The 61,124-nt window shown below is 44.5% G+C and overlaps 1 protein-coding gene and 1 long non-coding RNA gene across 4 annotated transcripts; one reads left to right on the forward strand and one right to left on the reverse strand.

Moving 5' to 3' along the window:
• Positions 1–19,294: 19,294 nt before the first annotated feature.
• LPXN (leupaxin) lies at positions 19,295–59,459 on the reverse strand. 3 transcript variants are annotated; one of them, XM_061381581.1, is made up of 9 exons: positions 59,311–59,420; positions 52,061–52,218; positions 43,963–44,009; positions 38,824–38,923; positions 33,979–34,146; positions 32,610–32,783; positions 32,445–32,526; positions 21,034–21,182; positions 19,295–20,217 (listed from the first exon to the last, which is right to left on the reverse strand). In XM_061381581.1, the coding sequence occupies exons 1-9, from the start codon at positions 59,321–59,323 to the stop codon at positions 19,948–19,950; spliced, it is 1,161 nt and encodes a 386-aa protein (XP_061237565.1). In that variant the 5' UTR covers positions 59,324–59,420; the 3' UTR covers positions 19,295–19,947. The 3 variants fall into 3 exon arrangements, with proteins under 3 accessions (XP_061237565.1, XP_061237563.1, XP_061237566.1); XM_061381579.1 differs by lacking the exon at positions 43,963–44,009 and having other exon boundaries at positions 59,311–59,459; XM_061381582.1 differs by lacking the exons at positions 43,963–44,009; positions 59,311–59,420 and adding an exon at positions 58,956–59,275.
• LOC133227132 (uncharacterized) lies at positions 31,807–40,069 on the forward strand. The gene is made up of 2 exons (XR_009729730.1): positions 31,807–32,152; positions 39,933–40,069. It is a non-coding gene; the product is annotated as an uncharacterized LOC133227132 (long non-coding RNA).
• Positions 59,460–61,124: the final 1,665 nt, after the last annotated feature.

The raw sequence follows: 61,124 nt of genomic DNA on the forward strand, positions 1-61,124 counted from the left end.
TTGTGCTAACACTTTAACGGGAGGGACTTCCCTGGTCGTCCAGGAGTTAAGACTCTGAGCTTCAGGCAGAGCGTCAGTCCTTGTGTGGACCTAAGATCCCACAGGCTGCGTGCTGCAGTCAGTAAATAAATACCATGTGGGGGACACTTTAGCTGAAGGAGATGGAGAATACAAAGGTGTTCAACCTGTGAGTGAGGTTGGGAATGCGAGCAGGCGAGAAGGGTGCTGGGGGGAAGGACTTCATACTTGGACCAGCGCCCTATCCTTTCAACTACAACCTTCTCTGAGACGCTATTAAACATATTGAAACCTCCTTTGTCAGCATTAGAAGTTTTAACTTTCAAATCTGTGGATCAAAGAAATGAAAAGCATAATTCCATGATAAATATTATTCAATGAAGATGTAGTCCTTCTACCCAGTTTTAGCAACAAATGGAAATTTCCTCCAATTAAAATAAGGAGAGGGCAATTCAGCGCACTCGGTCTATGCTTTGATCTTCTGCTTTAAAACATGTCAGGAAATGAACGCAAGAAAGATTTAAACATCCCAGGGTGTTGTTCACTAAATATAAGGTTATTTCTTCTGAGTGAGACATTTCAAAGGGCTGCTTTTTACCACTTCACCTAAGCGCAGAAGTAAGCACTCTTCTTGGAGAAGAAAGAACTAAAATCTGCCAAGCTTCAAAGATGAGATGGCATCTAAATCTGAGGGAAACTTCATCCATTAGTACCTGCCTACTGCCTTGTCGTTGCTGTTTTTCAGTCGCTCAGTCGTGTCCGACTCTTTGCGACCCCATGGACTGCAGCACGCCAGGCCTCCCTGTCCATCACCAACTCCCAGAGTTTGCTCAAACTCATGACCATTGAGTTGGTGATGCCATCCAGCCATCTCATCCTCTGTCGTCCCCTTCTCCTCCCGCCTTCAATCTTTTCCAGCATCAGGGTCTTTTCTGATGAGTCAGCTCTTCGCATCAGGCGGCCTGTGTATTGGCCTACCTCCTACTCACACTGAAAGACTGGGGATTAGGTTTGTTGAGTATTTTCCAGAGAGCACTTTTCACTTCTTTGTTCCTGAGACTGTAGATCAAGGGGTTCAGCATGGGAATCACCCACCCCATAAAACACAGATGCTGCCTTGTCCATGTCCACCAATGGGTGGAGTTGGGCTGTAAGTACATGACAATGATTGTCCCGGAGAAGATGGACACAGCCCGGAGGTGGGACGCACAGATGGAGATGGCCTTCTTCCTTCCTTCTGCAGAACGTGTGTGTGCCACAGTGATGCATGTGAAGAGGGAGATGAAGATGACTGGGAAGTTGAAAAAGCCATTAAAGCTCAAGAGGAAGAAGACCGCCAGCTGGCTGAGTGGAGGGGTACCGCAGAAAAAGTGATTGATTTCATTTGAACCACAGAAGGAGAGTCTGAAGGTGTCTGCGTAAGAGCCCACTGTCAGGAGGGCACACGCGCCTGCAGTCACGGTGTTGGTGTGGTGAAGGGGCCTACACGTGGCGGTCATAGGCCATGGAGGCCAGGAGGAAGCACTCAACGGTGGCAGATCCCCTGAAGAAGGAGGACCAAGCAGCACATCCGTTTAGGAGATGACTTTGTTCCCTGAGGGCAGTGCCATCACCATCTTAGGAGCTATGGCTGATCAGTAACCCAGATCTGAAAAGGAGAGGTTGCTAAGCAAGAGGTGCATGCAGTGTAGAGGTGGGGGTCCGAGTAGACGACCACCATAATCCCCCCATCCCCACCCAAAGTGATGAGGTAGATGGACAGAAATACCAGAAAGAGGGGAACCTGGAGGTTGGGGTCCTCTGTTAATCCCAAGAGGCGGAACTCTGTTGCTTCTGTGCTGTTCTCCATTGAGGTTTACTTCAACTCAGCCTAAGAAAAGGAGCTGTAAACTCAGATGAAAGTATAGAGGAATGATATAAAAATAGAAAAAGAACATCTGTCGAGAAAGTCCTGTGTGTGAGGCGCATGCTAGACCCTTCTATTACATTGCAACAGTTAATCCTGTAAGGCAGGTGCTATAGAGGATAAGATGGCTGGATGGCATCACTGACTCAATGGACACAAATTTGAGTAAACTCTGGGAGTTGGTGATGGACAGGGAGGCTTGGTGTGCTGCAGTCCATGGGGTCACAAAGAGTCGGACAGACTGAGTGACTGAACTGAACTGAACTGATTATGCCCACTTTACAGATGAGGAAGTTAAGGCCTGGGTGCTTCAGAGTGACCAGAACAACCTAATTAGTAGAGGTCAGAACTAAATTCCCATCTTTATACTTCTGAACCCAAAGTCTGTACACTCAAAATTTGAATTATTACCTGTTTACATCCTTGGGAAAACCACGATATGTCTGATAGACTAGTTTTTGAGATTTTATTTATTCGGTTTTAAGATGTGGAGGAAGGAGAGAAAGGGAGAAAGAAGGAATTCAAGGGAGAAAACGCTTCAGCTCTGTGTGACCTTGGTTTATCTACAACTGCAGCAATCAGACTGATAAGAGGCCTTTATTATTACACGAAAGGAGACAGTCCAGCCTCTTGAGTTCAGATGATAATTACACACACGAGTGTGGCAGCTGGCATCAGAAGATGGGCTCAGCTAGCCTGAGAAATGCTATCACTCAGGAACCATGATAATACTCCAGTCCTAGCGTCCACTTTCCACCATCGTAAACAGTGCTCCAAGGAATACCCTCGTAGATGTTTCTCACACCTCTTTCTTTTCCATTAAGATAAATTCCTAGAATTTTCTATTTTTATCTTTCCCTTGCTTATTAACAGATTTCCATTCAGTAATGTACCAATTAACTTCCCAACCTGGACCACTTTCTATCACGTTTCAGTTCAGTCCAATTCAGTTGCTCAGTTGTGTCCGACTCTTTGCCACCCCGTGAACCGCAGCATACCAGAACTCCCTGCCTATCACCAACTCCCAGAGTTTACCCAAACTCATGTCCATTGAGTCGGTGATGCCATCCAAGCATCTCATCCTCTGTTGTCCCCTTCTCCTCCCACCCTCAATCTTTCCCAACATCAGGGTCTTTTCAAATGAGTCAGCTCTTCGCATCAGGTGGCCAAAGAATTAGAGTTTCAGCTTCAGCATCAGTCCTTCCAATGAATATTCAGGACTGATTTCCTTTAGGCTGGACTGGTTTGATCTCCTTGCAGTCCAAGAGACTCTCAAGAGTCTTCTCCAACGCCACAGTTCAAAAGCATCAATTCTTCGGCGCTCAGCTTTCTTCACAGTCCAACTCTCACATCCATACATGACCACAGGAAAAACCATAGCCTTGACTAGATGGACCTTTGTTGGCAAAGTAATGTCTCTGCTTTTGAATATGCTATCTAGGTTGGTCATAACTTTCCTTCCAAGGACCAAGCGTCTTTTCATTTCATGGCTGCAGTCACCAGCCACAGGACTGTTACGTTTAGCCAGTCCTTTTTATTTTCTTTTTTCCCTTTTGACATTTGGCTCTCTAAGTGAGCAGACGCAATGTCTCACCATCTACAGGAGGCAGTTCCCTGATAGCACACATGAGAACACTGGGGCCTCTTAATTGCAGTATCTGTACAAAGTCCCAGAGCGGGATTTGTCAACCACCGTGCCGTTAATATTATGAGCTGAACAGTTGTTCGGTTCTAGGTGGCAGTGGCGGCGGGGGAAAGCTTGTCCTGTGCTTTGTAGGAGGTTTACAGTGTCCCTGGCCTCTGCCCACTAGATGCCAGGAACACACCCCCTTCCTCAGTTGCGACAACCAGCAATGTCTCCAGACCCTGCCAGAAGTCCCAAAGGCCCATGGCGTCACCCCTGGTCGAGAACCACTGTTCAAGAGATTATAAAACTCTACCTGTGTTCACAGTTCATGTGACCACAATGTCATGAGTTGTGTGTATTATGTATTTCACGGCGTACATATATATTACAGACCATATTCAGGTATGTGTGGTGTGTGTATTCAGTCACCAGGTTGTGTCCGACTCTTGCAAGCCCATGGCCTGTAGCTCGCCAGGCCCCTCTGTCCATGGGATTCTCCGCGTATGTATGAAGAAACTGAGACGTGGTGAGGTAAACTGACTAGTTCAAGATCCAAAGCTCCAGCGAACATCGCTGCTCACTGGTGAGTGAGCCCAAGAAGGGAAAACTGCCGGCCAAGTACCTCGGTCCCTCAACTAAAGAGATACCCGCCCTCCTATTTCATAAACCAAATGTCTTCCCCAGCAAGAGGTACGATAAACAAGATGGAAAAACTCCAGGAATGAAAGGCAGCTGACTTAGCGTGGTCTCTGAATTCTATTCCAAAACATCTTCTCAAATGCTTAGTCAATTTTCTTGGTTAATGCTGACCACCCAATTATATGTACCTAAGCTGTAGGTCAGACTTTATTTTTAGGGGCTCCAAAATCACTGCAGATGCTGATTGCAGCCATGAAATTAAAAGACGCTTACTCCTTGGAAGGAAAGTTATGACCAACCTAGATATTGAAAAGCAGAGACATTACTTTGCCAACAAAGGTTCGTCTAGTCAAAGCTATGGTTTTTCCAGTGGTCATATATGGATGTGAGAGTTGGATGGTGAAGAAAGCTGAGCACTGAAGAATTGGTGCTTTTGAACTGTGGTGTTGGAGAAGACTCTTGAGACTCCCTTAGACTGCGTGGAGATCCAACCAGTCCATTCTGAAGGAGATCAGCCCTGGGATTTCTTTGGAAGGAATGATGCTAAAGCTGAAACTCCAGTACTTTGGCCACCTCATGCGAAGAGTTGATTCATTGGAAAAGACTCTAATGCTGGGAGGGATTGGGGGCAGGAGGAGAAGGGGACAACAGAGGATGAGATGGTTGGATGGCCTCACCGACTCAATGGACGTGAGTCTGAGTGAACTCCGGGAGTTGGTGATGGATAGAGAGGCCTGGCGTGCTGCGATTCATGGGGTTGCAAAGAGTCAGACACGACTGAGCGACTGAACTGAACTGAAGTGAATTGAAGCTGTAGGTCTGATCTCTAACCTTTATTACCCACTCCCCATATTGAATTGCTCCAGAATGGCATCTTGGTACATTATTAGCCTTCAAAGTGTTTCTGTTCTCCTGATGGACAATCCTTTCCGTTATGCATTGCCATCACTGTTCATAAATGTGTCCAGATCCAGAGCAGCAGAGAGAATCCAGAGTCAGGGCAGAGACAGAAAGGCCCTACTTGTCCCCAGCACCCTCCCTCACGGCCTGAATCCACACCCCATTGCTGAGTGTTGTGCCCTTCCCACCAAAGCCCTCCAGAGGACAAGCTTTTCTGCATAGCCCTGAAATAAATACCAGAAGGAGCCTTGAAAAAGCAAAGAGATTTTAACAAATATTAAAGATACTGCTTTATTTAATAGGTAACAAATAAGAGGGAATTCTCTGGTGGTCCAGTGGTTAAGAGGCTGCAATTTCACTGACAAGGGCCCAGGTTCAATCACTGGTCAGGGAACTAAGATCCTACAAGCCATGCAGTGTGGCCGAATAAATAAAAAACAAATGAGAAAGTGTGTTGAAAACTGAAAAACATTAAAACTTTAAGGATGAAGGGATTATAAAGTTGAAATCAGCAAGACAGATAATCTGCAAATAAAAGTGTTATCAAAATTGCTTCTAAAGGGGTTTGAAGAATCGCCCTCAGCTATCACATTCCATGGGGGAATCTTCCAAAGAAGAATCTCAGTGGAAAACTATTAGACTAAATTCCATGAAAAAGAGATAAAGCGTGTACCTGTTCTGTGCATCAATCTCCCCTGCCTAGGCCAGTGCCAGGAGCAGAGTAGATTCTTAAATATTTGTTAAATGAACGGATGGACTAGAAACTCAACAGCTGAGTGAGAATCATAGCTTTAATGCTTATGAGTGTGGGACGGTAGGCAAGCCAATTTCCTCTAATAACAGAGAATTAAGTAAGATGAAATATGAGAAAATCTAGCCACTATGTGGTCTATGGTGGGTCCTCAATACAACTGAATTTACCTTTTTATTAAACTGTTGGTCAATCAAGAGAAAGCAAACTTATGGTTACCAAATGGGGAAGGAGGTTGGGGAGGGATCCATTAGAAGTCTGGGATTAACAGATACACACTACTGTATATAAAGTAGATAAACAAGGCCCTATCGTACAGCACAGGGAGTGATATTCAGCCTCTTGTGATAACCATAAAGAAGAAGAATACATATGCATATAAGAAAGAACATATATGCGTATACACGTACACATAACTGGATCACTTTGCTGTGTACCAGAAGCTAGAGCAATGCTGTAAGTCAACTACTCTTCAATTAAAAAAATAAAAAAATTTTAAAAACCAACTGGTCAATCATATAACTTCGGCTCCTGGATTTTATTAACACCAGCTGGTAGCCACGATCTACATAGAAACGACTGCGTCATTTTCTGTTTAAGAAAAGGTGACCCAAAAATTGCCCAGGTGATTTTGTCTCATCTCAGGTTTTCACACGACAGAGTAAAGTGGGAAAATGGAAGTGAGTCCTTTTTTACACCTGCTTCTGAGCCCCTTTCTCTTAGACAAACCCATCATTTTTATCAACAGTACAAAGAATGCTGGGGGTGAAAATCAGAGAAATCAAACCCAGTTCCTTGGGAATTTTGAGGTCTTAATTCAGAGCTGCCTTCAACTACAGGGATTTTGAAGGCTGCAAAAGAAAAGAAGTGCTGTTCAGTCTCTGAAGGCCTCAGATTTCAAAAAGTAAAAGATTTCCTGAGGCTATGGAGTGAGCGCAAAGGCAGTTCAGCCCCTGTTACAGTTAGTTTCAGAGCTTAAGTGAGTGGCATCAAACTACAGGAGAGGCTTGGGACCTCTTGTGTAGACGTGGAATCCTCTGGGAGGATGTTGCCTAAGTTCTCAACCCCAACCCAGGGCTCAGAACCGCGCAAACAAGGAATCAAAGCACCGCTTTCCCGAGGGAATGAGACATGACTGTGATATGAAAGAGGCTGAGAGGCCCGGGGGATGGCCAGGCCTTCGAGCAAAGGCTAAAATGATTGATGATCAAGTTCCGTCAAAATGCCTTCAAAGGAACTGCTGGGTCCAACCATCCCCACTCTGCCCGTGGAAGACTTCCTGTGAGTATCAGGATTTGGGTCTAAAACTTGGAGAGAGGTAGTGTGGTTCAGTGGTCTAAGGCCCTGGATTTAGGCTCCAGTCATTTTGATGGTGTGGCTTTGAACCCCGCCGCTGCCACACCTGGAGGGTTTCACTTTGGGGACCTCCCTGGTGGTCCAGTGGCTAAGGTTCCATGCTGCAGGCAGGGGACCTGGGTCGATTCCTGGTCAGGGAACTAGATCCCACATGCCACAGACACGAGTGTGCATGCCACAACTAAGACCCAGCACAGCCAAGTAATGAACATTCCTGGTCTTCCCTGGTGGCTCAGAGGGCAAGGAGGCTGCCTGGAGTGCTGGAGACCCAGGTTCGATCCCTGGGTCGGGAAGACTGCCTGGGGAAGGAAATGGCAACTCACTCCAGTATCCTTGCCTGGAAAACTCCATAGACAGAGGAGTCTGGTGGGCTATAGTCGATGGGGTCGCAAAAAGTCAGACACGACTGAGTGACTTCACTTCCTTCTAAGACTAAATGGGGAGAAATTTTAATTGTTATTTCACTTAATGTTCACTCAACTCTATGAGAACTCTATTATGTCTCCAGTCTTACAGTTGTAAAAACTTCAGTTTATACCTAGCACCCCAATCTTTGTTTCTAATAATAATCTCTAATAAAAGGAACCAGGGCTCCTTGGAGAGATGACTGCTTCCAAGACTAGAGCAAGGACTACACCAGTCAAACCTGGAGCATCTCGTCACTCCGGAAGTAAGGAGATGCTCAAGCCTGGCTCGCTCCGTCTACACTTCAGCACCGTGCTCTACTACTCCTTCTGGGGGTCCACGCACAAGAGCAGGGATGGTCTCAGAATCTAGAGACCGTCCTCTTTTCCACAGGGACTCACAGATGCATTCTCCAATAGAGTCGGCTAAAAAAGTGAAGCTTATTAACCTGTTTCTTATATGAAAATATTTTGCTTTACAAAAAAATTTGTGTTAGAATAAATTTAAGCTTTTATTAAAAAAGAATAATAATAAGTGACTAAAGTAAGTGGCAAGCTAGGTGCTGAAAGGGCAAAGATGTTTTTGCACCAGTCTTGGAATTTTGCGGATCTCAGCTTCTTGCACATCCTACTCTGAAGACTAGACCTTCCTCATCACTCTTCCATTTGATCACTATGCAATCGTGGGGAATGGAGAGAGAAAGAGGGAGGGAGATTTAAAAAGAGAGGCAGACAGGGGAGGAGAATGGGAGGAAGGAGAAGAGAAAGGAGAAGAAGGAGGAGGGAGAAGGAGGTTAGAGAAGGAAAGGGAGGGAGGAGGGGGAGGGGAGGAGGGGGAGGGAGGAGTGGGAGGAGGGAGAGGGAAGGAGGGGGAGGGAGGAGGGGGAGGAGGGGGAGGGAAGGAAAGAGAACAAGAAGGAAAAGGGAAGAGAAGAGGCAAAGGGAGTGGAAAGAAGGGAAAGAGAAAACTTCACCTTGTACGTCTAACATCCTAACTGAGACAATCTAGTCAGGACGTCTGTTTCCATAAAATAATTTAGTTCTCCCCTTTATCCACGTTTAATATTGTAGACCAAATTAAACAGCTTAAAATGGAGACTGTTAACAAGGTAAAATGGAATAGTCTTGGGTGTTGGTGAGAGAGAACCCGCTGCTCATCAGTTCCCTGTGGTCCTGAATTTACCTCCCTCCTTTTCTCTCCCAAAGGCTCTGAGTTCCCGGGAGGGACACTTCCATTTGGACTCCTGTGGCTCCTTCACTGTTGGGAACCTCAGAAGATCAAGCCCAGACTTCACCATCAAACGGGTGTACTCTGGGGTTTTAGAAAAGTGAAGGAGAAGGAAGGGGCCAATCCTGACTTTTCAGTTAGCTCAAGGCCACATATCTTTGATTGAATGCTGCCACCTCGCGGCCACTGCAAGGCTTTCCTGCGATGAGCTTACTGGGGTGCCGGCTGGGGGACCAGAGCCTACGTTCCCCGGCACCCTGACCAGTGAGTTCACTGAGGAAAGACGCTTTGGACTTACAAAGAGTGAAGAAGCTACTAGTCTTCTTAAAATGCTAGTTTTGTGGACTCATGGATGTCAGTGCCTTTTAAGACTCAAGAGATCATGAGGGGTTAAGGTACCCAAAACAGCAGTGGCCCAGTGGAGACAAGGACCGTCCCTAGAGCCAGATGTACAGGTTCAAACCCTAGCTCTCCCCGTCCCCAAGCCCCCTGTGCCTGGAAGTCTCGGTCAAGTCACTTAGCCTCTCCATACCTCTCTTTCTTATTATGGGGTTGTTGTAAGAATCAAGTTAGCAGACATAAAGTACCTAGAACACTGAACACTATAAATATGTGTTATTTTGTAAATATCTAATTTGATTGAGGATTAAACAGATTTATAGAGATGAAGTGGTCCACCCAAAGCCACAAAACTGGTTAGCAATATATTTGAAATTCAATGGACATGGTTGAGTGTAGGAGATAGTGAAGGACAGGGAAGCCTGGCATGCTGTAGTTCATGGGGTCGCAAAGAATCGAACACGACTGAGCGACTGAACGACAAAGGGCTCTGAGACCCCTGACTCATTTCCATCCACCAGTTTACCCCGAATCTCCCAAGCTTCTCTCGAATCCTCAGCCCCACTGAGGTCTCTGCCCTTTCCACGGGCGACGCCATATGCTTTACTAAGATTGGGGCCACCTGATTTTAATGTCACTTCAGTCACCCCATCTACTTTCACACTGCCCCTTCTGCCTTCCTAGCTCGGACCTTGCCTTGCCCTCTTCTCCTCCTCCTCCTCCTCCTTGAAGTATGCTGTTGATCCAGCCTCTGCTCACTCCTGTGAGAGCGTTACTGTAGCTACTGGCCCATCCTTCATACCTTCTCTCACTTCCTCTTACCCTGTGTGTCCTCAAGCATGCGTAAGTTACCACCCTTTCCCCAACTCTCAGAAGGCTTTCTCCCACCCTAACAGACCCTGTGCTCTCCCAGTATCCCTCCTTCTACCATTAAGATTGTCATCTGCATTGTCTCCCGCCGCACCCTCAAGCCACTGCACCACAGCCTCAACTGTTTCCACGTCTGTTCTATTGAAACGGTCTTCTGAAAGGCCACTCCAGAGCCTGCCTCACAGACACGCAGGCATTGCCATCATACAGGACCCGTGCGTAGGAGGGCTCCGTCCTTGGGGTTTAATGCTCTGCAGTTGCTCTTTTCAAGTTATCAGTAATTTTATCTTCAAATGTGTGTTTTGCAGGTAAAATCTCTGAACATGCCCAGGAGGCTTGGGACCTCCACTCATACCCACCTCTGCTTCCCCTTCTCTCTTCAATCCACCGTGTTCAGAACTGCAACGACTCGCTTGTTGCCTACAGGATAACATGCAACTTCTCCAGCCTGACAGTCAAACCCAACTAGCCCGACACACCTTTTTTGCTGTATTTCTCTCTCTTTTTTTAATTTTACCTTTTATTTTATATCGGGATACAGTTGATTTGCAATGTTGTGTTAGTTTCGGGTCTACTGCAAAGTGATTCGGTTATGCATACACATACACGCATTCTTTTTCACATTTTTCATCAGATATAGGTGATTACAGAATGTTGAATAGAGTTCCTGTGCTATACAGTAGGTCCTTGTTGATTATCTGTTTTCTACATACTCAGTGAGTGCTGTGTGCTAATTGTTTCAGTCGTGTCTGACTCTTGGCAGCCCTTGGACCATAGCCCATCAAGCTCCTCTGTCCATGGGATTCTCCAGGCAAGAACACTGGAGTGGGTTCCTATGCCTTCCTCCAGGGGATCTTCCCAGCCCAGGGATCAAACCCACACTTCTTATGTCTCCTGCATTGACAGGTGGGTTCTTTACCTCTAGCACCTCCTGGAAAGCCCATATAGTAGTATGTATATGCTAATTCTCTTTTATTACTACCAAGTACCCTACTTCATCGTACACTCCCGAAAAGGCGCACAGTGGGTCCTCAGTAAAGGAACTCCTCTCCACCTACACACCAAGCACTTTTCCCCTTTGCTTACTTCTTGCCTTTCCCCTTGGGGTTGGAATGCTCCAGTTTTCCTTTCTCATTTTCACTTGAAGATTCAAATTAAAGCCATCTCCACCATGAAGCTTTTTGCTGAGATTATGAAAAACATATGTGTGTCCTTCTATTTATAACACTTTTCCAAATTGCCTTGTAATATTTTGTTGTTGTTGTTCAGTCGCTAAGTCGTGTCCGATTCTTCGCAACCCCGTGGACTACAGCACTCCAGACTCCTCTATCCTCCACTATCTCCCAGAGTTTGTTCAAATTCACGTCCCCTGAGTCAGTGATGTTATCCAACCATCTGTTTAGCTCTGTGCATCGTCTGCCTCCTCTCGTTTTCCTTCCTAGTTCCTCTGTCTCGCACTGCCCTGACCTCTGCTGCCAGGCAAGAAGTCCTTCTGTACAGACAAGCTCATCTCAGGCCTGGATATGTGACTTTCCTAGGCCGTAAGGTCCTCGAGGATAAGACTAAGGCTTACTCACCTTAGATTTTCCTCAGGAGCCTAGAACCGTGCCTGAAAACAGAATGAGCCTACCGAATTTTGCACCTTGTACCTGATTCTCGGTTTAATAAAGTGGACTAGGAACAGAGATGTCATTTGAGGAGCTCAATTTAAAAGAAATGTATTTGTCTCTAACTCACCAAACTAGCGTTCAGATCATCAGACGTGGTAATCTTAAAAAAGCACTGTATGCTTCTCATTAGGAATGAAAATGGAAAAGTATCTATTTGTAGATTTGCAAACCCCGAGGGCTTTTTTGTCTGTAAAAAATAAAAAAAAGCAGCTTCGACTGGTGCTTTGAAATATCTCTCCCCCTCGCCTTTAAGAGAGAAACCAGCTGCGTCAGCTGTGTCCCAGAACATTGGCGTGTGTAAACGCACAGAAGCTGGACCCTTCCTAAAACGTGTCATCTCAGCCTCCATCTCAGCTGTTCCCTTTAGTATCATCTTCTTCATCTTAAGATGCATGCATGCTAAGATGCTTCAGTCGTGTCCGGCTCTCTGCAACCCCATGGACTGTAGCCCGCCAGGCTCTTCTGTCCATGGGATTCTGCAGGTAAGAATAAAGGACTGGGTTGCCCTCCTCTGGGGGATCGTCCCAACCCAGGGATCAAACCCGTGTCTTTTACGCCTCCTGCAGCGGCAGGAGGGTTCTGTACCACTAGCGTCGCCTGAGAAGCCCTGGAGATAGAGCTAATGTAGGTTAAATGAGGCCATGAGGGTGGGACCCTAAACAACAGGACTATTGTTCTTATAAGAAGAGGAGGAAACACCAGGGAGACACACGCACAGAGCAAAGGACACTCGGGGACAACGGGGAGGAGGCGGCCAGCAAGACAGAGAGAGGCCTTAGGAGACACCAAACCCGTGGACGCCTGGATCGCGGACTTCCGGCCTCTAGAACTGTAAGAAAATAAATATCCGTTCTTTCTGCCACCCAGGCTGTGGTATTTTGGTATAGCACCCCTGGCAATACAAGTGATGATGATGGCAAGGACTTCCCTGGAATTTTGTTTGAATTGTGGTCAGGCCATTGACAGGCGGTGCCTACCAGCGCCTTGGAAGGCCCCTGAACTCTCGCCCCTTGGCTCTGCTTCCTTAACCTGGGCTCACTGTTTTCTATCTACAGGAAGCAGCTAACAGAATAGATTTCCTGTACCATGGAAATCATTTCGTCTTGAGCACTACTTTGTCAATATGTTGCTGCAAAGGGAGATTATCAGCTCACACTCGAGTTCTTCTCCTAATCTCCCAGCATTTTCAATTCCACCAGCTTTCCTCCTGAGCCCCAAAAAAGATTTATAAAATCATATAAATACAACTAAAACCTGCCATATTTTCATAGTTTCCATGGAAATGCTAGAGATGGAAGCTGTACTGACTTCCTCACGTACCTCTTGGACTATTTTGTTAACGCCTTTTATGTGTGGTTCTTGGAGGTTTACAAAGCTCTTTTGCACTTATTATCTTGGTTAATCCTCAGAGCAAACCCACATCAGATTATTACCCACATTTAGCATATTGTGAAACTGAAGTTTGGAGAAGATAAATAACTTAACTAAGGCTGACACCGTCTGTAAATGGTACACTCAGCCTCTGAACTTGGGTTTGTCTGATGTCAAGGCTACAGTTCTGGCCACTGTATCCCAAACAACATAGGTCACACCACTGGATCACCTTTCTTGCCCCAGAGCCCTCAGCCATCCTTGAAAACTGGGCCTTATTTCTGAGATGTATTTCACACTGTTGAAGTAAAGCCTAAGAGAAAGTGTCCCAGGCAAGGGATTGTATAAGCAAGCATCAGCCCATTCTAGTGCTACCACTAAAATTGAGTAATCTTGGCCAAGTTGTGTAATTGTCGTTTTTCATGGGTAAAATGGAAATGCCCACTCTTTTCCTCCCTAAAGCCCCTCAACCATCGCTACAGTTGATGAAATGCATTAAGCTTTCTAGAACTGGGGACATTTTATTTTAATTGGGGTGTTGTTGCTTTACAATGTTGGGTTAGTTTCTGCTGTACAACAGTGAATCGGCTTATGTAAACACATGCCCCTCCCTCTGGGACCTCCCTCCTCCCACCTGCCTCTCACCCTTCTAGCTCATCACAGAGCCCCAGGCCGAGCGACCTGTGCAATGCCCCCAGCTGTCTGTTGCACACACAGTCGTGTGCATATGTCAATCCCAATTTCCCAACTCACCGTAGCCCCCTTCAGCACTCGCACGCCACACATCTGTTCTCTACACCCCGTTTCCATCCCCGCCCTTCAGCAGTCCCACGCCACACATCTGTTCTCTACACCCCGTTTCCATCCCGCCCTGTAAATAGGCTCATCTGTGGCACTTTTCTAGATTTCACAGGTGTGCATTAATATACAATATCTGTTTTTCTCTTTCTGACTTACTTCACTCTGTATGACAGACTCTAGCTAGGTCCATCCACCTCACCATAAATGACTCAGTTGTGTCCATTTTTATGGCTGAGTAATATTCTACTGCATACATGAACCCTATTAAAGTTCTGAAAACAAACACTTACTATACATCCCAACTGGAGGAGGCCATGGCAACCCACTGCAGGATTCTTCCCAGGAAAATCCCATAGACGGAAGAGCCTGGCGGGCTACAGCCCATGAGGTCACAAAGAGTCGGACATGACCGAGCGACTGAGTCCGAGCCCGCACTCCAAATGTGGTTTGAAGACGTTTCCAGTGAATTTCTTCTAACGGGCTTACCTCCTCATAACTCCCCCACTGATGCTCTGAGTTCCTGTGTCTGCTGGCCCTCACTACCTGGGGCAAATGATGCTTCCTGATGAAAGCACCTGGCACTCAGATTAAGGGCTTTCTTTGGTCAGAAGCATATCCAGCTTGTGTAGAGGGCAGGCCAGAGGCAGCAGAGGTCGGGTGGGGGATTGGTTGTTGTCTCATGTGGTCTAATAAACCCCAGAAGTCGTCGAGAGTTTTGAGCTCCGACTTTCCACCCCAGTAAGCTGTTTGTTAGTGCGCGTTAGTCGCTGCCTCACTTCCCTACTCTCCTGCCTGTACACCCACAAGGCTTCTAAATAAACTACTGCACACAAATCCTAGGCTCGGGCCCACTTCCAGGAGAATTGAAACTAAGAGGCCCTGCAGGCCGAGCCTGTGTAAGGGGATTAGCTGGGTGCCGGGGCCCAGCCCCACCGCTGTCTCTTTCGCCCACAGAGTGCTGTGTGCCAGCCTTCTTCTTTCCCCATGTTTCCTGGAAGCCCCGGAATTTCCAACTTGTCCAACTCACACATTCCCTTATAGAGCCCATAACTCCCTTCCCTTCTTTTTTCCCCTTCTCTTTCAAAAATTTCAGATTATTTTAGGAAAATCTCTCTCCCTCGAAGCACCCCTTAGAGGCACACCTCAAGCACACCTTACTTCTGAGCTTCCAATATCTCTGAACTCGTGTCTGCAAGTGGAAGAGCGACCAGACAGGGAAAGTCATATTTTCCAAGTGTCACTGGACATAATGAAAACCTTCCCCCTCAACCTCCAAAACGTTAAAAAGCGTCCCTACAAGCTCCTCTCAGAATTACTATAAATATCTTCTTTCTCTTCCTCAACTCTTTCTAACCCAATTTTCTTCAAGTACCAGTTTTCAGAATAAAGGTAAATACAACAATTCTCTTACAATCTTCCAAATTGTCTTTCTTTTTATCTGCAAGTAAGACATCAAGTTTTTAGAACATTTTCTCACTACAAATACACAGCACTACAGTGACATTCAAGATCGAGCCATCTTCTACGGAGGGGCACCAGACAAAGCAGCACGTGTAGCGGGAATTTCACCTCGGGCGTTATTGGAGTGTGACTGCTCCAGAATGTGGTGTGACTCTCTGTTGTACGATGACACCGTGGTGTGCGTACATGTTTGGCCTCCCTCTCCGATCTTCCTCGCACCTCCCGAGGCCGTCACAGAGCGCGGAGCTGAGCCCCCTGTGCTATACAGAGGCTGTCTCTATTTCACACGTGGCGCTGTGTATGCGTCAGCCCCACTCTCCCAGCACATCCCACCCAGCCCTTCTCCCGCTGTGTCCACACGTGTCTGGGTCTCTACTCCTGCCCTGCAGATAGGTCCATCAGCACCGTTTTTCTAGAGTCCACCTGTATGTGTTAATACATGATATTTGTTTTTCTCTTCTGACTTACCTCACTCTGTATAGATTTGGGAATAGATTCGAGACACTGCTGCCTTCTGGCTAAGTTGTACATCTGTAACAAGCACAGCTCAAGCTCCAGCACTGGTCTGAGGATTCTTTCCTCCTGATCCAGGATCTCTTAGCAGATTTCCATTTCCCCTTTCACCTCTAGGTTCTCAGCACGTACGTGCTGCTCTGATGGAGAGTTTTATCTAATAACACTAACCTCACAGCATTTTGAGGGCAAGTAGTCACTTTCTCAATCTCATATTTTAATGACTGCCACCTCTGTTCTTATTAAGGACCTGCTGACAACTAACGGGCTTCCCTTGTAGCTCAGAGGGTAGCAAATCTGCTTGCCATGTAGGAGACCCGGTTCGATCCCTAGGTTGGGAGGATCCAGTTGAAAAGGGCATGGCAACCCTTTCCAAATGTTCTTGCCTGGAGAATCCCATGGACAGAAGAGCCTGGCAGGCTACAGTCCATGGAGTCACAAAGAGTCAGACACATCTGAGTGACTAACAGACTCAGTATTCTTGCCTGAAAAACTCCCGGGACAGAGGAGACTGGTGAGTTACAGTCCACAGGGTCGCAGAGAGTCGGACACGACTGAGTGACTGAACACACACATGTACACAGCTGTGACGCTTGCCCTTAAACACAGTCGTCACTGCTCACTTTTATTTCAGCTAGATCTCCTTTCTCAGATTCTCAAACTGAAACTGCTTTGGATGTGTCTTAATGCTGTGCCCGCCCCCACCCAGGTCCCAAGGAAGGTCAGAATCTGCCATGTGTTTCCATCACATCCGCACTCCGGGCTCCCCTCCGCTTTTACACTCTGTGACGTTCTCGGGCACGTTCCCCCAGGGCACTGGAAAGATCTGCTTGGTTACCTTCTGTATTATCTTGAAACTCTTTTGCTCTTCAACGTATATACTCACACAGAGTCAAGATTCAGCGACCTCTTTTGGTCAGTTCCCAGAGTTTTTAAGTATCCACATCTCCTGCACAGGGCCCTTGTGTTTTTAAAAACTTAGTTCTGACCCTAACTCTGGAAGTGATCTAGTTTGGTTTAAGGCGGGCTGCATAGTACAATTCCCCCTGCAAAAGTCACTGGTGGGTATGCAGACTTCCCTGGTGGCTCAGACAATAAAGAATCTGAGGGTAACGTAGGAGACATGGGTGCAATTCCTGGGTTGGGAAGACCCCCCCCCCGACCTACCCCCAAACCCCGGAAAAGGGAAAGGCTACCCACTTGAGTATTCTTGCCTAGGAAATCTCATGGACAGAGGAGCCTGGCGGGCTACAGTCCTTGAAGTTGCAGAGTTGGACATGAGTGAGTGATTTTTTTTCTTTTTTAATGTGATCTAAGCTAGTGCAGTTCGGATGAATCTCGGGACTTTCACTTGCAAAGCTAGAGAAAAGCACTCTGTCTCCCTCTACTGCTCACAAACAGGGAGCTTATGCCCAGTAGCCATCCTACAAGGTTACGTGCTGGAACTCGTACGGGAAAATGACTGTTGTCTTTGTCTGAGTATCACCTTGGAGGACTCTATTCCAAAGGACCATTGGCCAAACTGAGTGATTCCTCCTTGAGAGTAGAGTTCTCAATCAATGGCACATTCTTCTATAAAAATATATATCCTCATGGGCAGGAAGAACTCTGTCTTTTGAGAGTAGGTTTTATTTTTTAAAAGCTATAAGGGGACTTCCCTGGCAGTTCAGTGGCTAAGACTCCATGCTTCCTCCTCAGGAGGCACAGGTTCAATCCTTGGTCAGAAAACGAAGATCCTGCATGCTGCATGGCACGGCCAAAAAAATAAAAACAAAATTTTGGAGACTTCCCTGGCAGTCTGGTGGTTAAGACTCTGCACTTTCACTGCAGGGGGCTTGGGTTCTAATCCGTGGTTGGGGAACGAAGGTCCTGCAAGCCACGTGGCACAGCCAAAAAAATTAATTAATAAAATTAATTAATAAAACCTATAAGTTATTCAGAACCAAGTAAAGAGTATATTATCAGTATGAGAAAAGTATTATTTTTTAAAAAAGGAAAACTTTTAACTTTTCAGTGGTTTCCTTGTTGCTGAAACACTAGTCCAGAAGACAGAATCCCCTTTTGGACAAATATAAAACCACTTGCATTATGAAAATAAAATTTTTCACTTCTTAATTTTACCTTAGTAAACTGCGATTTTTCTTTGACATTTTTGAATACATAGGTTCTACTGAAATCTCAAAACAGCCAATCCTTAAAAAAAAAAATTCACCACCTGAACGTTCTTTCTGGTTAAAACCCCAAGTTTCTTTTGTTAAATCCCAAACCAACCATGAACACCTGCAAACACCATCACAGAGTCACATGCAGTCAAGAGGATGTTTAGAAACGGAATATGTATTTTGCTTAGTCTGGTACTCGGCCAGCGGGATGAAAGGCCAACTGGCTCCCTGTCTCATCAGCCTCCCTCACAGCTCGGGTGCATTTGGAGTTCCTATTTTGTCGAATGTCACTGTTACCACTTCCTTTTAACCCTCAAATCCCCCTTACCATTCACTCCAGTAAAGGGGGCCAACAGGATAAAGCTTGGCGAGAATCATTTCATCCATTCCTGCCCTCCTGGAAGTTCTGTCCCCACACTAATAATCTAAAGACATCAGTCTATTTTAAAAATTCAGCCCTATTTTAAAAAATACCTCCAGGGAAGGGGATTTCCTCGGTGATTTAAAAATTTTTCATAACAAATAATCGTACGGTTAATTTTAATATCATGGTAAGAGAGACACGTTACAGAGCATATCAAGATCTCTTTTGAGGAAGCATGACGCCCTTTAAAACTGATTTGAGATAGAACTTGAGCAAGTCAGACTCTTGAATAGTCTGACAAGCTTTTCTACAGGTTTACTCATAATATTTTTCAGAGGAACAAATACTTAGGTGGAGCTTTTTTTAGGGGAGTGAGGGTTGGATTTCGTAATCCAAACTGGAAAATGGTGAGGTGAGGTTTAAAGCGCCCTTCTTCAGAGATGCTCTAAGAACAGCCATCCTGCGTGCTTTCATGCGACCACTGTGAAGTTGAAGGAAAGGCACATTCCACTTTTTAAAATAGCCTTATTGAGATATAGTTGATATACAAGAAAACTGGACAAATACATACAACTTTATGAGTTTGGAGATATGCATCCATATGCAAATATGAATTTGCAACTGCCTAGTGGAAATTATTTTCCTCTGAAGGTAAACGAAGCAATGAAAAAACTTTTAAGAAGCTTTGCCATCTTTTAATCAATCACTTAAGTGCAACAAAATAAAGTGGAAGCTACGGGCCCCAATTAAAAGTCAATGACTAGGAGTCCCTCCTTTTCATTTCTTCTGATGTAAACAAAAGGCCCGTTGTACGGAAGTAAACAAGAGGTATGATACAAACTTGATTGCATATTGTGCCTAGCATACAACATGGGAAGCAGAAAATTTATTTACCAAACTAATATGACACTGAGTCATTAAAACCACAAGTTCCTTTATTTATCAGTGATGTCAGGAGTCGAAGTTTTCCAGTTAAAATCTACTTTCTCTTGAAAAGGAGAAATACACTGAAGGGATATACAAGGAACTTCAGAGTGACACCGTGATTCCTAACAGCAAGAATAAAGCCCTGCAGCAGTGACCACCTCAACACTGTAAAGCAATCATCCTCCTGTTAAAAAAAAAAAACAAAAAAAAACAGGAACAAAGCCCACAGAGGGATTGTGGGAAAGGCAGTCTCAGGGAAATGGGGGTAGCTTAAAAGACCCAGTTCTAAGGTAAGCACACAAGACCTACCCGTAGGACCATCAACAGAGGTGAGAGTGGAGAAAGCCGAGGAAGGCTGGAGTGGAGCGAATGTGTGCGTGTGAAAATACACGTGCAGAGGCACGAGACAGCAGGTCCCAGATCAAAATTCAACTGCATTATTAAAAAAAAAGGCTTGAGATCAAAACTTAAAGCCGGAAGCCAGTCACGCCACCTCTAGACGCTCCCTTCCGTGCCCATCCCCTTTGCTTTCCCTCTAAGCCTCCTGAGCAGAAGGTCAGGAACTAGAAGTGTACTCCTCCCCCTCTTGGCTTAAATTTTCCAGCAGATCGGAAGAGGGCGCGTGTGGGCTCAGCTGAGGTTACACCGGGAAGAGCTTGTTGAAGCAGGGATGGCAGTACGTCTTGTCGTTCTGCTCCTTGAAGACCCCCTTGGACAGCTGCGTCAGGCAGAAAGCGCACACGAAGTGCTCGGGGTGGAACTTGTAGCCCATGGCGCTGATGCAGCGGCCCGTGATGGGCTGTCCGCACCCGTGGCAGAGGGTTCCTCGGCGCTGATGGTAGTGGAGCTCACAGAAGGGACGCCCGTCCAGCTCAAAGAAGGAGCCGGTAGAAAAACCGCTGAAGCACTCCTGGGAGGTGGGGGGAAGAGAAAGACAAGGGGTGCAGATGTCAAGAAGTAAAGTATCAGCAAAATTTCAGCCTGGAAATCCCTGCTGGTTTCCCGCCAGTGGACACACAGAGGTTAGAATATCGCCCCTCTGCAAACCAGACGAGCAAATGCCCACATGGATGATGTGTCTCGTATTTCTTTTTTTAAAGAAACTTTAAATTTTGTATTGGAGTATAGTGGATGAACAAGATGGTCAACCATACATAAACATGTATCCATTTCCTCCCAAACTCCCCTCCCATCCAGGCTGCCACATAACACTGAGCAGACTTCCCTGTGCTATTCGGTAGGTCCTTGCTGGTTATCCATTTTCAGTATAGCAGGCTGTACATATCCATCCCAGACTCCCTAACTTTCCCTCCTCCTCAGCCTCCCCGCCTCCTCGGCGAGCATAAATTCACTCTCGACGTCTGTGAGTTTGCTTCTGCTTTGTAAATAAATTCATTTCTTCTGTTGGTGTTCAGTTGCTGAGTTGTGTCCGACTCTTTGTGACCCATGGACACAGCCTCTTTCTTTTTAGATTCCGCATAGAAGGATGTCATACTGTATTTCTCCCTCTCTGTCTGACTTCACTCAGTAAGACAATCTCTAGGTCCACCCACGTGGCTGCAAATGCCATTATTTCATTCCTTCTAGTGGCCGAGAAAAACTTGTATTTCTTTTACGAAGCCCATGTCAAATTCTCTTCCCGAGCTGTGAACCCGCTTACCAGCCGTGCCCCAGAAAGAAGAACCCTGCCTTTCCTAAAACCCAAAAGATAAGCGGGGATACCCACCCCGCACACAAAGCACTCTGGGTGCCAGACGGTGCCCATGGCCGAAAGGTAGTTTTCCAGCACTGGCCGGTTGCAGCCCCCACACCTGGGTGCGAACATACCCAGGAAGTCCTTCCGGCAATACGGCTTCTTGTCCTTCTCGTGAAAGCCTGGAGAGAGGGAAAGCAAGGGTTTGCTCTTGCGGTCTGAGACCTTAATCCAAGTTAGAGACGGAGAAGAGGGCAGTGATGTAAACTCTCCCACATTGAAAATGCGCTAACAGACACCTACGTCGAGGGGCTGTTAGAAGAAACGCACGAGGCAGTGGAGCCACAGTGTTTCTGAATCGGGCCTGAGTCTTTGCAATTCCATGAGCTGTAGCCCACGAGGCTCCTCTGCCCATGGGATTTTCCAGGCGAGAATACTGGAATGGGCTGCCATTTCCTTCTCCAGGGGATCTTCCCAACCCAGGGATCAAACCCATGTCTCCTCTTTACCTCTCAGCCACCAGGGAAGCCTGTCTGATTTGCGCAAGTATTTAATAAGCGTTAAGGTCTATTCCTCCTCAACGCCGCTGCACCAAGTATTCCTCGGCCTCTGCATTCCCAGGCCTTGATATGGCGAGCCCCGCCTCGTGTTTCAGAAATCAACTCAAATATCCTCTAATCAGAGAGAATCTCTGCAGCCTGTATCTATCTCTTCATCTCTTTTCCATTGCCTTTTCTCTTTCACTGGAATGTTTGCTCTGAAGGAAACTAAGTATTTTGGTCTGGTCACTTTATAATCCCCAGTATCTAAAACAGTATCTGGGGGGAGAAAAGTGCCTAATATTTAAAAAGAAAGCAATATTAAATAATAATTTCCAAATTGATGCAGAAATCCAAATGTAATCATTCAAACCATACAAACACGTGAATTAGAAATGGATGGGGGCTTCCTTGGTGGCTCAGCGGTAAAGACTGCACCTGCCAATTCGGGAGACACAGTTAGACCCCTGATCTGGGAAGATCCCACGTGTCACAGAGCAACCAAGCCCGGGCACCACAACTACTGAGCCTGCGCTCTAGAGCCCGGGGCTGCAGCTCCTGAAGCCTCAGCGCCCTCGAGCCCGTCTTCCACGACAAGAGAAGCCACTGCAGGGAGAAGCCCGCGCCCCACAGTTAGAGAGGAGCCCCGCCTGCCAAAGCTGGAGAGACGCCCTCGCAGTGAGGAAGACCCAGCACAGCCCTAAATAAACAAATACTGTGTTTTTTTTTAAATGCATGGGTTCCTCTTTAACTGGGGAATAGAAAACTGTGATAAAATTGGCTCAAATTTCAAAAGGAAGTTAAAGACGAATAAATTTAGCTACATTAAAAATATATAGGAATGACTTATATATGGCCAAAAAAGATCATTAGCAAAGACAAACGAGAAACTGAGGAAAATATTTGCTACCTGTATATCAGAAAAATATAACTAAATCAAGGAGCTTCAAACTGGATATACGATTTCAATGATTGTTTTATAAAATGTAAAAAAAAAAAAAGAAAAACCAATCTCTAAAATTTTAATCAAGTTTTAGCCAATTAACCATATATTAAATTGATAACATGACTAAAGAAGGCAACAATTTATTCAATGGCTCTAAAACACAGTATTTTGACTGTATAATTTATTTATACATAGGCTGTATTCTAAAAAGAGCTACAAAAATCTTTCAAACTATTTTCAATAAGGTTACAAAAGCATTTATTCATGGTAAAACCATTTATTCATAGTAAAGCATTTTTTCAGTTTTCCTGTATGAGATGTATTTCAAGATAACTAAATAGTTAATGATGAAATGGTACTGTTTATATAATCCCATCTAATAAACGCTGAAAGAGTGATGGAAAAGTCACCATTTTACAGCTGAGATCACTGGTGATAGGCAATGATCATCAACGGGGAACTTGCAAACGGGGGGTGAGGCTAACACTGCTGCCACCAGGGTCAATCTTAGCATCAGTAAAAGTAGGTCAGGCTTCCCTGGTGGCTCAGACGGTAAAGACTCCGCCTGCAATAAAGGAGACCTGGGTTCGATCCCTGGGTCGGGAAGATCCCCTGGAGGAGGGAATGACAACCCACTCCAGTATTCTTGCCTGGAGAATTCCACGCTCAGAGGAGCTTAGCGGGCTACAGGCCATGGGGTAGTAAAGAGTCAGACATGACTGAGCAAGTAACACTTTCATTTTTCAAAAGTAGGTCAACCAGTCATTGCATACCTCTAGATATGACTCAACAAGAAGTACATAGCAGCCAGTATCTATGACCTATTCTCCCCTAAATACTAAAACTGAATCAAGTCTCTAGATCTAAATTAACAATTTACAGAAAATACAGGAGAAGTCAGGGTAAGATGAAGATAGAGCAAATGAGGTAAACTTCATTATGAGGCAGCAGCCAGTCAAATCAAGACTAAGGGACATTTTATAGAACATAGGTTCCAGTTTCTTAATGAATCAATGCTACAAAAAAGTGAGGAAGAGAGGATTGTTACAGAATTCAAAAATTTTGAGGGATAAAGCAGTCAAAGGCAGTACATAAAGGATCTTGCTTGGATCCTGATTCAAACAAAGCAACTGAATAACGGCATTTAGAAGCTTGAGAAATTGGGGTGCGGGTTTTAGATGAAAATAAGGAACTGTTAGTTTTGTGAAGTACGAAGGGTGTTTATCAGTTGGAGATGACGTGTGCTGAAGTATTTAATGGTGAGATGATACGATTTTTAGGATTTGCTTTTAAATTATTCCCTCAAAAGAAAAGGCTAGGTGGTTTAGTAGTGGTTAGAAGAAATTTGTTTGGCTAAATGTTGGTATTTATTGAAATTTCCATAATAAAAAGCTTAAAAATAAACATGTTGAGGTGTAAGTGCTTTCGTTTTAGTACTTGAAATGCTCACTGCTAGGTGCGGATTAGAAAACCCCTGGCTCTTAAAGATCCTGTGTCCAGGTGATGCGAGATAAGAAGCCCATGGCGACTGCTTTTAAAAATCTTTGAAATAAGTCTGCTTCACAAATAGACAACTAGCCCAAGAAGAAATACTTTTAGGGGTACTGTGTTCAACATCATGATTAAGAATGAAACATAGAAGAAAGTATTGAAGTTCCAAGTTTTACTGATTAGTAGTCTAATTTCTAATTTGCTAAGTAGTAGAAACAGTGTTAAATAAATATATACGCAATGCTGCAAAACATATGGAGGTATTCGTATATTTTTATATTCCTAGTGACAAAGATAAATGTTACTATTCCATTATTCTTTTAGGAAGTCATTTGATAATGTGTATCAATATTTTTAAAATATATAAATATCTCGATCCTAGAAATTAATCTACATAAATAATTCAATAGAAGAAAATTCTATGTTTAAAGATGGTCATTACAGCTCTCCTAAGACAACAAATACATTTAGTTGTTTTCAGTATTTGGAACTATAAATAATGCTTTAGTAAACATCTTCAGGCATAGAGTCTTTTAAAATTTGTCTACATGAAGCCCTGATGGAGCAACTGATATTATTAAAATTATTATAAAACTATTAAACAACATGGGAAAATGCTTAAGTGGAAAAAAAGGAATTTCAGGTATACTGTAACTTTTATACATACACAAATATTAATAAATGGAGAAAAATATTGGTAGGACAAATTTTTTGTTGCACTAGGTTAAGAAGTTAATAGATTACAAATAAAATTTTATGCAAGGTTTTATTGTCTTCACATCACAAAAAAGAAAAATATAATAAACTGATTCATCCCCAAGCACTTATTCATGTAATATATTCCCTCTGCTTCAAAAATCATTTCCTAAGACACCCAGATGGTTTGGTTCTTCACTTAACTCAGGGGTTTGCTTAAGGGAACAACAGCTAGACCGCTTTGTTTCAAGTAGAACCCTGTTACTCTCCCTCATCCCCTCTCCTAAGGTACAGAGTAAGTTAGTTAATCGGTTAGTTGGCTAGTTTGATTACCGTCTGTCTTTCTCACTAGGACACACGGCCCACGAATTCAGGGACTTTGTTTTTTGTCACTGTCTCCCTAGTTCCTAGAATAGGACCTGATACATATATAGAAGCTGCTCAAAAAACATGCACCGAATTAGCAGACCTGCGAACAGTACTACAACAGCAAGGTTGGGACCATCGGCTTCAGAAGAGGGTCGCCCCGCGCCAAGATTAACGGGAACATGTATAAACAGGTGAACTTTTCTAGAAGAAACTCTCCTTAGAGATTCCACCTAAAACAAAGAGGACCAGCAGAACCCTGTTTTGGCAACACCTACTGTTTTACTGGTTCCGACTGAGGGCTCTCCCTGCAGGACTAAATCGAAATTAGATTCTTCATAGCAACCCTCCCATTTTACAAGGGAGAAAAGGAAAGCTCAGCAAAATTACAAATAACCAGCTAGGCAGTGGAGGAACTGATTCAAATCCAGGCCTAGCTTCAAAGTCTAACTTGGATGTCACATCCCTGACCTTAAAGGCATTGTCACCTTGATCTCTCCATGGGAACTGCGAGTATCAGCTGAGCTTAAATATCATAACCCAATAATTTGGTAAGTAGAAGAGTGCTCTAAATGTGCCCCACTCAAACAGCATGTAAGCAAAACACAAGAAACATTATTTCTAGAATATTATTTCTGCACTTTGACAGTAGCAACCGGATCCAAAAAAGGCAATAGGAGAAGCCAGGGGTTCAAGCCCAAATCGCGCAGCCGCAGTGATCCATAACCTCAGGTCATTTTGTGATATGCCTCGCCTTGTTCAACTATGCTTTCTTTGAAAAGCAGACGATTTAATAGATTTCTGAGGCCTCTAGATCTAAGAATGTAAACCAATAATTTTTTTAGGCTGTCCTGTGTCCTTCCTTTCTGCCTCTGAGATAAAGAAGAGCTCAGTTGTTCTCTTTGTCAAAGAACGTCTAGAGTCTGATCAAGGACAGCTGAAAGCGGGCATCTAAGTCACTTCAGTCGTGCCCGACTCTTTGGGACCCTTTGGACTGTATCCCACCAGGCTCCTCTGTCCGTGGGATTTCGCAGGCAAGAATTCTGGAGTGGGGTGCCATTTCCTCCTCCAGGAGATCCTCCCGACCCAGGGATTGAACCCGTGTTTCCTTGTCACCTGCATTGCAGACCGATTCTTTACCTGCTGAGCCATCAGGGGAAGCCAAGCAAACCAGCACCCACAGCCGTCCTTCTTGCTTCTGCGGCACACAGACTACAGCACACATCCGTCACCTGGAGAATCGGTCAGTGCGCTGACTGCGTGGCCCCACCCCACCCAGCGCTTCTGATTCAGTAGGTCTGGGCTGGCGCTCGAAACTATGCATCCTTGACAAGCCCCCAAGCTGATGCTGATGTTTCATAAAACAAATGGGGTAGAACTGAGCTTGCCTAGAAGTAGGTGTTACTTGAGAAAATTGTGAGACAGGCCGACCGCCCTAGGAATGACCCTTGTCTAGGCATTTACAGGGTAGCTGGTCTCAAGCGTGAGACAGTAGGGAAGTAACAGCCTCTGTTTCAGCTCAGGTGAGCCCCAGGAGAGGACTCAAAAGCAATCAGCCCAACTCGCTATGATACCCCTGCAGTGACTAATCCAACAAATTGAGAAAGTTTCAGCACTTAACTTTTTGGAGGCTCTCTCCGGGGCCAATTACTCTGGAGGACAGATAAGAAACACTAAAAATTTGCAAAAGTACCTTCGAGAGAAGAAGGGCATTTGTACTCTGGTGAGGCTCACAGCCTCGGGGGAAATTAGGGGGCACTGGCGTGGCCTGGATAATGAACAATTAAAGAGAAAGACACGAGCACTGGGGACCCAGTCCCTATGGGAGGATGCTAAGGGCTGGTGTGCTTAGCAACGTGAGCCTTAGAGAGGAATCCTCTGAACTGAAACAAAAATGCAGATGAATTTAATTTCCCAGGAGGCTCAGCGGTTGTGCTGTCATTACAGAAACTTCGTGTGTGACTATGTGACCTGGGGCCAGGCAGGATGCCACCTAATTAATGGACTAACCACATGGCAGGAGGCACGTTTACAGAAAACAATGGATGAAAGCAACCATACAACCCAAGAGGAGCTTCTGCTTAGTAAAGGGCCTTTTTTGTCACTTGTCTCAATAAATATGCTTTGAGCGTGGCTTCATATCAATTATATAAAGTCATAAATGACCAGTTCAGCCTTGTCTAGTTAGAAGGGGCCCAAGCCAAAAACAATACGAACTAGCTACCTTCAAGGCATTTCCTGGTTATCCTATGGATTGGGGTATTTTTCTTTTGTATTTAACTTATGTCTCTTCTTAAAATATGTATGCACTGGTATCTGCTCTCAGGCACCTTCCACATCATAATTATCCATGGGCAGTATTCACTTGCTGACTCTTTTACCCAACACACCCTCAGACTTCTATGGCAACCAGTGTAATATAAATTGACCATGACTTAGATTAAATCTCGATGAAAAATGCTGTTTAACTACAGTGCAATCTAAACATGAAAGACCTAATGATTTGTGAAAAGCACTGAACAAGCTTGAGTGAGCAAGCAGATTACTACAAAGCACTTCACTAGTGGATTTTATCAGTCCTACTCTACCCAGGTCTGTCTTCAAATAAGCTGTCCCGTGTCTATGCCAAGAAAGCAAAGAGACCCAACAGCAGAAGAGGGTTCAGTCTCCATCAAGGGGCAGTTACGATGGTGCAGAAAAAACACGGAACATGCAGAAATGAAACCTGAGTCTAAATTCCAGTTCTTTGATTTTCTAGCTGCATGACTTAAAAAAAAAAAAAAAGTGACTTTACCTCCCTGATGCTCAGTGCTTCCACCTAATACTTGGTAAAATTATTCTCCCAAAGTTGTGCTGGGGATTAAGTGAATAACAGTCAGGAATACACATAGGGTTTCCCAGGTGGCACTAGTGGTAAAGAAGCTGCCTGCCAGTGCAAGAGGCATAAGACATGTGGGTTTGATCCCTGGGTCGGGTTCCATCCCTAGAAGAGGGCATAGCAACCCACTTCAGTATTCTCGCCTGGAGAATTCCATGAGCAGAGGAGCCTGGAGGGCTGGAGTCCACGGCATCACAAAGAGCTGGACCCGACTGAAGCAACTTAGCACACACACATGTTAACCTGCCTGATATTTAAGACCTGACCTCCAGGAGAACTAGCATAACATGGGGCTTATCTTCATACCCTTTATTTAAAACAGAAAGATTCATGGGAAAAAGGAGAAGAGGGAAGACCATGCCACAGGTGAAATATCAAAATCGTCTAAAATTTAAAGTAGGTGTTAGAGTGGCACCTAGCTTGGCAGAAACAAAACGAACAGCAACAACAAAAACCCTGAAACCTGATAATTAAAGAGGGAGATGCTGGTAAAACTGAAGCCATCCTGGGCTTCCTGGTGGTCCGGTGGTTAACGCTCTGTGCTTCCACTGCAGTGGGCACGGGTCTGGGCCCTAGTCAGGGAATGAAGATCCCACGTTCCTCACGCTGAGTAACATGGCCAAAAAAACCCTCAACCACCCTGAGCTCCAAAACATCAAAGGGGCTCAGGCTCGGATTATTTTAAATTCATGAAACAGTCTTCAAGGCTGGAAGCAGGATTGGTCGAAAGTCTGAAGAACTGTCAGAAAATCAGATTTCCCATCCGAACCATAGATGCAATGATTATTTCTGTAAATTTCAAGTCAGAGGGTCTCAATGTTCAGGGATGCTGGACATTTGTTATAAGAAAAGAAGTCAAGCTTTCTACTAGAAGTGTTAGTTACTCAGCCGTGTCCAACTCTGCAACTCTATGGACGATAGCCCGTCAGGCTCCTCTGTCCATGGATTCTCTTGGCAAGAACACTGGAGTGGGTTGCCGGTCCCTTCTCCAGGGGATCTTCCTGACCCAGGGATCGAACCTGGGTCTCCTGCATTGCAGGCAGAGCCACAAGCAGCTCAGAGCCATTATCGTCTGAGCCACCAGGGAGGCCTGACGGAATTAAAGTTCTACGTGTTTTAGTAAAAAATGGGAATTAGATAAAAGTTGGCATACTGAATGGTAAAAACCCCATCCCCTAATCCCTTTTACTAATTTTTGTAAAGCTGACAGAGAGCACAACTCTTTGGTAAAATTTATTCAAGACAGAAGACCTAAAATATTAATATGCAAGGGTCTGCATATTAATACTGCATCGCCCTACCTGAGTACCAGCCCACCAGTCAGTGCATTCTGCCTCACCCACAGAGCTTCCGGTTAGCATTAAAGTGTCTCATTCATTCTTAAATAAAGAATGGGCAAGCAAAGCTCAGCAGCACTTGGCAAAGACCAATGCAACGGGATAGAGGGCATCAAGATGTGATAGATGTCAAAGTTCAAAGTGGGCGGCAAGACATCCCTCAGAGTAGATAGTTATGGACTATCTGCACAAATCTTGGACTCTTCACTTACACCTAGGATATCAAACAGGTATAGAGAAAGGATCTTTTCCCTGATGCTGGGAAAGATTGAAGGCAAGAAGAGAAGGGGAGACGAAGGATGAGATGGTTGGATGGCATCACCAACTCAATGTCCATGAGTCTGAGCAAATTCCAGGAGATGGTGAAGGACAGGGAAGCCTGGCATGCTGCAGACCACGGGGTCGCGAGGAGCGGGACATGACTGAGCCACTGAACAACAACAAAGAGAAAGGGAAGCTGAGACAGGGATTTCTTTGAGAAGGCTGTGCCAAGTGTGCTCCACCACCATCGCCAGGAGGCATGAGGTATGGTCCCGGGAACCTCAAGTCAAGAGAGGGACTGCAGCAGGACCACTCTGAGAGCTGGGTATGGGTGCCCTGCCAGGTGTGGGGTACAGGTGAAGGTATTTGACTCATCCCCGGAAAAGATCCACAGGTGAGAGTCTGGTTAAAGGGTCTATGGCCGCTGAATAGAGAGAGGCACCTGAAATTAAGTGCGGTCATTCTAGCCAGCTTCCCTGGTGGCTCAGACGATAAAGCGTCTGCCTGAAACACGGGAGACCCAGGTTCAATCCCTGGGTCAGGAAGATCCCCTGGAGAAGGAAATGCAACCCACTCCAGTACGCTTGCTTGGAGAATCTCACCGTCAGAGGAGCCTGGCAGGCTACAGTCCACGGGATCACAAAAGAGTCAGACATGACTTGGCAACTAAACAACAACAAAAAGAAAGTCAGAGTGAAATATACACCAAGCCCAGAGAGGTCAAAGCAAATGAGACAACTTAGAACCTTTCTGCCCTCCAGGCTAAACCCTTCCACCCCTGTTTCAACCCTGGAGGGGTCAGCTATGGAGATTAGCAGTGGGTGTGAGAATAAAAGCAAGAAAGGACCCGTGACCGGCCACACCCCTCTTCCCTGGCCTCCTGCAGCTTAAAGACCCCACCAGGGGAGAGAGTAGCTGTCACTTTAGATAAGTTGGAGGCTTTAGTCATTATACAGAATGAATTACCTAAGGATTTAGACTTGTGTTTTGTGTCTTAAATTTACTTTTCTATTTAGAGTAGTTTATTAAAAATAATCAAAAAAGACATAAGACTGCCTCAAATTTTTATTTAGAAGAAAACTTTCCCTGTGAATTAATTCTAAAAGTACAGGAAAAGAAAAAAGCAGCTTTCTGATTTCATACACGAGTCATATTGGTTCAAAACAAACATAAAAAGAAGAAGTCAGGAAAGAAAAATCAAGACAATGCAGAAAACAGAAGGGAGTAAAAAGCCTGCAACAGGGGCAAAACTTGTCACACAGAAAGGGTCAGGAACAAGAACAAAATCTTAATAAAAAACTTTCAGCCACGGAGGCAGGAAGACAGTGAAGCACTGTCTTCAGAATGATGAGGGAAATTGCTTCTACCTAGAATTCTATGTCCAGGACACTTAAGGCAGACAAGATATTTTCAGATGCTCAAGGTTTCAAAGTTTCTACCAGGAGGTACTGGAGGGTGTGCTCCACCAAAATAAAAGCAATAATACATATTCAAAGATGGAGGAAAGGATTTAGTACAAGGGATTCCCGAGATAAAGTATTGCTTCTCAGCAGGCAGGCTGGAGCAGAAGGATGAAAGTCTCCTGGACAGATATCTCCAAGAAAAAAAAAAAGAAACGAATGGAACTGACGTATTACCAGAAGTGGATGACCATTTTGAGAAGGATTCCGCAGCTGTGTCAGATAAATTAGTGATAATTACAATGAGAATTAAGCTAATGAAAAAGGGATCCAGATGTTAATTTCAGGAAATAACACATGTGTATGAAAAGGACACCATGATATTGATCGTCATCTTTGTCATCTTCATGTGCCAGGCACTGTTGCAAACACTACATTGATATTGTCTCTTAAAATCCTCATAATGACCCTATACAGTAAGCATTATCATTTTTCCTTACTTAAAAAAAAATCCTTTTGGTCATGCCACATGGCATGTGAGAGCTTCGATTCCCAACCAGGAATCAAACCCACGTTCCTGCATAGGAAGCGCAGAGTCTTAACCACTGGACCACGAGGGAAGTCCTAAAGTAAGCATTATTATTAGGTCCATTTTACTCATGAGCAAAGTAAGCTCCAAAGATCCCTTTAACACTGTATGGCTATAAATGCCACAGCCCAGGTCTGAACCAGGCAGACGAACCCCAAATCCTCCCTGTACTGTATCACCATGTGTTACATGACTCAGTGGTGAGCAATATTTATGCGAATGTCCACATGTACACACTGAATACTGATCTGACTTATAACTATGACCTAATTATAACTGAGAGAATAGGGGAGGGGAATTATGTTGGGGGTGGGTGGAGGAGTAATAACATTTCTAAATCCTTATCTGTCTTGGTAGAAAGTTAACATGTAATGGCTAAAATTGGACAAAAAATCAATACAGAGGAATATACTGTCTAAAATATACAAGTAAATAATGTGCTGTGCTGTGCTTAGTCACTCAGTCATGTCCGACTCTGCAACCCCACGGACTACAGCCTGCCAGGCTCCTCTGTCCATGGGATTCTCCAGGCAAGAATGGGGTGCCACGCCCTCCTCCAGGGGATCTTCCCGAACCAGGGATGGAACCTGCGTCTCCTGCATCGCCAGGCAGGTTCTTTACCACTAGCGCCGCCTGGAAAGCCCCACAAGTAAGTAACAGAAGAAGTTAAAATATTTAGAGAGGAGAACTGGACTTGGGGGTGGAAAAAGGAAAAGCAAAGGAGTGTTTTTTAATATTACTCTTGGCGTAGTATTTGCATTTTAAACTATGCATTTGTATGATTTTGATTTAAAATTTTCATTTAAGCAAAAGGTATCTATGTCAGATCAGGTTGGAAGGGATGGCGTTTGGTACCGAAATGGGCACCTGGGTGGTCGAGGCAGGAACCAGGACCAGCAGAGAAGATCAGGGAAAAGCCCTGCTAACCAGCCGGGCCGTACCTTCTTCACCGAACACCTCTCCACAGTGAGCGCAGAAGAAGTGCTCGGGGTGCCAGGTTTGGTTCATGGCCGTCAGCACTTTCTGGAAAAGCAACGGAGAGCGATTAGGAGGCTGCAGGGCTCTAACAAAAACTGCGCGAAGGCGGGGGCAGCGGGCTCACTCACGTCCAGGATGGGAGCGGCGCAGTACGCACAGCGCGGAGAGAAGAGATGGTGGTAGTCCTCAGCGCAGTAGGCCAGGCCGCTCCGCTCGAAGAAGGGGCTGGAGCCGATCTCCGCTTTGCAGTGGGCGCACACGAAGTGCTCGGGATGCCACGCCTGCCCCAGCGCGTGGATCACCTGGAGGGTGAAGCAAAGCTTGGCGTGGGGGCCCGGGCACTCGGGGGTCCGCAGTGTGCACGACTCTGGGGCGTGCTCTTTCAACAGCATCCATGGAAACGACACCCCCTGCAGTTACGCCACACTGAGGCCAAGACCTCGGGTGCACTCACGCGGCCTGTGGTCCGTGGGTATGTGTGTATGTGTGAGTCGCTCAGTCGTGTCCGACCGTCTGTGACCCCGTGGACTGCAGCCGGCCAGGCTCCTGTGTCCCTGGGATTCTCCAGGCAAGAGTACTGGAGTGGGCTGCTATTCCCTTCTCCACCTGTGGCCCACACTTCACGGATAATGGCATGGTGTCCGCTTTCCCAACTTAATAAACGCTCACTCTGCTATACTGCCCCAGAAAATTACAGACACGAAATAGAGCACAGTGGTGACGGACGACATGCTTGGCCTGGAAGGGATCCCGGGAACAGGAGACCAATGACAGTTTTTATTCCTCTGATCTGGACACCTCATCTCACACCCTGTGGAAAGTCAGGTCTCGACGCCCTTTATAATGCTTTGGATGAAGGATGGTGCCCAAGCAGGAATTTGTGGTCATGCTATTATTCTGGGAGCAGCTGAAAGTCATAATCAGTCACTTTGCACTGGGAAGATTTGAACCAAGGGAGCAGAGGGAAAATTATTCTCCATAAGGCAGTAGAGGAAAATGGTTATGAGCTTGAACTCTCAAGCCAGAGTCTCCTGGATTTGGATCTTACATCGACCTCTTACTAGACCTTGGATATGTCAGTTAATGACCCTGGACCCTCAGTTTCCTCATCTTTACAAACAGCTTGCAACCATTGAAGGGCTGTGTGTATGCGTGCATGCGTGCTCCGTCATTCAGTCGTGTCTGACTCTCTGTGACCCCATGGACTGTAGCCCACCAGCCTCCTCTGTCCATGGGATTCTCCAGGCAAGAACACTGGAGTGGGCTGCCATGCCCTCCTCCAGGGGCTCTTCCCAATTCAGGATTGAAGGGATAATGCAACCATTAGATAAAAGAAGACTTGTACGGTGCTTAGTCCCACACCCGGAGCACTGTGAAGGATTGGTAAGTATCACTACATTGTCTTAGGTCATAAGAAGAAAGAGCAGTCCTTGGAGGGTGGAGACGGACACACACAGACATGGATGGCCGTAGCATCAGTGTCTTGGCCCGCCCCACCTTTCCAGCGATCGGTTTCTGGCAGGAGGCACAGTGCCCCTTGGGTACTGTGGCAATTCCCAGGTTCTGCAAGTCCTGCTCCAAGCCCCCCAGCATGGAGTCCAGGGAGGCCTTGTGGTCCTGACTGTCAGATACGGGTTTCTTGCTGGCATCTGCTTTCGCTGTAACCTGTACCAAGAAGAGAACCACAAAGAGAGTCATCCTCACTGGCATCTTCTGCACTATCTCTTAGTCTTTCCCTGAACTTCCTCCAAGGCGCTGGAAGAATCTAACATTGCAACACCAAAAAAAAAAAAAAAGCTTTCATCTTCATTTCACTCTAAGTTCCTCAGGCTGAATGAACTCTGACTAGTCTTCCTGTTTGCCAATCTCTTCTGGCAGTAGGAAATTGAACATAGGAAGAGGATACCTTATCTCTTGTGATGACTGCAGGTCAACAATTCATCTTTTTATGTATTTATGTTGCAGTGTTTATTGGGCAGCTAATTTCTGCCACTCACTGTTCTAGGCTCGTGGTGCAGAGCAGTTCTCAAGACTAACCAAGTGTCTGCCCTCATGGAATTTATTTTCTCTGAGTAACAGACAGTAAGCAATTAAAGAAATAACAGACGATATGATGTCAGGTTGGAGATATGAATTATATATTGAGACAAAAGAGAGTGGGATGGTGAGGAAGAATGGATTCAGACGAGGGCAATCCGAGAAGGCTAAGGAGCTGATACCTGAGCAGATATTTGAGTGATTTACTGAGACACAGAAATATTGATAATTGTGAGAACAGCATTCTAGAGGGAAGGAAGGCCCAGAGGGATGAGATAGTCTGACACATAAAAAGTAAAAAGAGGTCAGGAGGGCTAGAACAGAGGGAGTGCAGATGAGTGAGGCAGGAGAAAACAATGGAAAAAGAGGCAATGATCACACAGAGCCCGCAGGACAAAGCTTCGGTTTTATTAATAAAAATAAATAATTGTTGTTACTTAATAAAGCTCAGGTTTTATTCCAAGGGTGATGGAACCATTAGGGCGCTTCAAGCGTGAGAGGGAAAGAATCTGATTCACAAGATCCCTGCGCTAGCTGAGTGAGGAATTAGGTATGGACAAAGCAAGAGGCATCAGAGGCGCTCGTTAGGCAGGAGACTTTCAACACAGCTGGGATCGGAGATGACTTGGGCCAGTGACGGTGGGGAAGGTGGTGAGAGGTGGTCAGACAAAACTTGGTGGCCGGTTGGATTTATTAAAGGGAAACTCCAATGCAGCTGCGATAAAACATTCAACAGGGAGACTTTGAGTGACAGAACCGTTGCCCAGCTCGTCTCTCTCAACTCCCAGTTTCCAGAGGACCGCGCCTTCCGGACCAGGGGGCTGCGGTGCTTCTCCACGCGTCCCCGCCCACTGCCCCACTTCACCTTTCCCGTTTCATCTTGGATTACTCAGGAAAAGCCCCCACTGTGTACAGCCAGCCAGGCTCCCCGCAGTCTCCAGAAAGTGCTCCCTTTGCTTCAGGCCTCTGCCTGGGACAACCTCCCACCATCTCACTAAGCAAAATGCTCATTTTCCTTCGAGAAACTTATCATTTGACACACTTCCTTCCTCTCCTATTATATAATGTTAGTTCATGCTCAAGAGATTCGTGTTCTAAAGGTTAACATCGAAAAGGCCTGAAAATAACTAAGTAAAAACACAGCAATGTGTCTGTGTCTATATATACAATTACATCTATTTGCTGGTATATTTCAGAGTGCTTCTGAAAGGATTATGTGAAAAATAGAAAATACTGAATACCTCCAGGGGGCAGAACTGGATGGCTGGGAACACTTCACTGTATACTGTTGTACTATGGACTTTTGTACAGTGTAAAGGTATGGCTATGCCAAAGCCTTTGACTGTATGGATCACAATAAACTGTGGAAAATTCTGAAAGAGATGGGAATACCAGACCACCTGACCCGCCTCTTGAGAAACCTCTATGCAGGTCAGGAAGCAACAGTTAGAACTGGACACGGAACAACAGACTGGTTCCAAATAGGAAAAGGAGTATGCCAAGGCTGTATATTGTCACCCTGCTTATTTAACTTCTATGCAGAGTACATCATGAGAAACGCTGGGCTGGAAGAAGCACGAGCTGGAATCAAGATTGTCAGAAGAAATATCAATAACCTCAGATATGTGGAAAGTGAAGAGGAACTAAAAAGCCTCTTGATGAGAGTGAAAGAGGAGAGTGAAAAAGTTGGCTTAAAGCTCAACATTCAGAAAACAAAGATCATGGCATCTGGTCCCATCACTTCATGGGAAATAGATGGGCAAACAGTGGAAACAGTGTCAGACTTTATTTTTTTGGGCTCCAAAATCACTGCAGATGGTGATTGCAGCCATGAAATTAAAAGATGCTTACTCCTTGGAAGGAAAGTGACCAACCTAAATAGCATATTGAAAAGCAGAGACATTACTTTGCCAACAAAGGTCCGTCTAGTCAAGGCTATGGTTTTTCCAGTGGTCATGTATGGATGTAAGAGTTGGACTGTGAAGAAAGCTGAGCGCTGAAAAATTGATGCTTTTGAACTGTGGTGTTGGAGAAGACTCTTGAGAGTCCCTTGGACTGCAAGGAGATCCAACCAGTCCATTCTAAAGGAGACCAGTCCTGGGTGTTCTTTGGAAGAAATGATGCTAAAGCTGAAACTCCAATACTTTGGCCACCTCATGCGAAGAGTTGACTCATTGGAAAAGACTCTGATGCTGGGAGGGATTGGGGGCAGGAGGAGAAGGGGACGACAGAGGATGAGATGGCTGGATGGCATCACTGACTCAATGGACGTGAGTCTGAGTGAACTCCGGGAGTTGGTGATGGACAGGGAGGCCTGGCGTGCTGCGATTCATGGGGTTGCAAAGAGTCGGACACAACTGAGCGACTGAACTGAACTGAAAGATATGGCTAATTCAAAAAATAAGCATAAATTTTTAAATGTAAATAAACTAAGACACACGTTAAATCAATTTTAAAACATCACACAATTAAAACTGCTAATGTAGATTTTTTTTTTTCTAGTATTTTCAGATATGGGGTTCCCTGGTGGCTCAGTGGTAAAGAATCTGCCTGCCACTTCAGGAGATGCAGGTTCCATTCTGGAGTCTGAATGATCCCCTGGAGGAGGAAATAGCAACCCACGCCAGTATTCTTGCCTGGGAAATCCCACGGACAAAGGCTGCTGGTGGGCTATAGTCTATGGGGTTTTAAAACAGTTGGCATGATTTAGCAACTAAACAACAATTTTCAGATATACAATGCGATGAGGAATGCACTCAGCTTTATTGTAAATATTAAAAAAAAAACTTGTTTCTAATATTTATTCATTGTCTCTCTAATAATATGCATTACTCATAATGCATCAGAAACAGCACTGGAAAGCCAAAGGTGAGCCACAGAGATAAGATTCCTGCCCTTCAAGTCACACACATTTTTATACACTGCCTTGAAATTACTTCATAGTCACTTCAAGTGTGCGTATCAAATACCCCAACCAATTCAGAATGGTTGGATTCTCTACCTTAAGAATTCTAGCTCAATAACCTAAATGGGAAAAGCATTTGAAAAGGGTCCGTGTGTATATAACTGAATCACTTTGCTGGGCACCTGAAATTAGCACACTGCTGATCAGCTATGGTGGCGGTGGTGGTTTAGTGGCTCAGTTGTGTCCAGCTCTTGCGACCCTGTGGACTGTAGCCTCCAGGTTCCTCTGTCCATGGGATTCTGCAGGCAAGAGTACTGGAGTGGGTTGTCATTTCCTTCTCCAGAAGATCTTCCTGACCCAGGGATCAAACCCGGGTCTCCCGCATTGCAGGCATATCTTTACCAACTGAGCCACCAGGGAAGCCCAGAGACTAGACCAAGAGGGGTGGGTTTTCTCTCAGTAAGAGTTTAGGATGCATCCTTCATTTCAAAGCCATGCTTGCGCTCCCTTGCTATGCTCCAGCTTGCCATGGGTCTCCTCTGTCTTACTCAGGGAGGTCTCTTTAACAGCCCTTCCACACTTTATCCAGCTTTAGTGGCAAACAGTCTGTCTTTTAGTCTAATAAATGTCACCTCATTTTATATCTCATTTTATTAAGCACACTCCAAGCCCCTTGAAATCAGAACCTGTATCACAGAGTCTTTTATATCCAGATAAGACATCTAAAAAAAACTCAGCACAAATAAACTTATATACAAAACAGAAATAAACCCATAGACTAAAAAAAAAAATTACGGTTACCAAGCGGGTAAAAGGCTTCCCAGGTGGTGCTAATGACAAAGAACTGCCTGCCAATGCAGGAAATGTAAGAGACGAGGGTTCGATCCCTGGGTCGGGAAGATCCCTGGAGGAGGAAACGACAACCACTCCAGTCTTCTGGCCTGGAGAATCCCATGGACAGAGGAGCCTGGTGGGCTACGGTCCATGGGGTCACAGAGAGCCAGACATGACTGAAGCTGCTTAGCACATTTGGGGATAAAGGGTGGGAGGGATAAATTAGGAGTTTGGGATTACCATGGTCACATTCCTATATATAAAATAGATAACCAACAAGGACCTACCACTGTACAGCACAGGGAACCGTGCTCAATATTTTGTAATAACCTCTAACAGGAAAAAGTCAGATAGAGATATAGGTGGAGATACAGAACTGAATCGTTCTGCTGAACACGGAAACAAATCCAACACGCTGTGAATCAGCTACACTGCAGTGAGCTCATCCACTGAGTTAAACTAAGCCCAGCAGAATCAGGAAGGACTTGGGGGAGTTTCTGAATCGGGAGGGCAGGGCAGAGGTCCACAGAGAAGCCCTGCAGGCTGCGTCCCAGGACGGTGCTCACCTGATGCTGCAGCTCACACAGATGCGCCATCAGCTCATCCAACTGTGCGGCTGCTGAGGTTTTAGAAGCTGGTGGCGATTCCTTTGGCTCTTGAATCTCACTGTAAGGAGGAAAGAAAAAAATCAAACTAACACACCAAAAATCAAATAAGCGTCAGACAGTGCCTAAAATACCAGAAAATGCACTTTTAACTATTAGCCCTTTGCATGCATGCTAAGTTGCTTCAGTCATCTCCAACTCTTTTCGACCCCGTGGACTATAGCCCACCAGGCTCTTCTGTCCATGGGATTCTCCAGGCAAGAACACTGGACTGGATTGCCATTTCCTTCTCCAATGCATGAAAGTAAAAAGTGAAAGTGAAGTTGCTCAGTCGTGTCCAACTCTTGGCGACCCCATGGACTGCAACCCACCAGGCTCCTCCGTCCATGGATTTTCCAGGCATGAGTACTGGAGTGGGGTGCCATTGCCTTCTCCAGTATATAACACTAGGCCCTCTGTAAAGGCTTTTACATGGGTTCTCTTTAAATCCTCATAAAAACAATAAGAGGTAAGTAGTACTACCCCTGGAGAAGGCGATGGCACCCCACTCCAATACTCTTGCCTGGAAAATCCCATGGACGGAGGAGCCTGGTAGGCTGCAGTCCATGGGGTCGCGAAGAGTCAGACACGACTGAGCAACTTCCCTTTCACTTTTCACTTTCATGCATTGGAGAAGGAAATGGCAACCCACTCCAGTGTTCTTGCCTGGAGAATCCCAGGGACGGGGGGCCTGGTGGGCTGCCGTCTCTGGGGTCGCACAGAGTCGGACACAACTGATGCGACTTAGCAGCAGCAGCAGCACTACCCCCAGATGAAGAAACTGGGGCCTAGGGACGTTAAAGCCTTTGCTGTACCCTATACAAAAGGCAAACATCAGAGTTTGGGCCTGCAGACTGCTCAGCTGGTGTTCTCCATCACTAAATTATCTTCTGAAAGATGTATAAAGGCTATACAGTGTGTGCTATAATCTATGGAACTGATCATTTATTGTTAGATACCTAGATTGTTCCTGATTTTCACTGTTGTAGTCAACACTGCTAAATAAATGTTTGATACCTTCACTTCCACAGAGTACATCCTGAGAAGTGGAATCACTGCGTTATACAAGTAACGGAATCTGGAGTAGTGTTTGTCATCAAGTTAATTAGGAAGCTTAGCTAACAACCCACCAAACTATGTGTGTATATGAGAGAGAGAGAGAGACACACACACACACACATAAAGCCATAAATAAAGTCAAATATTCTAAAGCATTCACTAAATGTGTTTTCATACATGACAACAAAAATCTTACTATTTTATTTATTTTATATATTTATCAACTAGGGAAAAAGTAGAAGAAAGATGGACATCTTCCTCTCTTAACAAAAAAAGACCGTCTCTTGGGTGCAACATGTGCTACTGGCTCACGTACATTTGAACATCTAACAGCAAGGGCAGTGTCGGAGGAAAGTGGATCTTTTCCCCTCTTAAAGGACTTTGTCCTTTAGGTACAATGTGGCTTCCGGCCAGACACAAGTTTGGGGTTTTTTTTTCTTTTTTTCGAAGAACAAAAATGGTCAGGTATGCACGTGACGGATTTAGTCTTTGGAGGTTTCCAAGGACACAGTGCAAAGGAGCTCTCTCTCTCTCTCTCTCTCTCTCTCTCTCCCCCACAACTCTTTTCAGTCTTAAACCCTCAGGAACTGCTGCCACAGCACGTGTCTTAGGAGTACAATAGGTGGCAGGACTGAACACCTCTTTCCTGTGTCCCAGCGTAGAACAAATGCAGCTTCTCACGCCGCCCTGTATAATCCAAAAACCTGTTCACCCTGCAGATGGGCATCCTTGTTCTTAGTGAAAGGACTCTCACTGGTTAGTTCCCCCCATTTTTTTTTTTTTGGCTGTGCTATGTGGCATGCAGAGTCCTAGTCCCCCAGCCAGGGATCAGCCCTGCGCCCCCTGCACTGGGAGTGCAAGCCCTCAACTGCTGCCTGCCAGGGGAGTCCCTCTCTCTAGCTGCTAACCAGAGGCCTAGTGCAGCGTAGAAAGAAAGATCGTTGTCATAATACCCTAGGAGTAACTGAGTCGACAGTATCAACTTCTAAATAAGAAAGGAAAGACCTCTTGAAGTGTCAATGATGACTTCACTATAGGAAATGCTCCTGAAAAGACTCAGAGCTCCTTTGATTTCTCCCTCCATCTCTAAGATGATGCGTGCTTGCTAAGTCGATTCTGTCGTGTCTGACTCTCTGTGATCCCCTGGACTGTAGCGCCCCACCCCCCACCCAGGCTCCTCTGTTCATGGGATTCTCCAGGCAAGAGTACTGGAGTGGGTACTCTTCTCCTTCTCTAGGGGATCTTCCCAACCCAGGGATTGAACCTGTGTCTCTTAGTCTCCTGCACTGGCAGGCGGGTTCTTTACCATGGACGCCACGTGATAAAGCACGTAAGTATGCCATTAGTAACAATTTCATTATGCAGAAGTCTTAATAATACCAACAGGGGTGTCAGGATGGCCGAGGGGTCTAAGGTACCAGATTTGCTGTATAGTACAGGTATCTCAGCTCGGTGCTCTGTGATGACCGAGAGCGGTGGGCTGGAGTGGGGAAAGATCCAGAGGGAGGAGACATATGTATACTTAGAGCCAACTCACGTTGTTGTTCAGCAGAAACAAACACAACTTTGTAAAGCAAGTATCCCCCAATTAAGAAAAAAATCCTATGATAAACCATAAAAAAAATACAAATATAAAAGTTGAGTTCAAGACTTACCAAGTGAAGAGCTTTATTTTTCCCCCTATTTATTCCTCTGCAATATGTTTATGAAGTGTCCCTCCCTATTCTTAACTAAAATTATTTCGGGTCATATAAAAGATGTATTTCTAAAACTCATCATATTGTTATATCCACACCTGGTATTGAACATACTTTCAAGGTTGAAAGTAATGTTTGGTTAATTTAAGCAAGTCAGAGGGAATGGTGGAAACAGCAAGCAGGAATCTTGCTTCTGTGTCTCATGCTGAATCTGCACACGGAAGCCTTGTGGGCTCCGAATTTTATGAGCCCCGGGTTTGGATCAGCCCGCTACATATTGACTAGGTCACCTGCATTTCATATCACTCTCCTACACAGATCGACATGGTGAGTATCCTTCAGTAGTGGTATTTGCATCGATTGAGATCTGCTCAGGAAAATTCAAAGACTGAGAGTAAGCAGAAGGAATTTAATTCAGCAATTTAATTACACGGGTGATGGAGAGCTCAGAAGCAGACAGGAAACACCGAGGGAGCTCAGAGATCAGGTTCAGCAAGAAGCCGTTAGTCAAAGGCACAAAACGCAGAGGCAAAGTTACCAAGCCCCGGGAGCCCAGGTTCCCAGGCAGAGGAGGGAATCAGAAGCCGTAGAAGGAGAGACACTGAGGAGAGAGAGAGCCTGGGCGAGCACGCGCCCTAAACGGCCGTGCCTTGCACCCCTCTCCCCCCAGCACGTCCACCCGCCCCACCCAGTCTCGCCCAGTGCCTTCCATTGTTTGCAGCCGGTGGGAGCCTATGACCCTGGAGCTGGTAAAACCCAGCCCGCAGGGGTCAGCTCTCCTGGCCCAAAGATCTGTGTGTGTGTGTGAGTCACTCAGTCGTGTCCGACTCTTTGTGACCCCTTCAGGCTCCTCTGCCCCTGGAATTCTCCAGGCAAGAACACTGGAGTGGGCTGCCATTTCCTTCTCCCCAAAGATCTGTACTCAGAGGAAAGGCGCCCGGAAGTTAGGAGGCCGCTCCGTCAGCGGGTCACGAGGCCAGATATAGGGCAAAGTGGCCACCGGTCGGGCTGGGTTTCATACTAGATATCCCTGTGTTTACTAGCGTTTCCATTCAAGTCTTGGTTTCTTCAATATAAAAAAATATTAAGTGAGAAGCTACAGTGTACCACGTACTTAATGTTTTGCTTTTTTTTTTTCTTTTGACAAAGGAAAGAGACGGGAAGGCCTAAGGGGCACACCCAGCAGGCAGCTTCCTAGCACTGGAATAAGCTGGCGATAGCTATTAGTAAGTTGGCTTCACTCTCACATGAACAGAAAGCCCCCTAAGATGGGAAGTCGTGCCAAGGCTTCAGAAGAGAGCACAGGCCCTCCTTGTATCTTTGTGCCACGTGTGAGTTACTGGTTGCAATTGTGAAACCACGCTAATGTGGTGTAGTTCTCTTCACCAAGTGTGAAGCTTTAGCATTTACATTTTAAACCCTTTGATTTCTTTCCCAGAATGCTGTCTGATGAACAGAAACAGTGGCCCTTTAATTTTTTAGATCGTCAAACTCTGCCTTGCCCAGAAAAAATCATTTAGTAAGTAGAATCTGCAGCAATATGTAACTTTTATTAAAAGGAAATCCCTCCACCGCTAAATAAATGTTGAGTAACCCTGAAAATTCATTGGAAGGATTGCTACTGAAGCTGAAGCGCCAATACTTTGGCCACCTGATGCAAGGAGTCGGCTCATTGGAAAAGACTCTGATGCTGGGAAAGATTGAAGGCAAAGGAGAAGGGGGCGACAGAAGATGAGATGGTTGGATGACATCACTGACTCAATGGACATGAATTTGAGCAAGCTCCGGGAGACAGTAAAGGACAGAGGAGCCTGGCGTGTTGCAGTCCATGGCGTTGCAGAGTCAGACACGACTTAGCAACAGAACAAAAACCACATGTATTCATCAATCTGCCATGGAAACCACTGTCTTAGTTCCGCCCTGATCCTGGCTCTGATTTTGTCAGCGTCTTGCTGACATTTCTTTGGCTGTTTTCTCTTTAGTGAACGGAAGCACGGTGTCTGGAATAGCTGGGTCGTAGCACCTGTGATGACTCGGGCTGTTTACATTTTGTCAGGAGGTTAGGAAACAACAGCGCCCACCCGCGCGGATGAGAAGATGACCCGTCTGGAAGCCAGGCTCCCTGAGAAACCACCACGTGTCAGCAGGCAGAATTCCATCACTGCTCACAGACCATGGAATGAGGGGCGGGAAATAGGAATGCTAGTAACAAACACTTGAGAAAGCAAATGATGGCCCAGACATAGGTTGACAACAATTCTCTAGTATCCTTCATTTTAAAATATTTAATGAAAAAGAAAAATACCTGTAGACATTGGGTCCCTGGATTTCGGTAGTATACACAAGCTGCACCTAAGACACGCAAGTGACAGAGAAGAAGTAAGAATGAATTTCTCATTATTTGCATGTTGGATACACAACAAAGTCCCGCGGTAAAGCACAGGGAGCTATATTCAGTATCCTGTGATAAACCATCATGGCAAAGACTATGAAAAAGAAATAGATAATACATACATGCTGCTAAGTAACTTCAGTCGTGTCCGACTCTGTGCGACCCCATACATACATGTGTGTAGATGATAACTGAATCCCGTTGCTGCACATCAGGAAGTAACACAACATTGTAGATCAACTACGCTTCAATAAAATTTTTTAATAAAAGATAAATTTAAAAAGAATCCTAGTACTTACCCACAGCCAGAGTTAGAAGATGTTTGGAGCTTCTAAAGGGGACTGACGACTAGCATATGTCAAATCTTTCACAAGGCAGAGGAGTAGCAGCCGTCCCATAGAGAAAGGCCAAATGCTCAGCACAGTAGCTGGCTTGTGATCAAATACAGGGACCACCCAACCCACCCCGCCCTCAAAGCACTGAAACAGGGACGCCACCCCTCTCAGAAAAGAACCACAAAACAACATGAGTCAGGGCAAAGCCCCTGGAACTATACAGGACGGAGTCGGGGAAGAGTACAACGCGGTTCAATTTAACACACGGGAAAAAATAAGGAGTGACTCTAAAGGGTAGCTGACCCGTAGTTTATTTCATGAGCAAATATTTATTAAGTGCCTGTCAGGTGTGAGGGCTAGGGGATGCAGGAGTCAAAAAACAAAACAAAAGAATAGAAATTGTTCCTGAGCCTTACATTACGGTGGTGAGAGACATATGATTAATATGTAAAAAAATAATAAACATTAATGATGGGTAGGAGATAAGAAAGGGGCTTCCCTGGTGGTTCACTGCTAAAGAATCACCTGCCAACACAGGACATGCAGGTTTGATCCCCGGGTCAGGAAGTTCCCCTGGAGAAGGAAATGGCCACCCATGCCAGTATTCTTGCCTGGGAGATCCCATGGATGGAGGAGCCTGGTGGGGGCTATCGTCTAGGGTCACAAAGAGTCAGACGCTCCTTAGAGACCAAACAACAACAAGGGAGACGAGGAAAGGGGGAGGGATGGCGTCCACCGATATATTGGTTGGGAAGGAGTGCTTGGGCAAGGACTTAAGGGAATGAGGACACTGTGCAGATGTCACGGGCACCGCGGTCGAGCACCTACGTGGCCTGAGTAGAGCACACCAGTGAGACAAGAAGTCAGGGCCCAGTTCATGCAGGTCGGCGAACACATACTTTATTATTCAGACTGCGACACGTTTGAGAGTGACGTGAGGTGGAAGTCGCTCAGTCCTGTCCGGCTCTTGGTGACCCCATGGACTATACAGTCCATGGAATTCTCCAGGCCAGAACACTGGAGTGGGTAGCTATTCCCTTCTCCAGGGGATCTTCCCACCCAGGGATCCAACCCAGGACTCCGGCATTACAGGCGGATTCTTTACCAGCTGAGCCACCAAGGAAGTCCTTGCAAATGAAAGAGAGTACTAAAAATAACTAATATTACATTAATTTTTAAAATGTGTATTTATGGACCAATATTTTTATTTAACATATTGGTAGACCAATCAACTAATTCTACTCAAAATAAAATTTTCTAGAACATTTTAAAATGACACATAGCTATGAACATGAAAGCAAAAAATTTTTTAGACTTTTTATATTGATTACTCGAGCATTTTAAAATGGCACAAGTAAATATTTTTGAGATATATGTATGCATATCTTAACTGGCTACTTAGCCATTGTCTTTAACATCATGATGCTAAAATTTTTCTGAAAAAATGCCTTTTTTCAACATGATCTTATTTATTTTTACACTTTTTATTAAATTGCAGTCTTCTTTGAAGCTGTGTCTTACCGTTAATATATCTGAAATTGTTGACACTGTTTCTCCATAGCCCATAATAATTTTAATTGAGAAGATACTCCCTGTCTAGATGGTGATGAACCTTTAAGTTTGGAGCAGATTCTGCTGAGTGGAAGATATTCTCAATCCTATTTTTTGTATTAAAATGTGTAAATATTTCAGCTCCAATATTTTCACACGTGCAGTATTTCTGCCTCCATTCAGCACAACTTTCTTCGATATTTTTACAAGACAGAGGTCTTAAATGATGCCTTCTAACGTTTCATCAAATGTAGATACTGCAAAATCATAGGCCTTCACAATTTCAACCCATTCTGATGGGAATATAAATTTATTCAACTAAAATCAGGAGGTCCATCAAAGTTGAGATGTTTCCAAAACATGATTTTCAAGTTAGGTCATGAAAATGTTTGAGGGCTCATCTTTTGATTGGTTCATTTCCTCCCAGGCTTTTGTAAGGAGAAATCTGAGCTACTTCCTTTTTGCAAACTTTGTTGCACATAATTGCAACTTGTTTAAAAACTTCAAAAGCTGAATTTTCATGCTACATGCATTAAATAATCTGATTAAATATTTCCAACTGATTTTGCCCATAACATGGCCTCCATTGAGGTTGCTTTACAAAGTTACTTTTCAAAGGCTCAGACATTTCTAAAACCCAGTTGATGGCAGGCAATGAATAGAGAAAATATATACAGCCATGCTAATATATATTTTTAGATTCAACAACAGCTTCTGTCACAAAAGTTTTGTAGATGAGATACACACACACACACACACACACCCTGATTGTGTGTGTGTGTGCACATGTGATAAGTTGCTCAGGCATGTCTAACTCTTTGTGACCCCACAGACTGTAGCTCACCAGGCTCCTCTGTCCTTGGGATTTCTCAGGCGAGAATACTGAAGTGGGTTGCCATTTCCTTCTCCACTGATTGTGTGTAAATATATATAGAGAGAGACTTTGTAAATTTTAAGAACCACAGTTTCTATTCTGATTGGTAGAATACAGAAGCTTATTTGGATGCAGTCATGAATTTTGTGCACATCACGACCAGTTCCAACTACCTATCTGCTCCACAGGCTTTCAAGTATGAAAAAAACATTGATTTTACCATTAGGCTGTGCTCCATCAAAATTTGTATCAGCATTATCACCCCCTCAAAACAACATTGATCTCCATTGTTGAACCTTTCAACTAAATTTACAATGGCATTAGCAATATCAGATGTTTCATTTTAGACAGAAGAATAAACTTCTAAGTACTTTTCTGTGGTCCTTTGAATGAGCTGTAACAATTAAACCAATTTGGAACTAAAGTTTCTAATTGAGGCCTCTAACTGATTTAATCTGACATTATCTGGTGGCTTGCAAAAGGAGTCAATTAATTATCACTAGTTCACTTTAGTTACAAGCACAAGAAAACTTAGAATTGAAAATGAGCAAAATCAACTGAGGAGAGTCATTTGGTCCGTATGGAAGGTGTGTATCACGATGGCGTGCAAACACACCTCCTGCAGCTTCACATACTGAATCATCACCTGGCACGTTCTTCTTAAGTATTAACTTCTCAAAACCAAAACTACACATTTAATTGTCTCAAGAAAGTTGATGATCAGAGTCCTCTGGTGATCCAGTGGTTAAGAATCTGCCTGCCAAGCAGGGAACACGGGTTCAATCCTCGGACAAATACTGAGCCCAGGTGCCCCAATCTTGAAGCCTGCACTCCCTATAGCCCATGTTCCTTGACAAGAGAAAGCCCACCGAAACTAGAGAAAAACCAACACGCAGCAATGAAGACCCAGCACAACCAATAAATAAATCATAAAGCTTTTTTAAAAAGAAGAGATGATGATGAGGGTGTATTCTGCACAAAGTATTTGTTCAACTTTGTTAATACTTATCATCCAACATGGGGCAGCGGGGAGTAGAAATATCATTGTTGGTTCAAAAACCAGAAGACACAAATATTATGAAGAAGCATCAAGATCTACTTCAAAAGTTAAGCATAAATAGATCCCACTTAGGGGGCAGATGCTTAAGCACTGGACCACCAGAGGAGTCCCAAACATCAACTTTATTGAGACAGTTAAACGTGTAGTTTTGGTTTTGGTTTGGATCTGGGCCAAATGCTGCTGGAAGTGTTCATTACAGAATTTAAAAACATTACCAAATAATAAAACTAACATCTTTAATATACAATCAGTGATAAAACTGCTTTAACAAGAACACTGGATCATGGAAAAAGCAAGAGAGTTCCAGAAAAACATCTATCTCTGCTTTATTGACTATACAAAAGCCTTTGACTTTGTGGATCACAATAAACTGTGGAAAATTCTTCAAGAGATGGGAATACCAGACCACCTGATCTGCCTCTTGAGAAATTTGTATGCAGGTCAGGAAGCAACAGTTAGAACAGGACATGGAACAACAGACTGGTTCCAAATAGGAAAAGGAGTACGTCAAGGCTGTATATTGTCACCCTGCTTATTTAACATATGCAGAGCACATCATGAGAAACGCTGGGCTGGAAGAAGCACAAGCTGGAATCAAGATTGCCGGGAAAAATATCAATAACCTCAGATATGCAGATGACACCACCCTTATGGTAGAAAGTGAAGAGGAACTCAAAAGCCTCTTGATGAAAGTGAAAGAGGAGAGTGAAAATGTTGGCTTAAAGCTCAACATTCAGAAAACGAAGATCATGGCATCCGGCCCCATCACTTCATGGGAAATAGATGGGGAAACAGTGGAAACAGTGTCAGACTTTATTTTTCTGGGCTCCAAAATCACTGCAGATGGTGACTGCAGCCATGAAATTAAAAGACGCTTACTCCTTGGAAGGAAAATTATGACCAACCTAGATAGCATATTCAAAAGCAGAGACATTACTTTGCCAACAAAGGTTCATCTAGTCAAGGCTATGGTTTTTCCTGTGGTCATGTATGGATGTGAGAGTTGGACTGTGAAGAAGACTGAGTGCCGAAGAATTGATGCTTTTGAACTGTGGTGTTGGAGAAGACTCTTGAGAGTCCCTTGGACTGCAAGGAGATCCAACCAGTCCATTCTGAAGGAGATGAGCCCTGGGATTTCTTTGGAAGGAATGATGCTGAGGCTGAAACTCCAGTACTTTGGCCACCTCATGGGATGAGTTGACTCATTGGAAAAGACTCTGATGCTGGGAGGGATTGGGGGCAGGAGGAGAAGGGGACGACAGAGGATGAGATGGCTGGATGGCATCACCGACTCGATGGACATGAGTCTGAGTGAACTCTGGGAGTTGGTGATGGACAGGGAGGCCTGGCGTGCTGCGATTCATGGGGTCACAAAGAGTCGGACACGACTGAGCGACCGATGTGATCTGATCTGTACCCTATGGCAAGAGTGCTCAGCCTCTGTTTCTTTAGCAAGATGTGTATGACGTTAAGCCATAGTTTCCTGTATTTCTCTCTGACCCTGAGGAGACTCTCTGCATCTCACAGATTATCTCACAGACCACAGCAGGGCACAAGCAGTGCTATGACAAGTGGCCAGCAGGGGAAAAAATATCTCCTCATTTTTCTTGCCACCACTTAAACCCAGAGGAGTCAGCTGCCACTGACTGCTGTGCTTGAGCTCTAGCTATAACAGCCAGCACCATGAGTATCACCCTCCAAAGGGTGCTGCCAGTTAGATTTTGTCTTAACAGGATCAGTAAATGAGAGACTAGTCATTGTCATTAGTCATCTCTTAGATCCTAGACCTCGCTTGTAGCTCAGTTGGCAAAGAATTCACCTACAATGCAGAAGAGCCAGGCTCGATCCCTGTGTGGCAAAGATCCCCTGGAGGAGGAAATGGCAACCCACTCCAGTGTTCTTGCCTGGAGAATCCCATGGACAGAGGAGCCTGGTGGATTACAGTCCGTGGGGTCACCAAGAGTCGATCATGACTTAGCGACTAAACCACATCTATTAGATCCAGCTATAATTAAAACTGAACATTCAAAAAACAAAGATCATGGCATCTGGTTCCATCATTTCATGGCAAATAGATGGGGAAAAAATGGAAACAGTGACAGATTTTGTTTTCTTGGGTTCCAAAATCACTGTGGACAGTGACTGCAGCCATGAAATTAAGAGATCCTTGCTCCTTGGAAGAAAAGCTATGACAAATCTACACAGAGACATCGTTTTGCTGATAAAGGTCCATAGAGTCAAAGTTATGGTTTTTCCCGTAGTCATGTACGGATGTGAGAGGTGGACCATAAAGAAGGCTGAGCACAAAGAAATGAGGCTTTTGAACTGTGGTGTTGGAGAAGACTCTTGAGAGTCCCTTGGACTGCAAGGAGATCCGACCAGTCCATCCTAAAGGAAATCAGTCCTGAATATTCATTGGAAGGACTGATGCTGAAGCTGAAACTTCAATACTTTGGCCACCTGATGCGAAGAGCTGACTCATTTGAAAAGACCCTGATTCGGGGAAAGATTGAGGGCAGGAGGAGAAGGGGCTGAAAGAGGATGAGATGGCTGGATGGCATCACCAACTCGATGGACATGAGTATGAGCAAGCTCCAGGAGAGCGTGAACAGGGAAGCCAGGCGTGCTGCAGTTCATGGGGCTGCAAAGGGTCAGACAGAACTGAGTGACTGAACAACAGCAATAAAAAAATAAGGACTCCGCTCACGGCACATGTGTTTTATATACTCCCACAGGAGACTGTGAGAGAAGCCAGAAGAACCAAATGGGGGTTTATAATCCATGCTGGCTTACTTTAAAGCTAATACTAATTTTTAAAATTTCACAAAAATATGGAAAATCTGGGGTAAAAGGTAAAGTCAATAAGAGGATGTCAAGAAAATAAGCAAAAACCCAGGTTCTTCCAAGTGAACCAAGACATATGGTCACCCATGAATCAGGTCGGTGTGAAGACCGTGGCTTTTTACTGCAAATGAGACGAGAATTCATCGCGGGGTTCTGAGTAGGAGAATGAGGTGATCTGATTTAAGTGTTACAGGATTATCCTGACTGCAATTTGGAGAAGAAATTGCAGGGGGTCAGGTGAGGGGGCCAGTTAGGAGTCTATGGGTATACCTCACAGTGAGAACAGAGACAATGGCTCCCTAGAAAAGAGAGAAATGTGTGTCCTGAAAACTGTACCAGCATAGCTGGAAGGAAGAGCGGTTAAAGAGGAAGCCTTCCCACAGGCCCGGATTTCAAGTCTGTGCTACTGGTGACTTCATATGGTGTGCAAGGATGGGTCAGAATACCGTAGTTCAGGGACTTCCCTGTGCTACAGTGCTTAAAAGTCCGCTCTTCCAGTGCAGGACGCACAGGTTCAAACCCTGGCCGGGAAACTAAGAACCCACATGCAGAACAGTGTGGCCAAAAAGAAAAAAAATCATCGTTCAGAAACACCAGATATGAAAAGCATCTTCTTGATTCCTCCTATAGTAACCCATTCTCACCCAGTAAGCTTCTAATTATAAAGTAGATGCATGTAGACTTATCCATAGGGAAGGATATATATCAACATGTATCAACAAATGTTATTCGTATCTGCTCTACTTGATCCTTTAAATTCTAGCCAGAAGTTAATAAATTGGATTTCCGGGGAGGTTAATTCATAATCTTTCCTGAGTGTAGTTTTTTTGTGTTGGTTCCTTAGAGCTTCCTCACCTCTGCATATACAAATAATTGAATTTCCTAATATATTCAGCAGAAAAGAAGAGCCAGAAAGTGAATACCCTAAAAAAGCCATCCTGACAAGATTTAGCTAAACTGTCACCTGGCCTTGCCCAGGTGATCTCTGGCCTTACTGAGCGACATTCCAATCAAACTGCAACATGCATGTCTGATACCCAAATGGTGATATCAGAATATCCCAAGTGAATTACACAATACTCTGCCAGCTCCAGGCTCTAATAAGAAAAAAAAAGTTTCCAAAGACTTATTCTTCTATGATACTTTTCTCAGTGCTCCTCCTCTTTCCAAAAACAACTACCTTTATCATTAAAAAAAAATTTTTTTTTTAATTTTTAAGGAGAAGGTTTTTTCTGTCTCTTGGATATGTGATTCTCCTTTTTGCATAATTTTATTTGAGATACAATTAATTTTCAGAAATGCACTCAAATAGGTATATTCAAGATACTTCAATAAATGAAAACTTACTGGAAAGGGATTCGTGTCATCAGGAACGGAAGGGACCTTTGAAGTCTCATCAAGGTTACTCTCCTTTCTCGAATGCTGATCCAGGGGAGGAGAAGCTGCCTTGGAGTATTCATCACTTTCCTGGAACGTAGAGTATTCCAGTTCCTCCAACAAGGCATCTATATCAAAAGATACAAGGGAATCATGATATGGACTATGCACATCTTCTAGAATAATTATCCTCTTGAGTATCCCCACTATGCTGCCATTTATCTCCCTCTTCTCTTAGGTTAAGAGTTAAATCTAAACTCAAACATCCTCCCTTACTCCTTATTTGACTTCAAGAATATGGTCTGTTTTACCAGGAGATGTTTAATGCCCTCTGCATACTGTAGCCTATCTCTTATTTCCGACAGCTGCGTTCAATCACATAGTCTCACTCTACAGTTTGACTTTCTATCAGATCAGTTGCTCAGTCGAGTCCAACTCTTTGTGACCCCATGAATCGCAGCACGCCAGGCCTCCCTGTCCATCACCAACTCCCGGAGTTCACTCAGACTCACGTCCATCAAGTCAGTGATGCCATCCAGCCATCTCATCCTCTGGTGTCCCCTTCTCCTCTTGCCCCCAATCCCTCCCAGCATCAGAGTCTTTTCCAATGAGTCAACTCATCCCATGAGGTGGCCAAAGTACTGGAGTTTCAGCCTCAGCATCATTCCTTCCAAAGAAATCCCAGGGCTCATCTCCTTCAGAATGGACTGATTGGGTCTCCTTGCAGTCCAAGGGACTCTCAAGAGTCTTCTCCAACACCACAGTTCAAAAGCATCAATTCTTCGGCACTCAGCCTTCTTCACAGTCCAACTCTCACATCCATACATGACCACAGGAAAAACCATAGCCTTGACTAGATGAACCTTTGTTGGCAAAGTAACGCCTCTGCTTTTGAATATGCTATCTAGGTTGGTCATAACTTTCCTTCCAAGGAGTAAGAGTCTTTTAATTTCATGGCTGCAGTCACCATCTGCAGTGATTTTGGAGCCCAGAAAAATAAAGTCTGACACTGTTTCCCCTGTTTCCCCATCTATTTCCCATGAAGTGATGGGACCAGATGCCATGATCTTCGTTTTCTGAATGTTGAGCTTTAAGCCAACTTTTTCACTCTCCACTTTCACTTTCATCAAGAGGCTTTTGAGTTCCTCTTCACTTTGACTTTCTATATTGCCCCTTATTCATTTTTATCATTGAGAGTCGATCACCCACGAAGATCTCCAATTAGAGAAATGTAAACAGGGGCGTCCCTGGGGGTCCAGTGGCTAAGACCCCGCACTCCCAATGCAGGGGGCCTGGTTTCAATCCCTGGTCGGGGAACTAAATCCCACATGCCGCACTGAAGATCAAAGATTCCACGTGCGCAACTAAGACTTGGCACAGCCAAGGAAATGAGTAAATTTAAAATACATTTTTAAATTACTTATTTTTGATTGGAGGATAATTGCTTTACAATATTGTGTTGGTTTCTGCCATATAGCAACATGAATCAGCCATACGTATACACATGGCCCCCCTCTGGAACCTCCTTCCCACCTCCCTCCCCACCCCACCCTGCTAGGCTGTCTCAGGGCAATGGATTTGAGCTCCCTGCATCATACAGCGAATTTCCTCTGGCCGTCTAATTTCACATACGCTAATGTATATGCTTCCATGCCACTCTCAGTTTTTCCCAACATCTCCAGCCCCCGCTGTGTCTACAAGCATGTTCTCTACGTCTGCATCTCCTGCGGCCCTGCAAACAGGTTCATCGGTGCCGTCTTTCTAGATTCCGTATATATGCATTAATATTTAATGTTTATCTTTCTCTTTCTGACTTACTTCGCTCTGTATAATAGACTCTAGGTGTAAATGCTACCTGTTTTCCTATCAGAAAAATATAAGCAATTATTTTACAGTTTTCCCAAACATACCAGTACAGTAAAACTGATTCTTAATCCTGAAGTTTTTTTTTTTCCTTAATATCCCCAGCATGTAACAAAATTCTCAAGGTATTGGTACTCTGTCTTTTAAAGTGTGGGGAGAAAAATGGATTGATTGGAAACATACTGCAAGATCGAACAAGATGCTTCAATCCAAACAGTTGAAATTTGTTTCTCTTGTAGTTTTCTTAGGAGAAACCAACGGACTTTCTTGTATGAGTATTACACTATCAACTTTCTGTTTTCAGGAAATTAATAGTAATAATTAATAAAATCAACACAGGACATATTTATTTACATTATTCATATAAATATAAATACAATATAATATTAATATATTGTATGATATATATAATAGTTATATATTTATGTATTAGCCATCCTAATACTTTGAGTCAAGTGATAGTATTGTCCTTATTTTGTAGATTAAGAAAGAGAAAAATATCTTGCGTAAGGTCACACTGCTCCTGAGTGCCAGCTGATGGCTCAGAGGGCAAAGAGTCCTCCTGCCAATGCAGGAGATGCAAGGAGATGCAGCTTCAATCCCTGGATCGGGAAAATCCCCTGGAGGAGGAAATGGCAACCCAGTCCAGTATTCTTGCCTGGAGAATCCCATGGACACAGGAGCCTGGTGGGCTACAGTCCACAGGGTTGCAAAGGGTCAGATATGAGCGACTAAGCACAGTCTACTGAATGCAGAACCTGGCTGATCCTGAACTATCTGATCCTTGACGTCTGCAAGTCAGAAATGCCAGACCTCTTTTCCATGTGGATTCTCTGGGTCATCTTTCCATGACATGTGCTTCTCTGAGGCTGTTTTCTCATCCACATAATGAAGCAATTGTATCACAATAGTAGATTTTAAATTGCAGATCCACACCCAGGAGTGAACTTCCAGTGAATTTCTTATCAGAGACCGTAGCGTTTTAAACTTTACAAAACACTGGATTATATTATTCCTAAAGGATCTACCTATTGGAGAAGAAAATGGCAACCCATTCCAGTGTTCTTGCCTGGAGAATCCCAGGGACAGTGGAGCCTGGTGGGCTGCCGTCTATGGGGTCGCACAGAGTCAGACATGACTGAAGCTCTACCTAGCTCTAAAGTCTTCAGATGGGGAAAATGAACTTTACAGGTCATTAAAAAACGATTTCATTTCCGATGTTGGGGGATGGGTATTTCTTAATGGCATAAGAAAAGATCTGATCATTTTTTTTACAGATGAAATCTTCTACAGATCTTTCTCAAGCATCTGTCTCACAAATATATTGAATTGTATGCACCATTTTGGACATAAACAAGTTGAGCTAAACTCTTCAGGGCTAATGATCCTTCAACAAATAAACTTTAGTGGAAAAGAAGAGACAGAGGGGGACCAATAGGTTAAAAAAGATTCAAGAAATTTATAACTGAGTACTACTGCCTGGAAAATCCCATGGACAGAGGAGCCTGGTACGCTGCAGTCCATGGGGTCTCAAAGAGTCGGACACGACTGAGCGACGTCCCTTTCACTTTTCACTTTCATGCATTGGAGAAGGAAATGGCAACCCACTCCAGTGTTCTTGCCTGGAGAATCCCAGGGACAGGTGAACCTGGTGGGCTGCCGTCTATGGGGTCGCACAGAGTTGGACACGACTGAAGTGACTTAGCAGTAGCAGTAGTAGATCAATCTTAAATAAACAAGCAAGAACCAAAGAAGAAAGAATTAGAAATAGTGACTAATTTCAGTGACTGAAAATTCAATAAGTAGTAAGCACTGTTAATGTATTTCAGGTGTGACAAGGATATTTGATAATATTGTAGTTTCTGTTAATATTTTAGGTGTGATAATGGTAACTCATGACATTCAGTTCAGTTCAGTCGCTCAGTCTGACTCTTTGCGACCCCATGAATTGCAGCAGGCCAGGCCTCCCTGTCTATCCGGAATTACTATTAAGAAGTTTATGGATATGATATTAGGGTTACTTGCATAACTATATATATATGTTTATAGATGAAATCATACAATGCCTGAAATTAGTTTAAAATAATCTAGGAGTAGAAGATGGGTGGATATATAAATGAAGTAAGATTGACCAAGAGTTGTTAACTGTTTAAGGTGACTTAGGAGTACATCAGATTTAAGTATTTTTTTTCCTCTTGTAAATTTTAAAATTCTCTATAATAAAAGGTTTTTTCTTAATTTTTTAAAGAAAACTAAGATAGAAATAGAAAACAAAACTTTTTCTCTCAGACTGAATGCCAAATTTCTGAGTTCCATATTTTTATTCTGTAGCCCTCTATTAAGATACAGCTTCTTTCTTTTCTATTTCCTAAGCTTTACTGAAAACAGAAGTCATGGTTCCTCTCGGATTCAAAATAACAAAGCATTTACAATAAAGATGAGGGGAGAGAGAGGGGGGTTCAGGATGGGGAACACATGTACACCCATGGGTGATTCATGTCAATGTATGGCAGAAACCACTACAATACTGTAAAGTAATTAGCCTCCAATTAAATAAATTTTAAAAAAAGATGAGAGGAGAGTGAAGACCCTCTACAAGAGAAGCAAGCCATCTCCTTAAAAGTAGGTTACCCTTACAAGCACCAGCTAACCAGAGTTACTAAAACTCCTTTCAGTCATGAGTTAACAGCCCTTTCTCTTCCTGTTTCCTATGCGTATACATATCACCAACACTCTGAGATTATCTTGCCTTTTGGCCAGATTCTGTAATTTGAAGATGACTAATTTCAGAGGATGAGATGGTTGAATGGCATCACTGACTCGATGGACATGAGTTTGAGCAAAATCCGGGAGTTAGTGATGGACAGGGAGGCCTGGCTGCTGCAGGCCTTGGGGTCGCAACGAGTTGGACACGACTGAGTGACTAAACTGAACTGAACTGAATTTCAAGTGTATGACAAATAAGAGATTACTGCTGCAGGGTTGGGGGTATCAGACTGAAAACTCTACCATCCATTTTTATAGCCCTTTGTCTGAGGAAATCCAGCAATGTCAACATTCACAGGAAAAGAATTAAGGGAGGTCTCTTGAGTGTCTCAGTGGATTGTAATGACTTTGTTCAGAGCTACAGTTTGCTCCTGGTTCAGATTTGGGTGAGATCTCCCTAGTGGACATAGACTACCCACAATGGGGGCAACGCTGCCAAGAGGAAATACTGGCCCGCTGGGCTGACTCGTCCTCCCCACTGCTTCCCCACGTGGGAGAAGACAGACCCACCCAAGTCTTTCTGGTGGACGCTGAGCTGCCGATCGTCTGAAGGAGTGGCTGAGGTGCGGTTGTTAATGGCTTGGTGAGGTCCGGCCGCCTGGCTGGCACGCGTGAGCGCTGCCTCCAGGCCACCTGGTACTTTCTGTATTTCGGGACCAAATTCGTCTGCCATTCATCCTGCTGAGGAAATGTGAAACTGCACCAATCTATCTTTTTTTAATCTTTTAATTATCTGGGTTGTCATATTGGCTGGAACACCAGGGCCAACAGACTTCTAAAGGAACACCTTGTCACTTAATCAGGCTTTGGTTTAGTCATTTAGTCAGGTGTTCCTACGGGTGATGCTGAACAAGTTATTTTGTTTTTTTGATTCCTTATTTGAAAGAAAAAGACGTGGATACTACGTATTTCAGAGCATTGTTTGGAACACTAATGTGATTAACATATATAAAAATGTAGAGTTTCAGCTTAAGTCACTGAATAAGGATTAGTTCCCTTTCCAATTACGACACGAAAGCCATCTTTCTCTTTAGTCGCTCAGTCGTGTCTGACTCTTGCCACCCCTCGGACTGTAGCCCACCAGGCTCCTCTGTCCATGGGATTCTCCAGGCAAGAACACTGGAGTGGGTTCCCATTTTCTTCTCCATGAAAGCCATGCTGCTAAGTCGCTTCAGTCGTGTCCGACTCTGTGCGACCCCATAGACAGCAGCCCATGAGGCTCCCCCGTCCCTGGGATTCTCTAGGCAAGAACACTGGAGTGGTTTGCCATTTCCTTCTCCAATGCATGAAAGTGAAAAGTGAAAGGGAAGTCGCTCAGTCGTGTCCGACTCTTAGCGACCCCATGGACTGCAGCCCACCAGGCTCCTCCATTCATGGGATTTTCCAGGCAAGAGTGCTGGAGTGGGTTGCCATTGCCTTCTCCTTGAAAGCCATGACATATCCCTAAAAAAGCAGAGCTGGATTCGGGTGGAACTCAGCCAAAAACATGAATCTCTCCAACCCTCACACAGGATAAGAATTGGGATTCTACCCCAAGTTCAAAATATATTCTACTCCACGTATTAAAATAGACTTTCCTTCCAAAACAGTTCACATTTTAATATTAAATACCCTTTTCCTTTTCATTAACATCTCTTCCCTTCTGTAATTTGCCTTTCTTCTTTCCTCTACTCCTCTAGCTCTCAAAACACATTTTTAAAAAAAAGACAATATGCAAGATTTTTTTTGTTGCTGTCATTTGCACTTTTGACATACTACCACCCAAGACACCATGGAATTATACAGCTTGGACACTGGGTAAAGTTTAGTGACTCAGTGTTTGTAAGCATGATGGCAACAAAAATTGGCAAAGGATATGGCATGAGTCCCGAGAATGACAAGCCTGACGGCACGCCCAAGGTCTGAAATCAGGGGTCTCTCTGAGCAATGCGGCCCACGGTTTCAGTGCCGGTTTCAGTTGCTTTGGCGTGGAAGGAGGTATTGTATTTGCAGGCCGTGGTCATCTGTTCCTTCAGAGCTGCTCTCAATAAAAAGCTTAGCAATGAAGGCGCTGGAGTAACAGTGCTGTGTCTTCTTGATTTAATGCTCAACGATGGAACAGATGAAAAACTCTGGCCTTTCTCCACCCTTTGTGGATCCCTCATTCTTACACTTCTAGTCCATTTATTCTCCTTGTGACACCCTTTACCCAGTGCCCCCTATTTCTCCCCCCCCCAAATCACATTTCTGAACTTACCGACTCTGTAGCCCCTCTATGATCTCCTCGCAGCCCCCCAAGGAGCTAAAATGCTCCTAACAAAATCACGATTTCAAGCATAATTCAGTTCGAAAATATTTGTGCAGAGTTGACTCTGTGGTTAGTACCAAATTCTTTGCCTATTGTGCCTCTAAAAACAGCAAACCCATAGTTCCCCAAAATAACATAGTTCCTCATGCTTCACTCTTGGTTGGTCTGAGGTCAGGAAAGCAGTGAAAAGAAAATCTTCCAACACTATCCTCCATCTGGCTAGAAGTACACCCCACCACACATGGAGATGGCAGCCGAGTCTTCAATCCCTTCGAGTTGCTCCTCCAAGAAGCTCCTCACTCACCCAGTTCCTCCATTGCCTCACAGCCGAGATGCCCTGGTCCCGCACACAGGTTGTAGAGCGCTGTGTTGGCATGTGCTGGAGAAGAGGACCACAAAGGGACTGAATGAGCCAGCGTGAAGCAGCCTCTACAACCCTTTTTTGGTTCCTGTATTTGCTTAGCACTTCCTCTCTTTAACCTCTGAGCTTCTTCCCTGGTAGTTCAGAGGTTAAAGCATCTGCCTGCAATGCAGGAGACCTGGGTTTGATCCCTGGGTTGGGAAGATCCCCTGGAGAAGGAAATGGCAACCCATTCCAGTATTCTTGCCTGGAGAATCCCATGGACGGAGGAGCCTGATGGGCTACAGTCCACGGGGTCACAAAGAGTCGGACACGACTGAACGACTTCACTTTCCTCTCTTTTGATGAGCTTTTTTTTTCTTTTTTCTAAGTCAGAGTTTTAAAAACTGAGACATAGAAAGATGGGTTGTTGGATTTGAGTTCTGGTTGTGCATTGGCCAAGGTGATAAAGAAGCAAAATTAATTTTGAAAAATTTGAGAACCTACTTGCGCCTGGATTTATCTTGAATTCATGGGAATGGCAGATTTGTATTTGTGTTTCTTTCCCAGAGTGGGTAGGGTAGCCTGCTGTGAAAGATTCTGATTTTTTTTTTTCTATGATGCTCAAAGACCATGGAAGCATAATCTCCTTCATAAAATTTCCATCAGAGTTAACTGGCATTCAATTCATTTTGCTGTCTTTATTTACCCAATTATCCAGAAATTATACTTATTTGCTTTTCTAAATAGATCATCAACCCATTAAAGGCAGAACAGGATTCTCTGGACCAGGCTTACAGTTGGATTCTCTGGCCAGGTTTATTTCAGTGGTTTAAAATGCAATCATCTAGCAGTGTCATGAAGAATGAAACTGGCAGATTTGACACCAGGTTCTTAGGGGCAGATGTTTCAGTCATGCACACTTGCTGTCTAGTTATATGGCCTTAATTTCTCTCAAAAGTGACACTGGGGTCAGCTTTCCCTGTTTTTTGGCTACTGGCATTTTATTCACCTTGAATAAAACAAAGCAATTTCAAAAGGTCTGCTATAAGGTGGCCGTACATAAAGAAGTAAAACTATGGTCTTGTTAAATAGATATTAGCCCCATTCTTACCAGTAGTGAAATAGAAATTTGCTAAAGTTAACACAATTAGTAAGTAGCTTTGCTACTTACTATAATACATATAATAGATTTAATGTCAAAGCCTGTGTTCTTTCCTCTACAACCCAGTGGTCTTTTTTTACGGTTAACTGAAAGGAATAACTCATTCTCCCTTCCTTTGTGACTCTTAAAAACTTTTTTATTTTTTAACGTAAAGGAGATCCCACCTCTGCATTACTTTTCGCAGCCATTGGATGTCAGCGTCATTCCAAAAGTCTGCTCACTGCAAACACAGCTTCGAAAAACTCCTACCCACACTATGCCAGTTTTTACAACTGAAATGCCTTCAGCCCCATCCAAGTGCAAAACACTCCACAGAGAAGATGAACATTTGCCCAATCTGAAGTGGTAACTGAGCCAAAGCACTGGAAGGAAAAAGGCTCTTCAGCACTTGGCTTGCAAAATATTGGACTCCATCTGCAGTTCAACTAAATGATTCATGTGAAATGTAGAATTGGATTCTGAGAGCTTGTTTCCAGCCACTCACTTTGGAGATTTTTAACCCTGGGTGCTTTCGTTTCCGGGACTGAGAAGTATTCCTGCAGATCGCTCCTTCATTATAATGGAGGAAAGGAAAAAAAAAGGGAAGCAATGCAAGAAGTTCAGAGCCATCACC

This window comes from Bos javanicus, chromosome 15 (genome assembly GCF_032452875.1).
Source record: "Bos javanicus breed banteng chromosome 15, ARS-OSU_banteng_1.0, whole genome shotgun sequence".
Taxonomy (NCBI): domain Eukaryota; kingdom Metazoa; phylum Chordata; class Mammalia; order Artiodactyla; family Bovidae; genus Bos; species Bos javanicus.

What these genes read in the sequence shown, in the direction of transcription:
- LPXN (XM_061381579.1), bottom strand. Translation starts at nt 59,382, where the DNA reads ATGCCAACACAGCGCTCTACAACCTGTGTGCGGGACCAGGGCATCTCG. An exon ending in TGTGTGAGCTGCAGCATCAG is followed by an intron (nt 34,147 to 38,823) that starts GTGAGCACCGTC and finishes TTCTTGGTACAG; the next exon opens with GTTACAGCGAAAGCAGATGC. An exon ending in AGAAACCGATCGCTGGAAAG is followed by an intron (nt 32,784 to 33,978) that starts GTGGGGCGGGCC and finishes TTCACCCTCCAG; the next exon opens with GTGATCCACGCGCTGGGGCA.